Genomic DNA, 72,089 nt, shown 5'->3' with positions numbered 1-72,089 from the left:
AGAGTCCTGACCACTGAAAAAAGCCAACATGACTTATATGAGATATCAAGACAGTAAATGATGAAGATCGGGATCGATCAGGCTCTCTTTTTATGCACCATGAAGTGACACATGAAAGAGACCGTCTTTCTGCATTGCCAGCATGCTATACTGGACAAATGTAAGACACGATGCTAAGAAGTGACAGACCTGAACCTGGGGAGAGCTATAGGACCATTGCTGGCCTGTGCCCAGACTGTGTTGTCTGATAGTTTCATGATCTCTGTTTTAATCAATAACTTCTGTTATAACAAAATACCTTGGACTGGGTTACTAGCAACAATAGAATTTATTTCTAAGAGGTTAAAGGCTAAGCATTCCAAGATTAAGAGTCTGATAGACTCAGTATGTGGTAAAAGTCTGCTTCTCAGAGCAGCTTCCTGTATCTTCCTCACATGGCAGGAGGGCAAGAAAGATGAAGGCTATGTCCTCTCATGGTAGAATGGACCAAGCAGCTCCATTCTACTTTTCTTTTCTTAAGGTCCCCAATCCTATTGAATAGGGTGGGCCTTTAATGGCCTCAGTTTGAATGGGGATTTCTGGAGCATACCAACATGCAGACCACAGTAATCCCCATTATGATTGTGTTGGGGCCCCTTGAGCTCTTGATCTTCCAGAAGGAAGTCCTTGCTGTCGCTCTGGATCCAGGAAGTGAGTATTCAGCCACGCATCTGCGATGGGTCAGTTATGGACGGTCTATCAGTTAAGAAGGGGGTTGGAAAAAGCATTCACCCAATAGATGACATCCTTGTGCCTGTGTTTCCCCTAAGATACAATGCATTCTTGTGATAGTATTTACAACATTCAGGAATAGAGGGTATCAACGGTGGGCACTGGTGGAAGAAAAGGCCAGAATTGTGGGAATACTAGACAAACTAGGAACATAGAGAAGGGAAGAAGCAACAATGATCATCAACCATATGTGCAAGAATATCTTCCAGCAAAAGTGCTGTTCACATATAGATCAGACCAGTTATGCCTCATGTCCAAACAACTGGATTTGTTAGTAGGCATTGCAGTTTGTATATCTTTACACAAATTCTCTTTGGTATATTTTTTAAACAATATAACTATTAATGTGTTCTGTTACTTTAGGCCTGGATGATGTAACATAAAGTTGACATAAGATCTCTGATTCATGGCAAATAACCTGGGCAGTGCTGGAAGACTTGGTAGGGGAGTGTGATACAAATAGAAGGAAATGACTTAATTTGCTTTTTAAAGAAAATAAGGCAGATAGTGAAGACAGGTAAAGCTAACATCAGTCCTAGTGAGAGCTTCTTGAGCTGATGGTAGGATAGGAGATGATCCTTGAGTCTCCATCACAAGTAGATACCCATGCCAGAGTTTCATTTTCTTTAAAGGACTGTGGTTACTTCGGAGATATATAAGGGTCTTTAGTTTCTAGAGCTAATTAATCTGGACCTACACAAGGCACTTGACAATGTCTGTTCTGTTCTTGTAGTTGAGTCCAAAAAAGAGGCAGGAGTTTTGAAAGCTAGTCTTTGAACTAATGCCAGGAATAGCTGCTTAAGAGTCACCTGGGGAGCTTGTTAAATAGCCCAAGATTCCTTTGGCAGCCCCTTAGGCTATAGAGTGAAGTGCAAAAGTCAGGCATTAGTAAGCGCCCTAGATGAGCTCCGTGTGCAGGCAGGTGTGACATCCCTTCAAGGAAGCTGAGTTATAAGCCAAAGAGAAGTTGAAAAAAGCCTACACCAAGTGCCGTGCAGGGTTCTGTTCAAGTCAAGACCTCTATCAGCTACTGGCAGGGAGTAGCGTATCACATTCAAGGATGACATGAAGGTGGAGAATAGAGTTAGCAATCAAATGACTTCGTCAGGGCAAGTCTAAGCAGAAAAGGATCCAAGATAAGGCTCTCCCTACAAAAAACCTACAGTAACGTTTTCGTATCAGCTCTGAGTTCAGGTCACCATGGAGACATCATTTTAATATTTGTCATATTAGTCAATGAAAAAGAATCTTGAGAGCTAATTGTGGTCAAAGATACTTAGGCCTTAGTTCACCTGTATTGAAAACTATTCATTTGTACTATCCCTTTGGAAAGAATTAGTGAGTTACAGAATTCTGCGAAGAGATTCAGGCAGATCAAAGATAATGTATATATGGGGCTAGGGAGATAGATGTTGCAGTGGTTAAGGGGCCTTGCCACAGAGCATGAGGGCCTGAGAAGACCACAGGAGTGTGAGTCCCCAGCACCAATGTAAAAAAATCTGGGCATGGCCACCCACATCTATAACCCCAATCTGGGGGCTTGGATAGGGATTGGGGTAACACAGAGGCTGGAGAATTGCTGGGGTTTGCTGACCCAAAATAGAAACTTCAGCTCTGGGTTGAGCATGTGATTCAATCTCAAGGGACACTCAGGGATGAGTGGTAGAGTACAAACCAAAGTCTCCTCTGGCCTCTGGACGTTTGCACATGGGGTGCCAGCATCTGCACATATACATTACATATACCACACACACAGCACAGCACACAACACACATACTCTACATACACCAACACACACCAAATGATTGCGTGCGGGGGGCTGAGAGAGAGATTGAGAGAGAGAGAGAGAATGCATATGGCCAAAGTCAAAAGACGAAGGCCATGTGACAAACCTTCCTTGAATTTGTGTGAATAATGTTTACAGCATACCTTCAAGGTCCCAATCAAAGGCTTTGGTCATTCGAACCTACATTGACTAAAATGGAACTTGCCCTGCTGAAAAAGGAAGCACCTTTCAATCTCAGCATTGAGAAAAGAGAGCAGAAATATTTAATAAAGCTAAACCCCAATAATGTGGATATTTTCAAATTAAAGAAAATTAATATTCAGTGTTTTGTTTACTTGAAATGCTTAGGAATTGCATTTAATTCCAGTTCAACTTTAATTTAAAATATCTAATTAAGTAATTCAGACTTATGATTTACATTCAAATATTATAATGCTTAAAGAACTAAAGAATCCTAATATTTATAAGCTTAAATTGTAGATTTGTATGAATTACATTTTACTTTGGAAAGCTTGCCAGTCAGGCAGTCAGATCTTTCTAAAGGGATATAAACTATATGAAGTTTACAAATGCATTGCAAGATATATGAAATTGTTTAATTATCTTTTAACTAGGATCAAGTATTGTTCAAAGACCATTACAGCAATTGTTAAAGTTTCTATGCATAAATAAAATAAGATTTGAAAATTGAACTTGAATCTCAAGGAAGAATGAATTTCTTACCAATCTAAGTTTAATAAAGTGAATATCAATTTTTAAGAACAAAATTAATACAAGTGTCTTTTCTATGTAGGAAAGCTACTTTTGGATGAAACAAAGCCTCCTGGCACTTTGTCTCGGGCAGAAGTGGGCCTATAGCAAGTATGAACATGACCACACTGGAGATGGAGTCTTGAAACTTCAGCTAGTGATGGTCACAGAATGCAGAACCTTCCCAGAGCTGCTGCCAAGGAGACAGCCCACAGAGAGGAAGCTGGTTGAAGATGGTCTCCACTAATCAGTTCACTTGGTTAATTACACTCACTCCTAGAAACCCGCTGCTGCTGACTGGAGCTGACATTAAAGCACTCTATTTTTTTTTTTTTTTTTTGTGTGTGTGTGTGTGTGGGTAACAGAAGATAATAGTTGTGATGTGCCATTGTCTCCTTTCCCACAAGGTCCTCACCAGGCCTCCAACTAAATTAACAAGCCTATCTGATGTCTATTTAACAGATTTCTATTAATAAGTAGATTTAAAAGAATTCACACAATCTGAAACCCTAGTTCTCTGTCTTTTAATGTAATCTGACTATATTTCATGACAAAAATCACTCAGAGGCAGGTGTGACTATGTTTTATTGTCAGAAATCTCTTATTATGGAGCAGATACTTCTAAAACTAACAAAACTCCCAAAAGGACACCAGACTTCTTGTGAGGTAGTTTTAGCAGAGCCTAACAAAATGGTTAAAGGAAAACAACCTGAGACACAGACAGGCCTGGGCTCTAATATTTGCTGTCTCCTGAACACTGGATTGGAACGCTTTAGACTTTCAGTTCTTCATCTGAAAGGCAAGAATAATAAAAATACCTATTATAAAAGTTGCAGTAAGAACTAAAGGAATTGATGCACCTTCTGCTACATAGTCAGCATTCCTAAATATTAGCTATTATCACTGTTTCATGTGGTTCCAGAGGACAAGAGAGGTTCTTGTGAGAGTCAAACAGGAAAGCAGTGAACTTGATCAAGGTATTGGGAAGACTGCAGAAGAGATGGAGAACTGTGTGGAGAAGGAACTCTTAACTTCTCGGCCCCACAGACTCTGAAATAGTGGCCCATTTCCTTCTTTCTGATTATGATTCCGAGTCTATTTATCCATTCCTATTCACAGAAGGGAAGTCTCTAGTCTGATAACTTTTTAGATTTAGCATATTCGTTGATAATGGTCACTTTTCTTCATTCCTCACTTGATGCTCTTTTCTCAAAAACACTTCTGCTGTGACTATTTCTGCTATAAGTAGTGTAAATAACTTTCTGCTCCTATTCACCAACAAAAGTACACAGAAATTATCACTGTACAAATTTACATCCCAGTTATCCACATTTTCAAGCAAATCACACCACAGTACTTATTTTAAAGGAAAAAAAAACCCGCTGAAATAATAAAACCTGTTTCTTGATTAAAATTGGGCTTGGAGCTCCTTCTTAAAGTTATCTTCTGTATCTTTATGCTGTTTGACTCTTTCACAACTTTCACATTTCTACCATCCTTTGTTCCACCGGAACAAGGTTGTTCCTTTGTGAAAGGTTACTCGCTGCTCTATACTTGCAAGGTCCTTGCTGAAAAATGGCTATCCATATCGACGTCATTTTTAACTCCACATAAGTCTGAGGTCATTTCAGGACTGCACCTTTGACCTTGCCTCGGTACACTGCTCACCGTTCCAATATCTTGGTTATATTTCACCTTGAAATTCCACTAACACCCAAGTCTGTATATTTGACTGTAACTTCTGACAAATTATAATTTTAGCCAGCTCAAAGTGTTTCCTGGGCCCATTGTGTCACACATGAAAAGTCAGAGGAATCCCTTGGTTCTTGATGAACAGACAAGCCACAAAGTTACATGTGATTTGTAAATGTTTGGAAAGGTTTGTTCTTAGTAATGCATAATCCAAGTTGAAGCAAAACAGCATTTTTCACAAAGTTGACAATACTGCCTCCCAAGCCCACTAAAGGTAAGGGATTTATGATACTCCATTGATAACAGTGCAACTTGGTAGAAAATTTAGAAAAGAAAATGAGCAAGATAGCAAAGAAGGGCTGGAGGGATGGCTTAGTGGTTAATGTGCTTGCCTGAAAAGCCTAAGGACCCAGGTTCAATTCCCCAGGACCTACATAATCTGGATTCACAAGATGGCACATGCATCTGGAGTTTATAGTGGCTGGGGATCCTGGCACACCCATTCTCTCTTTCAATCTGCCTTACTTGCTCTTAAATAGATGAATAAATATTTTAGGGCTGGAGAGATGGTTTAGTGATTAAGCGCTTGCCTATGAAGCCTAAGGATCCCGGTTTGAGGCTCAATTCCCCAGTAGCTACGTAAGCCCTGCGTTTGGAGTTCATTTGCAGTGGCTGGAGGCCCTGATGTGCCCATTCTCTCTCTCTCTCTTTCTCTCCCTCTTTGTCTCTCTCAAATAAATAAATAAAAATAAACAATAACAGAAAGACATGTGAAAAAAAATAAATATTTTAAAAATGTGCGGGGTGTGGTGGTGCACACCTTTAATCCCAGCCCTTGGGAGGCACAGGCAGGAGGCTCAAGTTTAAGGCCACTCTGAGATGACATAGTGAATTCCAGGCCAGCCTAAGCTAGAGCAAAACCCTACCTTGAAATTTAAAAAAAAAGTTTAAAAGTACCAAAGAAAACATGGTAGACAAGAAGCAGCTCAGGGAAGGCAAGTTTTATTCTGGCTTACAGCCAGAGGGCATAGATACCATCCGTCCTGGAGTGGGAGGCGTGGAGGTGGGGGTAGAATGTGGCTGGCCACAGGGCATCCAGTGAGGAGGAAGGGGGTGATGAAGGCTCATGCTCAGGGTGCTCTCTCTTGTTATGCTATCCAGGACACCCAGACCATTCAATGGTGCTGCCTACAGTTAAAGTAAATCTTCCCACCTCAAACACCTTACTCTCGACAATCCCTCATAGAAATGCCCAGACATGTGCTTCCATAGTGGTTCCTAACCCTTAACAGAGCACAACCCCAATCAACCATCACAACTAGCCTGGGTCACTCCCCAGTATGTCTTCACATCGGCCAGTTTCCCTCTCCAGCCAGAACCACCTTCTATTTGGCTTTATCACTGGTTTCCTTGGCATGGGTATTTGGCAACTATCAGTGCTGATTTAACGTTTTCCTCTATACCCTTAGCAAATTCATTACTTTTATGCTTTATCTACCTCATGCCCTTCCTGCAAATTCATTGAGTGCCTCCACATCCTTTACCATGACAAATAGCATCTTGATATTTCTGACTATCAGTAGTTTGTCTGCTCAGTTTGAATTCTTCCGTGTCAAGTTCTTGCTGTTGCAACCCGTACCTCCTGCCGTTATTATAGCTTGATGATACACTTGGAATGGGCTCCTTATGACTGGAATGATCCATTTTTTGGCAAATATCTTATTTATTTATGAGAGAGAATGAGGCAGATAGAGAAAGAATGTATTGCCAGGGCCGCTATCAACTGCAAATGAATTCCAGATGCATGCACCATTTTGTGTATCTGGCTTTACATGGGTACTGGATAATTAAACATGGGTTCTTTGGCTTTGCCAGCAAGTGCCTTCACCACTAAGCCATTTTCCAGGCCTGAATTTCTTTTTGACCAAAGTCATTGCTATCTCTTATCAAGATAGTTTAACTGGGATAATCAAAGATTTTTTTCTCTGATTTATTTTATTTTTATTTATTAGAGACAGAGAGAGGAAGAGAGAGAGAATGGGCATGCCAGGGCCTTAAGCCACTGCAAATGAACTAGAGACATGTGCCACAATGTACATCTGGCTTACGTGGGACCTGAGAATCGAACCTGAGTCCTTAGTCTTCAAAGGCAAGCATCTTAATTGCTTAGCTATCTCACCAGCACATTCAAAGTTTTATGAGTTCATTATTCTACTCTTGAAACTTTGGCTTGATCACATTCATATCTTCCTTCACAGTGTTCCCAAAAGTTTGGGTCCTATTTCTCCTATCAATGCTCAAAGTGATGTTGACATCCCTGCTGATGTGAGACCTTCTTTAGATTTTGTTTAGGAACAGCATGGCAACTTGTAAATCCATGGGCATATCAACCTGGCCAGAGCAGTAAAAACTGTCCACATTATTCCTGGTTGCCATTCTCTTGATATTCCACCTGCTTTGGAGCAGGGCAGGCTTCCTACACTGCACCCACCTCACCCAGTGTTGTCTAACGCCTTGTGGAAGTTGCCTCTAACCTAGGTCTTCTGTCTCTGTTCCTCCATGTACTTAAAGGCACAAAGCTAGAAATAAGCCCTGCATTCGTTTCTCTTCACATTCTCCTTTCGTCATCTCCCGTCCATTTCCGTCAGCACACAGTGTACCCTGTGTAAAGCCTTTTTATGCATTTTCTTCTGCCTCTGAAAGCTCTTTCTTGAACTTTACTGTATTCCATCTCTTACATTGTCCACCTTAATGTATGCCACAGCTATTTATCCCTTTCTATATCTATTTTCAATTCTTTCACCTCTCATTTAGTAGTTAATCCCCTTTTTTTTCAAAATATAACACCCCTGCCACCCTCACAAAAACACACCACTCAGAAAACAGACCTTTTGTTGTCAGAGTACTTCTTTCTAATAGATGAGGCAGAAATTTTTCTTCCCATTGATAAAGGGTCAGCTGGTTAGGAGCAGAACCTTGGTCTGAAAGCAAGAGGGCATTTGATTCCCAGCTGAATTATGTGAGACTGCAAGAAGAAGGAAACCCCTCTTTTATTGCTAATCCTTTATGTGTTCCTGTGGTGACGTATGCCTGATCTATCTGGTACCTTCCATTTGACTTTCAGTAGCTGACCTAATTATCATTATTAAACTTTTCTCTTTTTTTGACTTAAAAACATATTTATGGAAGTATTTTTATTTTCTCATATCATTTGAAAAGCAAATGATGATTTTTTTAAAATTAGTTTTGTATTCACCAAATACAGGCAGTTTGGTACCATTATTAGGCTCATCCATGTCCTACCCCCTCTGCATTGGCCCCTTTTTGTTGAGGTATATGGGTCCTGCATTGTGGAGATAGCCCACAGTTATTGGTACAATAAATATCTCTGCATATCATGTCCCAACATGTGGCTCTGGCATTCTTTCTACCCCCTCTTCTGCAAAATTTCCCTGAGTTGTGTTGGGTTCATTTTTGGTCTGCTTCAGTGCTGAGGTGTTGGGGGCCTCTGAGGCTCTGGCTCTCTGATTTGGTAGGAGTTGATTTTTCATTATGAAACTTTTCAACGCATATGATCATAGACGGAGACAGGACTAGTATAGTATAGAAAGAATCACTTGGAGAAGTTTAGAAAGATAAAAATATGCAGGCTCGGTCCTGATGAAAAAGAGGGGAAGTTATTCTTTTCTTCTGAGAGTGAAGGTAGCCATAGAAATTTGTTCAAAGTTTTCCAAGCAAACGTAACATGCAGCCAAGTTGGGAAACTACCAGGCCCTTCCCCGCTCTCCCTCAAAAAAATCTCAAGTTGTAACTTAGCCTTAACATTTCTTTTTCTAAATATTTTATTTTTATTTACTTACTTGAGAGAGAGAGCAATAGGCAGGTAGAGAGAGAGAGAATGGGTGTTCCAGGGCCTCCTGGCCCTGTAAATGAACCCCAGATGCATGTACCCCCTTGTGCATCTATCTGGCTTACTTAGGTTCTGGGAAACTGAACAGAGGTCCTTTGGTTTTGCAGGCAAGCGCCTTAACCACTAAGCCATCTCTCCAGCCCTATTTCTTAAGTTTATGCAAAGAACAAATCTCTTGACTCATTTTGAGCACTCTGAATTTGTGTAAACTACAAAATCATTTCCTTGTCTTGACTCTTCATGACAAGCCTACCTACTGGTGCAAGATGGAAAAAATGATGAAAATACTGATGGATGCATCACAAGAAGGTGGAGTAGCTTCCCCAAACTTCCAGAGCAGGTTAAATCAAGGTTGACTAGGGAGGCTAGAGCTCTAAATAGCATAGAATCCAAGACTATGACAGATGAGAACATTTGTCATGCCTAGAGTTCTCTGACGTATCCCATCTTCCTTTTGAAAAGTGTGCTATGGTATGTGGACAAAAAGAAATGTATGTCAACCTATTCTCCAAAAAGTAAAACATCCTGTTTTGAATCCAATATTAGTTTTTCAACAGATTAACCAAGCCAAAGCAGTCTGTGTGTACCTGGTAGATACTCTTGAGTAGAAAATTGCATTATTCTACCTGCAATCACCGCACCACTATGAAAGGAGACTGTGTGGAGTAATGAGAGCGCCTAGCTGGCCGGATCACCCAATCAGCCCTGGAGAATCAGCATGGGGAAAGATGTCACAACCAGATGGTGAATACAGCAAGTTGATTAATGTACCCTAGAAATGTGACATCCTCAGAAGCCTGCTGAAAGTTGGGATCACCAAACACTGAAAGAGTCTTCATCAGGCAGCAGAACAGCAGCTGCTGCATTTCTATCTCCCTACACCTTTTTTGTCTGAAGCTTTCCCATTAATACCCCATGGTTTAAGGATTTCTGCTATAATAACATACAAACATACTCATGAAAACAATGTACATTGTTGTTAGATCAGAAGGACTGTAGGTGGCCTTTAAACATGACTGTAGTGTGATATGCAATTTATGTGCCAACCTGTCTGGGTTATGGGGTTGCTCAGATATCTAAGTACATGTTGTATCTTTCTGGAAGAGAGTAGCATTTGAGTTGGAGAAAAGAACAAAGCTGATGGTCGGGGGAGGAGGGGGGGGGAAGCTGGACAGGTGGCTTAGCAGTTAAGGCATTTTCCTGAAAAGCCAAAGGACCTCGGTTTGATTCCTTCCACAGGACCCATCTAAGCCAGATGCACAAGTTGGAACATGTGTCTGAAGTTCATTTACAGTGGCTAGAGGCCCTGGTGGACTCATTCTCTCCCTCCCTCTCCCTCCCTCTCCCTCTCTCTCCCTCTCTCTCTATCTCTTACACACACACACACACACACACACACACACACACACACACACACACACACACTTTGTATCTGCCTCTTTCTTTCATGCTCTTTCAAATAAATAAACACATAATTTAAAAGCCATGTTAAAAAGAATAAAGCTTGGGACAGAGAGATGGCTCAGAGTTTAAGGTGCTTTCCTGTGGAGCCTAAGTACCCAGGTGTGATTCCCCAGTGCCCACGTAAGCCAGATGGACAAGGTGGAGCATGTGTCTGGAGTTTTCTTGCAGTGGCTGAAGTCCCTGTTGTGCCCATTCTCATTCTCTCTTGTCTGTCTCTCCTCTCTCTGTCTCTCTGCTTGAAAACATATATCTATATCTACATCTATATATCTATATATATTTAAATATATAATATATTTATATCTAGAAAAAATTATACACACACACACACATAATATCCCCAATACAGGTAACATCATCCTACCCACTGAAGGTCTGAATACAAAAATAAATAAATAAATAAATATAAAATAAGATAAAAACAAAGCAGAAGAAGCTGTATTTGTCTTTCTTCTTCCCAAGGGCTTGAGTGGAACATTCATTTTCTACCCAAAACTGAGCACAGCAGCACATACTCACAACTCCAGAACTCAGGAGGCTGAAACAGGAGGATTAGCATTAGTTTGATGCCAGCCTGAATACATAGTGAGTTCAAAGCTAGTTTAAGCTACATAGCAAAACCTTGTCTCCCAAAAGTAAACACATGCACACACACACACACACACACACACACAGAGAGAGAGAGAGAGAGAGAGAGAGAGAGAGAGAGAGGGAGAGAGAGAGGGAGAGAGAGAGAGAGACTGCTGTCCTTGGTGCGTCTGGTTCTCAGGAGTTCAGATCAGAACTGGATGTGAAGCTTTTGGATTTTACTCTGGCTTTCCTGCATCTCTAGGGTGAACATGGAAGACATTGGACTTCTAAGCCACTGTCAGTCAGTGAGCCAGCAATACCCAGCAATGAATTTCTCTAAACAGAGATATCAATATGTCCTAGTGACTTTGTTTTCCCTGAGATGATTTCTTGTCTCAGCTTCTTATCTTTCTTCTTGACTAATATTGGAAATAAGAAGGTTCATGAAGAAAGAAGTTGAAAATCGTAGTTAGGTTTCTCAGGTGGTACCATGAACAGATAAAGATTGACTCTGCTATTTTAAGGACACTTCACTCCACATAATGGCTTAACCCTCGTCTGAGATGTTGCTGCTGACCACACTGTGCTGTGGAGAGGCCATCTGTGGCATGAAGCATGTGACAGCTCCTCAAATGTCCTACACATGCAGTGAGCAATAGGCTATTTTTTCCACACTATTCCCGGGGGCTGCTGCCACCACACTTTATATATATATATATATCTGAGTTAATCCTCCTCCTCCACAAGAGCTCATATCAAATACCCTCTCATCATCACATTAAAGTAGATCCCAAGTTGGACTTGCAGCTACCTCTCTGTTCCAGAAAGCAGTGTCTCTGAGCCCTACGGAGGTATCTTTTCAGAAGCTAGCCTTGGCATGGTAGAGAGAGGAGACCACCCAAAGGAGAACTGATGAGACTTGTTCTATTCCCAGAAATCCAGAGAGCCAAGGAAAAGAGAGAACAAGGTGGGGACAGGACCCAGGAAAGTGACTGACTACCTCCCCTCTCCTCAGGATTCTTGGGGAGCCACAGTACAGTGAAGAGTGCAGTGGAGATGTGGCTCAGAACTGAGGCTGCCCAGAGCATGAGGCACAGAAGATCCCCCCTAGGCTCTGCAGCAGCAATACCAGGAGCTGTCACTCACCACTTCCTTAGTTTAGGTGTGCCACAGAACACCCTACACTCCGCCACTGGCTACAGATTCCTTCCAGATTTTGGACATCTCTTTAAAGAGAATCTGGGTGGACTACAGTTAAGGGTTCATACAAAAAGCCAAAGTGATATTAAGTCTCTGAAAAATTAATAGGAGCCTTGGGCTCAGAGAGGCCTCAACTAATAATTAAAGCTGTTCAAGTTGAAGGAATCAGCAAATGAATGCATTCTTTCACCAAGGAGGGGCCAGGGGGAGGGGATAGGACATGGATGAGCCTAACAATGGTACCAACTTGGCTGTATTCATTGAGTACAAAACTAATTAATAAACATAAATATAAAAAAGAAGCTCACCAAAAAAAAAAAAAAATCTCTTTCTGTGAGTCTCTCACATAGCTGTGCATTAATGGCACCCTGTGTGAAAGAATAGACTAATTCCATACTCCTTGTATGTGGAACACATATGATAAAAGAAAAAAAACAAATATGCCCCCCTTTTCTGCTCAAATTCATGAGCTTCTCACTGCACTATGGGCTTTTGGTTAAGAGGTGCTGAGGTCTCAGGGCTGAAGGTTGGAAACTGATGTATAGTCTCATTTCCTTCACCAATTTTGGCACCCCTCTCCCTTGAGAGTGACTATTCATCCAGGTCTTTGCAGAAGCTGCATACAGATATGAAGAAGGTGGAAGATATAAATCTACCCCTGGAAAATGAATGATGGAAAGGCTCTAAGAAGAGTTGCTGACCACTTGTTAGATTTACATTCCATTAGATTTTCATACAAACAAAACCCACTCCTCCTGGGACCTGCTCCACCATTTTTTTGTGATCAGCATCTCACTGGCCCATCCAACTCACCCTAGTTGAGCACTGATAGGTAATTTTGTCTCCCTCCATTCTCCATCACGAAAGCACCGGTGCCATATTCCTACAGAGCCACTACCGCAGCATTGTCATATGTTAATGGTCAGTGGTGTTCAAGGCTCCAAACACAAGACAAATGGGGGAGATGAAGAGATAGCTTAGAGGTTAAGGCACTTGTCTGCCAAGCCTAAAGTCTCATGTTCTACTCTCCACTTCCCATGTAATCCAGATGCACAAAGTGACGCAGGTATGCTAGACCACACATGAACATGTCGTGGCACACATGTGGAGTTTGATTGCAAAGGCTGGAGGCCCTGGAATGCCAATTCTAGCCTTTTCTTTCCCTTTCTGTCTCTCTCTCTCTCTCTCTCTCTCTCTCTCTCTCTCTCTCTCTCACACACACACACACACACACACACACACACACACATAAAAAGGCCAGTCTATTGGGTTTGCCATAATAATAATAATAATAATAATAATAATAATAATAAAGAATGGGAAGAATTTAGGCATTACAACTAGGTAGGAAGTATTTCTGCCCCAAAATAAGTTTAAAACCCAGCACGGTCCTGGTGCACTTATTGCCTCTCTCTCTCTCTCTCTCAAAAACAAAACCAAACACAGAACTTAAGTTGTATAACCACAGGCTTTCAAAATATGTTGCTCTTATACTTGCCTAAAAAATTATTTTATTTTTCATGCTCATTTATGTGTTTGTAGTATAGTTACCTGTGTGTAGTGTGTGTGTGTGTTTGTGTGTGTGTGTGCATAGTGTGTGTGTGTGCATAGTGTGTATCCTTATAGGCACACATGGGTACATGCATGTGGAGGCCAGAGTCAAAGTCATGTCTTCCTCAATTGCTTTCTACCTTATTCAGCAATATGGTCTCCTCCTGAATCTGGAGCTCACTAACTGGGCTAGAGTAGCTAACCATCAAGCCCAGTAGATTCTCTTTTGTCCCTCTGTGCAGCACTGGGATTACAGGTGCATACTACATTGCCTAGCTTTTTCTTGGGTGCTAGGGATCTAAACTCAGATCTTCATGCTTCTTTGGTAAACACTATTGACTGGGCCATTTCGCGAGTCCTATACTAAAAGCATCTTTTTAAGAATTTTTTATTTGTACCTGTGTTTGTGTGTGTGTTGGGAAGCATGCAAGAAGGTCACTTACCATTGCAAACAAACTGCAGGTGCAGGTACTGCTTGGTGTCTGGTTTCACATGGGTGCTGGAAACTCAACACAGGCCAGCAGGCTTTACAGGCAAACACCTTTAACTGCCGAGCCATCTTCCCAGCCCCGCTAAAAGAAATCTAAAAAATTTAAAATAATAGTGTGTACCTATGTGCAATTTTAAAGTAGATAGTCGTTTTCCACTTTGTAAATTTAAATACCTTTAAAGGTTTTAGAGTATATTATAAATGTTTCCATTTTAAAATGAAAGTTTTAATTCTTATATGAATAAATACGGTGTTAGTCTAAACACTATGGTATTGGATGACCTATAATTGGATAATCATCCCAGTTTTTCAAATAAACACTGTGAATGGGAATTCAGCCCAGTGTGCAGTGCTGGCCTACCAAGTACAAGACCTCAGGTTCCGTCCCCAGTACACAAACAAACAAAAAAGTCCTTTAACTTCCAGACATTTGACTTTTTTTTCTGTTGAAATTAAATTTTATTTCCACTTTTCCTGAATGTCTTTATCTCAATGTAATGCCTTTCTGTATTGAGAATCGTTATCACCCGGTCACACTTACATGCAATAAAAACATACTTAAATTGCCACTTTTATTTTCTGTGTCCATAGAGTTTTAAGCATTAAAAAAACTTTGTGTGCCTGATTTTTATCATTAGTACCACACTGAATATAAAACAACATGAATACTTTATACTAAATATTAAAAATGTTAAATTATATTTCAAATACATGATTAGTAAGATGAGAGCTCTTTTTCAGTTAATTCGTGTATCTATAGATAAATGTTATTTATTGATCAGATGAAACAGGTTGGCATAAATTCTACTCTATTTCTTTCATGATTTTTTAAAAAATATATTTTATTTATTTATTTGAGAGACAGAAATAGACAGAAAGGGAGAGAGAGGGGGAGAGAATGGGTGCTCCAGGGCCTCCAGCCACTGCAAATGAACTCTAGATGCATGTGCCCCCTTGTGCATGTGGCTTATGTGGGTCTTGGTGAGTGAAACTGGGATCCTTTGGCTTTGCAGGCAAACGCCTTAACTGCTAAGCCAACTCTCCAGCCCTATTTTCTTTTTTTTGTTTTGTTTTGTTTTTATAAATAGAAGGGGTGGCATAACATGAAATAATTTTTATCATGTAAATATAGTTTAAGTCTTTGGATTTCTTCTATATTATATGTTAAATTCACATAATGATCTATAATCAAAAAGATTTCTAATTTTCTGTCATCTGATAACTTGATAAGGTTTTTCTGCATCCTAAAACAATGAATTATAATGTGCCTTATCTAGCAAAAATTTATTTTCCTGTCATGTGAATTATTCACTTCCTCAATTTCTGAGCAGTATACTATACCAAGAGCTTTACGCTCTTTATATGACCAAACTATTGTTAATTATTCTACAGCACTTCTATTTAGATCTACCTTTGAAAATTCCATCTCTTTAGAGATGGCAGGAAAAAGCACATCTTTTTGATAAGATGCTGTAGTAGTCAGTTTCACATTGCTGGGATGAACCTCCAGACCAGACACAGCTTACAGGAGGAAGAAGGGATTTATTTGAATTTACAGATCCAGGGGAAGTTCCAAAATGGTAGAAAAATCTGGGCCCTGAGAGAAAGCCACCACCAGTACCACATAAGCAAGCACACTCCAGGACCTCCAGGCAAAGCACAGGCACTTTGTATGTCTCTAGACTGGACTTCAAAATCCACCCTCACACCTTAGGACTGGATCCTAGGATCAGCACAGTGACACCTCATCCAGCCAGCCAGCTGGACATCTAAATTACAAGCTTTAATAAAATTCTGAATATAAACTGAGCATGGTGGCACACACCTTTAATCCAAAAAGTAGGATTGTCATGATGAGTTCAAGGCCACCAGAGACTACATAGTGAATTCCAGGTCTGCCTGGGCTAGAGTGAGACCCTACCTTGAAATACACACACACACACACACACACACACACACACAAAAAAAAAAAAAAAAAGAATCCTGACTATATTGGGGGACAGCCATTCAAACTACCACAGATGCTTTGATCTTATTTCTTGCTTTGTATATATTACCTCTACTTTGGAGCTATACATTTAACTCATTTATGGGAAATGTTTGTCAAACAACCTCATTGGTAGCAACCAAATCATCATATCAAAACAGTCAAATCAGATACTTTTAATGATAGAAAAAAGAGATTGACTTTCTCTACTCAAGTATCTAAAGAATGACACAAAAATTAGTGATAAAGTATATTTTGTGAAATTCAAAATAAAAATGAATAGTATATAGTTGTGTTTCATCTTTAAATAGGGTGTACAATAAGATGATCAATACACTGTTATATAAAACAAAGAAAAATGATGCAAGATGTTTGGGTTTAAGTGTAAAATATCCCCTATTGGCTCATGTGTTTGAGAAGTTGGTCTTCAGCCAGTGGCCCTGTTTTGGGAGGTAGTTCAAAGTTGGGGGGTGGTGCAGGAGGATGGGGGACATAAGGCCTATCTGGTAGGCTGTAGGGCCCTGGGATAGGCTTATAAATGATATCCAGACAATGATTCTGACAATAGCTCTGTTTCCAGGTCCCCAGAGACATGAACAGTCACAGCTACAGGTTCCCACTGGCCTGAGCTCTGCCATTCCATCCCCAACATGAAAGACTGCTGCTTTTCAGACCATGAGCCAGAAGTATGTCCTTCCTTCACAAAGTTTTTCTGTAGATATGTGATCACAGTGACGTAAAAGTGACAACAAACAAGGCAGAATATTATTTTAGTTAGTGAACAGGTATGGAGTTATGGTTATTGGCTTTGAAGAATAACTATGTGACAGCAACTGTCCTATTCAGAAATCCCACTACTAGGGCTGGAGAGATGACTCTTGGTTAAAAGCACTTGCATGCAAAGCCTGATGACCTGGGTTTGAGTCCCCTGTACCCACATAAAGCCAGATGAACAATATGGCACATGTATCTGGAGTTTGTTTGCAACAGCAGGAAGCCCTAGTATGCCTATACTCTCTCTCTCTCTCTCTCTCTCTCTCTCTCTTTCTCTCTGTCTCTCTCGTCTCTTTCTCAAATATATAAATAAAAATATCAAAATCAAAAAAGAGATCCCACTAATAATGGAAAAGTTCTAGGCTGCCAATCACTCTGGCAGCACTAATTTTTTGTTGCAATTATGTAAAAGATATTAAACATTTTATATGACAAAATATGACAAAAATGACTAATTGGATATGTTATGCCATGATTTACACAATAGGTTTTGACAACTTTATGAACTAATGAACATCAAATCTGAAAGAATGCTCATGAAAATCTTTTTATCTTTGAGTTTATCTACTTTATCTTGCAAAAATTTGGTATTTTCAGGAAGCAAACCAAATATGGTGGCATTCCAGCTACTCAGGAGGTAGAGACAGGAATATGCTTGAGCATAGGATTTCAAAGCCAGCCTGAGCAATGCAGTGAGGTTTGGTCTCAGAATGAATGAATGGATGAAGGAGTGAATGAACATGAATAAAATCAGCATTTCAAATCTTTGTTGCTTTAGCTGCTCCAAGTTACAATTCTCCTACAGTAAGAAATAACCTACAAAAGGATATTAAGAACAACAGAAATTTTTTTTCTAATTACATGCAGAAGCCATTTTTGCTGTGTTGGTGTCTTCTATCAGTTTTTTTCATTGTTTCATTGTCTTACCATTCTCCATCAAGAATAATCTATCAGAGGCAGGAAAGTGATATAAATGAATATAAATGAATGAAGCAGACAGCGTATAAGAAAAGAGGTGGTGAACACTGGATCATGGAAAGGACATGCCTCCTCCAAAAAGAATGTGGTATTTTCAAGCCGGGCGTGGTGGCGCATGCCTTTAATCCCAGCACTCGGGAGGCAGAGGTAGGAGGATTGCCGTGAGTTCGAGGCCACCTTGAGACTCCATAGTGGATTCCAGGTCAGCCTGGGCTAGAGTGAGACCCTACCTCAGAAAACAAAAACAGAAAACAAAAACAAAAGCAGCAGTAATTAAGTAAAAAATTATCAAATAACACATTGTAGACAAAACTAAAGTCTCCAAGTTATATCTGGTCCATGGTTTTTGGTTGGTCCACCCAATGCAATGTTTTACTTTTGACTCTGTGAGAGAACAAAGTAATCTTTACTCAAAAACTGGGTCTCCTTCCTCTCTGCATCCAGCTGTCCATTTCTCAGCTGTGTCTTAGCAAATCCAGAAATGCCCCCCCTCCTTCATGAATCCTATTAAGTTGAAAGTGCAGTGCAGGGTCAACTGTCTTATATTTCAAGCTTTATGGAGGATAAGGGAGCTGTCATCATTGAACCCCACACTCTAGGTTTTCTTAGACTTTAAACATCAATTATTCCAGCTTCCAATAAATGTTGTTTATGAGGCTAACACTGCTTTGATTAATAAATGGAGGTTCTGTAAGTCCAATTTCACAGCTTCTGGACGGTCTTTTCATGTACATTTCTGTAGGACTCCCAGGACCATAAACCCTTTACAGCTGAATTAGCTGATTCTAGGTTTCAGCTTGTGTAACATCAAATTCCTGGCCTGCAATAAACCTTGTGGTGTTTTATTGCAGATGCTGTGTTGGTCTAATAATATGTCCCAAAATTCTTTAGTTTTCTTCCCATGAAGAGATAGAATTCCTTTCCTCTTTTAGTGTGAGCCATATTTAATGACTTGTTTATACTGAATTAAATATGACTATGGTGTTTTTGTTTCCTTTTTATTTTTTTTATTTTTTATGAGATATTGTCTCACACAGTAGCCCAGGGTGGCCTCAAACTCATCACAATCCTCTTGTCTCAACCTTTTTAGTACTGGGATTATAGCCATATGCCACCATATTGGCTTAATGGAGAGTTTTGAGATTAGATGACAGGCTTTGGGACTTGTGTCAAGAAGCTCTCTTATGACTTTTTTTCCTCTTTTCTCTTCTCTTTTTCCATCCTTCCCTCTCTATATTTTATCTTCTTTTCTTGTGGTGCTGAGAATAGAATTCATGGCTTTATGCATGCAAGGGAAGCACTCTACCAATTAAGCCGTTATCTCCAGGACTCGCACTTGGCGGCTGCAACCTTGAGATACTAAAAACCACCACAGTGCTCCTGAATGCCTGGCCCACAGAACCTGTGGGATCTTCAAATTTTATTCTTCCAATATGCAGAATATGGTTGTGACATCTTAAGGGCAACAGATAATTAAGACAGATGGGAAAAATGTAGGCAAACCAGCCTCATCACCGTTTTTATTTTTCATTTAGCAAGGCAACAAAGTGGAATATGTTTGTTCTCTCACAGCTATGATACATCTACAATTGATGGGAGTGTGCTAGGTGAGGAAAATAAGGATTGTTTATGAGCTGAAAGACAGTCAATTGTAAAGAGGACTTCTCTTACATGCAGAAATATTAACCACTAGGTAGGATTACTTAGAGATTTCCCTTTAAGATATTTTTCCTTCAGATTGAGCAAACTCTGATTATCTGGTAAACAATTGGGATTTAATTCTGCCCTAAGGTTAATTTCTTTTAGTGAGATTAAATTTGAGGACAACTGGGAAACTCAACCAAAGTTCCCTCTTGACATGTGCAATCAAGACCCAGGATTTCTGAGAGCACCTGATATCTATTCTAAGAAGCTGAGCGCCCAGTTTGTCAGCAATGGTACCTTTAGATTCACTTCTTTCTTCCTCTGGTATTTATCTCAGAGTTATTTTCCTTACCCTTTGTGGAGGTGAAACCTCAGGATAGAAACCCCAAAACAAATATTGTAGCAATTTGACATGTTTGTGTTATGCTTCACTCCAGTCATGAATGAAGCAAGCAGCAGACACTTCTCAAATCAGGGAGCAGGAATCTCCCCAATTCCCAGACTTCAGCATCATGTGAAACCTCCAGAGGCCCTAGTGCTGGTGTCTAGTCATCTAGTGGATTCCAGGTAACTAGGTACAGACAAGTTAATGGCTCAAATTTTTATCTCAGAATTTTATACTTTTATAAGTTTTAGTAAGCCTTTGGTCTGTGTAAATGTGCAAATATTCCATGAAGAAGTGAGGTCAGGTATCTTTGGGCAAGATAAAGAATACCACAGAGTAGGTCTTAATAGCAAGGAGTGAAAACGGGTAAGTTTAGAGGTTCATGGGAATGTCCTGAAAGGGAGACAAAGAAGTGTAGAAATCAAAGGATTTGGGTCTAATTCTCTTTTGTGAGCAGAGGCAGCTCTGCTAATACCATCTTAATGAGACCCTACTCAACCCCTAATCTCATAAACCCCTCAAAAGAGAAAGAATTTGAAGAGCAGAACTGATTCTCTCTTTTGATATCCACCCTTGGGTTTACTGGCCTGATTTGGGAGGCTATGGAACACAAAAATTAGCATGAATCCTCAAAGACAATAAAAAGTGGGACTCTTCAATGATCAGCCAAACCACACTGTTATCTTACAGCTTGCATATTTATTGAACAATACTACTAAAATAGCTAAAATACGTTGGGTACTTATGAGTGCAAGTAAAGATCACATTGTTACAAAAGCCTGCATTTTCAGCAGTTACACGCTGCAACTCTACAGAAATGCCACAGATGCAGAATACTGTTTCTTGCTTTATTTACATAGCTGATATACCTATCCTGACAAAGGGGAGGCGGGAGGGATGCACACAAAACTCGGGGAAATGGGGGAGCGAGGAGAGAGCGGAGTCCAGCATGCGTCATCCGTGTTTAACAGTCAGAAGCGCAACAGTTCAGAACAAGGTCTGCCCTGTCAAAGGAAGAGCTAAAAGACAGTTATATAAAAATTAAGGTGGGCTTTCAGTCTGGCTAACACAACAACATTCTGTGAATAGATGGTATTATCTGGTTTTAGATTTGTTTATCCATTTCATTGGGAGCAAGGACAAAAATGTAAAATCTACACCTTGCTTATCAAAATTGCCAAAACAGGTGTTCTGCCTTTTTGCTATTATGGTTAATTATTTTATAAGGACATTTTTCCAATTTAATTTTTGACAAAGGTAAGATTTTCATATTCGTACTCAGAAACCAGTGCTTTGGAATTTTTAAAAGAGCACTTATTTAAAAAAAAAAAAAAAAGTGAAAGACTGGACCAAAAAAATATATCCAGTCAAACAAAAAGAATCCAAAAACGATACCTTAAAATGCCTGTAAAATTATTGCTTTTCTTTCTCTAGGTCAGGCAGGCGAGGTTACACAAAGGAAGAGATTTGGTAAGTAAATTACAGTTTTGTGATTGCTCCCGCTACCAGTGACTGCGTGCATGAGTGCCAGCCAATGAGACAGCAAGCAGTCTCCCACACTCTTGGTAGCATTTGCTCATCCTACAACACTGAGGAAGAAAGCCACACTGAAGACACAAGGAGAACAAGTCAGTCCAGTCTAGAGAACAACGTTCAGGGAAACAAAGTACCGACACCTTCTTAGAACATGGAAATAAAAAATAACTCCATCAGAGCTACCTCGCCAAGGAGCATGTTGAAAGTCCAAAATAGCACCATTCATCAGTGTCTCAGGTCCTGTGGCAGCACCTCGGTCACTTACCACAAGGAAACAATGAGTTTCAAACTACTTCTATACATCAAGAGTACATGGATAAAATATAGAGATATACAGACGATTGATGAACATAAACTACCAGGCTTGTTATATCTAAATGAAAATAAAAGGGGACTCTCAGCCTCTGCCAGAAGCAGTCGGGAGCTGTGTGAATGAAAAGGCAGGAGTGGACCGGTTGTGTGAGCGCAGTGAGAGTTTGAGTTGTGGAAGACATTGTTGTAGCAAACCAGGCCTGAAGGCCCACCTGTAGGGGGTTGTAAACGTGGATTCACAGTGTGAAATTCTGAGCATTTTCACTTGAGTCAGAATGATTAAAAACTGGTTTGATGATACCTATTTGTCCACTGAAAATTCTCTAAAGCAAGGCTCAGAGTCCCATAGTTTCCTCTTATACTTGATGATTTACACAGAAAAAAAAAAAATCCCATATATGATATCATGATCTCATCAACACCCATACACCATATGCAATACAAATGGAGGTGTCACGATTAAAAAAGGTGGAGGTAACTGATATTGGGGAAGTGGAGTGCATTGCTGCCAGCGGGAGCCTCCGAGGCAGCCTGGGTCTCATCCGTCTTCTTGCGGTTCACTTCCTTTGGCACCGGAAGTCTCTCCTGCAGAGCACACATAGACAGATACATGCAAAGAAAAATTTAGTTATTTCCTGACACAGTTTTTAAAAACTTTGCTCCCTCGACCCATGTGGTGGTTTGATTCAAGTGTCCCCCATAAACTTAGGTGCTCTGAATGCTAGGTTCCCCACAGATGCAGATTTGGGATTAATGCCTCCTGGAGGCAGTGTATTGTTGGGGGCAGGCTTGTGGGTATTACAGTCAGTGTCCCCTTGTTTGGCACTTTCTCCTGTTGCTATTGTCCACCTGATACACTGAGCCGTTCCTTCCATCCCACATAAATCTTTTCCATATATAATTTACTCTATAAGCAACTGGCACATCCCATGTGGGCTTTAATGGTCTGAACTCAAGTGGGTACCACACATGGAAGTGTTTGGGAGGAAAACAATACAAATGGAGCCCAGAAAGTAATGATGGTAAAGAGAATGATAGTGAGGAGCCAAATCCAGAAGATGTAAGATTCAGCTAGACTGGGCTGAGTGGGGCTCTTTAAGTCTTTCCTTAACAGTCATGATGACTTAGGCCTTGTGTGTCTGACTAGAATGACTGCCCTTCGCATGGCTGCCAATCAGCTACCATGCTGCTTCTGCTAACACCTAGCGGGCTGGCTTTCATCATAAGTAAGCAGCAACATAGACTCAGAGGACCACTGGCCAAATGACAGAAAAGTCTTAATTCACCACAAAAACATTGCATGCCCTGTTCAGATATAAGTAGTGAAAGACAATGACCTCTCTTTTGGTTAAGCCATTATTTATTGGAGTTCTAGAAAAAAAAAAATTGTTTGTTGTTTTAAAGAATCTAGTCTTTTTCTTCCTTTAAAAAACAATGCTCAGACCACAAGTCCTTCCACAATTGACTTCATAAATACATTTGACTAGATTTAAGTACTTGGATTGAAGTCACATTCTTTTTTTTTTTTAATATTTTTTTGTTTATTTTATTTATTTATTTGAGAGTGACAGAGAAAGAGAGAGAGAATGGGCGCACCAGGGCCTCCAGCCACTGCAAATGAACTCCAGACGTGTGTGCTCCCTTGTGCATCTGGCTAACGTGGGTCCTGGGGAACTGAGCCTCGATCTGGGGTCCTTAGGCTTCACAGGCAAGTGCTTAACCGCTAAGCCATCTCTCCAGCCCAATGAAGTCACATTCTTATAAATTATCATATGCGAATTTATTTTGAAGATTTCAGGAATTTCCAAACAATTTGAAATTAAATATTTTCAGCAGCCTCAGGCTGAACTACATGGAGCAATGAGAAGTATTGATTATTATAAAGGCTTTTAATATGAAACATCTGGTGTGCCTGTTTCATTAAAAAAATCAGACTTTGAAAACATTTGACATTTGTAAAACATGTATAAAATCCATACTGTACATGTTTGATTTTAGAGGTCATTTTGGTGTCACTAGTTTAGCCAGAATAGTTTTTCAGTCATAGAACATTAATGATCTACATAAAAATTTTCAAAAACAAGACTGGAGGGCTAGCTTAGCAGTTAAGGTGCTTGCCTGCAAAACCTAAGGACCTAGGTTTGATTCCCCAGAAACAATGTAAGCCAGATGCACATGGTGGTGCATCCATCTGGAGTTTGTTTGCAGGGGCCAGAGGCCCTGGTACACCTATTCTCTGTCTGTCTCTCTCAGGTAAATAAATCAAAGTAAAATAGCAAAAAAAAAAAAAAAAAAAAAAAAAAAAAAAAATTCAAAAACATACTATTTGCAGCTCCATGTAGTTGTGAAAATAATTTCAAACTTGAAACTTAGTGCATAATCCAAAATTAAAACAACAACAACAAAATCAAATTCATGATATCTTCAAATCCCACCACCAATGACAACATCTCAGTGCCACTGCAAGTTAGCAAGGCTCGGGATGTAAAACATGAAGACTTCAATAGCTGTTAATTGTCACAGGGTAGGAAGACAGGGAAAACAAAAGTTCAAGGCTATGTCTCACTCAACAACTATATTCTTAATGCCGGTCTTGACAAGGACTTACTGTAGTCCAAAGTGAATAGATAGTACATTAGTCTGTGTATATGACTCAGTCCCACTAAGCTTTTACCTCCATGGGAAAAAAAAAAAATACACAATGAAATGAAATAAAAGCTGGGGAGTTGAAGAAGAGTTACTCCTCCTAACCCCCCAAGCCAAAAGTTTAAATTAGAGCATTTTGGATTTGAATTTACCATTTTTTACTATTTTTCTTTCCTTTTGAGGTCCCCCAACACTCATGCATTTCCTCATTTATTATTCATGTTCTAAGTGTTTGAGCATACTGTTGGGTCCTAAGCCTACAGAATACAGCAGAAACAAAAATAGACCCTGCCCAAGTTGCCCTTAAATGACTTGCTGTATAGGCAACACCCAAGGCCATGGTCGTAGGTCATGCAGAGAGGAAGCCACTGAAAGACCCTGAGGTTTCGTAAAAAAAAAAAAAAAAATGTGGCCGCAAGGGGAGAAGCACAGGAGAGACGGCTCTCAGCTTCTTCTATTTGGAGCCCAGATTTACTAGATTTTTCATCCTTCTCTGTTGCCCTTATATTTTCATTCAAAGAATTGTCTTTCTGCCTCCATTAAAGGGATTTTAGGGTTCAGAAATACAAGAAAGAGACATAGACATGTTTGATTTTGTCAGAAACCCGTCTCTATAACATTTCAGGCAAAAAGAGACATCTTTCCCTATCATGCAACATATAATTAACAGTTTCAATAAGACTGAAGGGCATGAGTAATCTAGAAAGCTGAAAATGGGATGGGGAGCAGAAGAGTCTGGAGTACCCCACAAACTGACTCTTGGATGTCATACGCAGCAGCTGGATGGCCCTCCTTCTGATGACCACTAGCTTAGCCCCACTTGCTCAGTAATGTGCTTTGCAGCAAGTAAGTCAAGATTATTTTTCATGTAATTATAGGGAGGTGTAGTTTTTTTTTTTTTAAGAAGGAAACTTCTGGAGAAAGTGTAAGTATGTTTTGTTTAAAGTACAACTCATGTTTACAGAGAGAAAGTTGTTACTTAAAATATCATTAAGTGTGGCTCTAATGAGCCACAGTCTCTTCTCCCAGAGCATGCTTCAGTATAGGAAGACCTGGCAACTGGACTGGCTCCCCAACAGTTAAGGGAGATGAAGAACTTCATCTGGCCTGGCCCAGTATTAAAAAAAGGGGGGAGGGTGCTTGAATGAGGCAAGAATGAACTATACTTCATTTGCTCATTTTACCCTCAACTGACTGAAGGGGAACAATGCCTTGATCTGACCCAGTAAAGAATGTCTAAAGAAAACAGTATGCATAGATAATTTCAAAGTCTCACATACCCAGCATGGGTTCTATCCTCAATACCAAGCATGTGCCGAGGTGTGATGGTATAGCAAAGTTCTAGGATTAGCTGGCTTTCTCACTCTGACTCAACAAAACTAGCACAAGGATAGCTCAGGCAAGGAAAAAAAAATATTTTTCTCATGTATTTTCTTGCCAATGACTTCAACCTTGGCCTTCAGAAATTCTTTGAAAATGAGTTAGTATTGTTTTCTTTCCATACAAACTGCCAGTTGACACAATCCCTTCGATTTCTGCCTGTCAGTCACAGGGACAGTTGAAATCATTTAGTGTAAATAATATCTTTTCAAATATTAGAATAACCACATCTCTGGAGGTAGGGGTGTGTCAGCATTATTGAATGACAGGGTTTTGAATAGAAATTTTATTTTCAGTAGATTCTTTGTTTAGTAACTGTTATGCCGGCAGTTTTGTGTTAAATGGTATAATCCTCTTATTTGAGGTCAAACTGTTATTTGACAAAGTCCAAAGGTATCTACAGGAATAGTTGATAATTTGAAGGTGGGTTTGTTTCTTTCACAAAACAAACTAAAATCTTTCTATGCTAAAAATTTTCTTTTTCTAATTTCCCTAAGGATAAGAACTGTCACACTAAGATGTCACAACAATAAAGATTATATTTATGCAAAATGTTGGCTAGGCTTTAAAACCAGGAGAAAGAAAATGTAGTATTTTTATGTGTGTTCTTTCCATTTTATACTGTGGGTAATCTCAGATGTTCAGGCATCATTAGCAAACACATTAACATTTACTACTTTTAAGAAATGCTGATTACCTAATCTTTTACAAATTTATTTGACATTTTGTGTTTGTATATTTTGTTCAATTTATTCCCATTACTGTCTCTTGTCCCTCTCCCAATTATCACAAAACTTACCCTCTAACTACACAATTTTTAAAAAATACTTTTTATTAGCCTACAAAGAATTTGGTTCCATTATGCTGTTTTTCAAACAATTTTTATTTTCCTTCCCTCCCCTTCCCCTGCCCTCCTTTTGCTGCCCACTCCACCATAGCCTTCTTCCTGCTCTCATACTACATGATTCCTTTTCCCTTCCCTCTTTTTTATCACCTCTTGTTTCTCTCTCATAATCTCCTCAATTCACAGTTGTTACTCATTCTCAAATCCTTTTAATTACTTATAGCAAACATGACAAGTTAGGATCCTCATAAGAGAGAGAACACACAATTTTTATCTTTCTGGGCCTGTGTTACCTCACATAGTATACATTTTTCAATTCTATCAATTTTTCCTACAACTTTCCAAACTTTATTATTCTTTACAGTCATGTAAAATTCCATCAATAGAGTAATTACCCATTCTTAACCCGCCTCCCTGATTTTGTGTGTAGGCTGCTCATTAGTATTTGAGTAAATCTAACTAGGAATGAAATAAATTTAAAATTCACAAAATGCACATTTGATAAATTGAGTCTGATTCTGAAAAGAAGTTTCCTTTTGGGCTGGAGAGATGGCTTAGCGGTTAAGCGCTTGCCTGTGACGCCTAAGGACCCCGGTTCGAGGCTCGGTTCCCCAGGTCCCACGTTAACCAGATGCACAAGGGGGCACACGTGTCTGGAGTTCGTTTGCAGAGGCTGGAAGCCCTGGCGTGCCCATTCTCTCTCTCTCCCTCTATCTGTCTTTCTCTCTGTGTCTGTCACTCTCAAATAAATAAATAAAAAATTTAAAAAAAAAAGAAGTTTCCTTTTGATGTATGTGTCACAAAAGAAAAATGATATGAACTTTTACATGACAGGGCTTTAGGTTAATAGATTTTATTTCTTGTTTGTGTTCCTTTTATTCTTTGAGACTCTGTATTCCATTCTGGCTTAAATTTGCAGCAATCCTCCTGCTTCAGTCTCCCAAAAACTGGGATTACAGGTGTGCACCATCAAGCCAAGCTCTAGGTTATGTTTTTGAAAATAAGTTATTTAAAAGTGGGCTAGAGAGATGGCTTAGCAGTTAAGCGCTTGCCTGTGAAGCCTAAAGACCCCAGTTCGAGGCTCGATTCCCCAGGACCCACTTAGCCAGATGCACAAGGGGGCACACACGTCTGGACTTCATTTGCAGTGGCTGGAGGCCCTGGTGTGCCCATTTCCTCCCTCTCTCTCTTTTTTGCTCTCACTCTGTCTGTTGCTCTCAATTAAATAAATAAATTAATTAAATTTTAAAAAAGTCATGATAGCATCAGATTACTGGATCATTATGAAAGCATATAATGGATATGAAAATGAAATTAAAAGTACGCACACTTTACTTATTTATTAGTCAATTCTTTTCAAATGCTTCTAAATTGAAAAAAAGAGTGTTTATAAAATTGCATCTATGGATCTTACCTTAGAAAGACTTCCTTCCATTTCCTTGTATGGAAACGGTTCTTGACTGACCCAGACATGGAGTCCTGGGTAGGAAACCTACAAAGGCATAAAAGCACACACATTCAGATGAAAAATAAGATCAGCTCTGAAACAAAATGGGATCAAGTTAATAAGCTCAATCCTGCCCAGTGATTGCTTATTTCCTGAATGCTGCTTAAAGCACTTTCAGATGGGTAGGGCACTTTTGAATGTACACTGAACTAAGGAGAGTCTTAGCTCAATGTCTTTCAAGATTGAGTCCAACAGAGCAGGGCACAGCAATCAATGTTATCTTTAGCAAGTAAAGTAGCAGCTTAATGGCATGTCTGGCAGGGTGCACTGAGCCACCAAGGAGGGCTTTCAAAACAACTTATGTATGAGCATCCTTGCAAAACTCTATGTTTATGACCTAAATGCTCACGGTACACATCCAACACAAGCAGGAGTTCCCTTGAGAATTTATTAGAACAGTAAAGATAACATGTGCAGCAGGGGATGGAAAGGCAGAAGACATCTCATACTTTCTCCAGGTCTGCATGGCCGCGAATACCACACTGTACACCGCTCCCTGAAACAGCCAAGCTGCTGAGCGAGGGGTAATGAGCTAGGCAGCACAGCCATGAATGATTCAGAGAATAGGAGCTGATGAATTCTGAAGAGTAGGAGGGAGGAGGGAGGGAAGCAAACTAAGTAACTCTTCTTTAAATATACAAAGGGTTATTAGCATAAGGGTACTGACCAGCTGTTCTCTCTCTCCAGTAAAGACAAGAGTGGAGGAAAGGCTTAAAATTACAAACTACAGAATTAGGTCAGCTATAAGGAAAATTTGGCACAAGAATTGTTAAAATTGAAAAAAAAAAAACCTGAGGAAAACTGTGAAATCTTCTTTTAAAAAATGAGGAACAGAATCCAACAGCCATCTGTCAGGGCTAATTCATATTTGATACAGCACTGCCTGAACAGAGGGAATGAATTTAGACACAATTCCCTCCAGATCTCACATATAATAAATAACAATTAAGAATCATACCTCATGAATATATTAACAAATAGAGGTATATGTTATTTTTGGTTTCAAACACTATAATCACTGAGATAATTGCTATAATGTTTTGTATGTCCTAATCAATTCATTTGACTAAAAGAAAATGTAAATGTCTAACTACTCACTCTCTGGGATAATATGACAGTAACTATCTTTGTTACTACCCCAGTAATATTTATAGCACATCCCAACTTACAAAGTAATTTTGCATACATTATTTAATTTATCTTGACAATAGACCTATGAATAGGTCTTATTTTCATTCCACAGATGAGAAAACTGAAATTTCAAAAGGTCAACGAACTTGCCCAAAGCAATGTGTCGCGAGACAGGACTGCAACCCAAAGTAGGTTTATTCCTTTATCCTGATGGCCTCACATTAGCCCACGATGTAAGTCACCCCGCACGTTTCCTTCAAATTTACACCAGTCCAGAGCTGCCACCCACACACGCTTTTAAATCTTGGGAGCTCGGGCTGAAGGAATACTTTGGCTTGGGTCTGCTTCCTGAGCCGGGTGGTTTCCCAAGCCGAGCCCACTCTCTTCTTTCACAGATTTCCCCTCTCCCCTTGAAGAATTACACCATCTGCCTTGTTTGGGGCAAGCAGTCAGTTTTGACATTCTTTTTTAACCAGGACTAAGTGAAGAAAACAAAATTATAATCTAAAATATATAAGCCTTATTCAAGGAAAAAAAGTCCTCAATTTGGGCAACTTGGTTGACATTTTAGAATTTTACAGCATATAAAAATCACACTTTAGGTCTGAAATTCCCTATATCATCTCAATTGACATCAAGTATAGATTCAATTAACGTAAACTAATCAGAGTGAAGATTTTTCATTATTAGCACTTTGAAAGTATATTTTTAAAATGAGTTTTAGGCTGGGCGTGGTGGCGCACGCCTTTCATCCCAGCACTTGGGAGCAGAGGTAGGATTACTGTGAGTCTAAGGCTACCCTAAGACTACATAGTGAATTCCAGGTCAACCTGAGCTAGTGTGAGACCCTACCTCAAACCCTCCCCCCCAAAAAAAGTTTTAAAAATTAAAAATATTGGGCTGGAGGGATGCCTTAAAGGTTAAGACACCTGCCTGCAAAACCAAAGGACCCAGGTTTGATTCCCTAGGACCCACGTTAGCCATATGCACAAGGTGGTGAACGCGTCTGGAGTTCATTTGCAGTGGCTGAAGGCCCTGGCGCACCCATTCTCTTCTCTCTCTCTCCCTCCCCCCCCCCCTTCCTCTTTCCCTCACTCAAATAAATAAAAATAAAATACTTTTTTTTAAAGTAATTAAAAATTAAAAATATTAGTGAGAAAATTTCCTTAGAAGCCAAAAGCAAAGCCAGGAAATGACATTTCTATGTTCTTGACCTTATCAGGAATATCCTATTTTAACAAATTTATACTACCTTAGCATATAACTTCTAGGTTCAAAGCATTAATACTAAGTTTAATGTGTAGGACAAATAGCTTGCTTTCAAAATATTTGCATTTAATTATAATTATTTGTTTTTTCAAGAACATTTTTTTCAGAAAAAAAAAAAAAAAGCTCAGTGCTTCTTATTTCACGTTTATTCTGTGTAGTGCTGACTTATGTTCCCTCAACATTCACTATCTGCTGAAGACCTAACCACAACTTCCTCAGAATGTGATATACTTGGAGACAAGACCTCTATATGGGTAATTCTGTTGTGTCTTAATAGTTTAGCCTCAAATTTCTATTTTGGCACTTTTGACTTTGAATCACAATATAGTGCTTGTACAATTAAGGAACAATGAATATCACGTTGGTCTGGTCAAGTCTTCCAACCATTTCTTTTAAGGTTCCAATATTAGAATCTCAAACCAAATGACAGTTATAGTTATAGTCTCAGTTAAATTCCTAAAACCTGCTTTACTGGTTTCTAAGAACTCAGCAGTTCCCTAGATACAGTACTTTGAAGGGCATATTTAATCTTCAATAATGTCTTCCAGACACACAGTGGCCATGGTATTCATGACCTCACCGTGGCTGACACTACAAACACAAGACCTACATAATAGAAAGGGGAAAAACTAGTACATCAAAATGGAGAGGAGACTAGTTAGAAAAAAGAAGGGATTCAGTGTAAGGGGAATTTGGCAGGGGTAAAAGTGAGGGTGGTGGGAAGGGATTATGATCATGTCATATTTTAAAATTTATAATATCTATGTTATTTAATATTTAATATTTGTAGAAGCTGCCAATAATTTTTTTTAAATACCACATAGTTTGGGGATAAAAATTAGAAATAAATACCCATCTATATTACAGAGGTGTTTTCTTAGATGTATAGTATTTGGAAATCCTAAAATAAAGGGCTTGAAGAATAGATCTATTGACAATCATTATCATAGCTCTCAACTGAGTCAGACCTGGCTTTTGGAATTCAACTCACAGTGCTGTCCAGAATGGAGATTCACACGCAAAAGACATTGATTTTTCTGTCAAAAGGTGTTTTGATGCCAATCTATTGGGTTTTCTCTATCTTATCTTTCCATCTGAACATGTTCTAAGTTACTCCGTGGCTGCTCCTAGAACTCAGGGGAACAGTGCCACTTTCAACTTCCAAATTTCTCACTAATACCCATGCATTCATTCACTAAATGTTTTAAGCAGCTGCAGACATTGTGTCAGATTCTGGGGCTTCAAGACAGAGTTCTAACTGCCTGAAAGCTCAAGTCTGGGGGTGGGGGACAGCCCAGAAAGTCGTAGGGGTTGACGATTGAGCTCAGTTGTAAAGTGTTTGCATAGCAAGTGCAAGGCCCTGGGTCTGGTCCCCAGCACTGAAAAACAATGTGTGTTACGTGCTGACTTGTGTTCCCTCAACATTCATACCTGCTGAAGTCCTAACCACCACTACCTCGGAATGTCACTAGAGTTGGGGACAATATCTTTATACGGGTAATTAAGATAAAATGAGGACATCAGGGCAAGCCCAATCCAAAGCAACTTATGTCCTTTTATGAACAGATTAGGGTACAGCCACACACAGGGAATTCCCGGTGAATACACAGGACAGAGGCAGCCACAGAAGTCCACTCTAGCAACATCTCAATCTCATACTTCTAAACTCCAGAACTGTGAGGAAATAAGTTTCTGTTCTTTAAGCGTCCATCTGTAACACTTTATTTGCCACAGGCAGCTAATACCACGTGTTTTAAAGTATTGCAAACACGAGAAAGAAGGGGAGAAGAACAAAGGAAAAGGAGGAGGAAACAACAGACTAACAAACAAAACACACGTCAGGGCTGGGGAAATAGCTCAGTCAATATTTTGAACTCGATAGGGAGCTGAAGGCACAAGAACGTGTGGAGTGACACTGGTGCTGCTGCGGTCCTGAGCACTGAGGGGTGATGAGGACATTTGCCCAGGGGGAGCCCGTGATCTCACCCATCTACCTTCCTGGGCTCGTACGTGATAGTGAGGGAAGTCTGCCCAGAATTTATCAGTGCCACCTCTTCCCTCTGATGCTAGCACTTCTGAATATTATGCTAAATTCTTGTGTGTGTTCGTGTGTGTGGAAGGGATTTGCATGCACATGTACACATGTACGTGGGGGGCAGAGAACAACCTCATGTGTCATCTTACAGCTGCTGTCCACCTTTTGTTGAGAAAGGTCTCGAACTGGCCTGGAGCCCACTACAGACAAGGCGGGCTGGCTAACGAGTGCCCAGAGAGCCACTTGTCTCCACCTTCTCTGCTTCTGGGATGACAAGTACGGGCCACCAGGCCTAGAATTTTTTTTTTTTTCCAAAGAATTAACAAGAACCAGTAATCTGGGCTTGTGAATATTGACAATATATCAATCAGAAATCACAGATGCATTATCTGTCTATTATATACAGTCCTTGTACCCATGCTAGGTGGAAAGGCTGTTCATTCTTCTTGGTCTAGTTAGCTGGTGCTCCAAAGATAGACATGTGGCCTGTGCTATGTTCCCTCTACCCATTTTCTTGGATGCAGGTTTGCCTATTTTATGAAAAGTCATAAAGTGGCATTCATGCTTATACTTCAGTGAGTTCTTCCTATGGAAGGTAGTGGTTTGTATCTCAGAAGTTCAAGTATTCTGGGCAATACACATGAAAATTATTGTTTATTAAACAAGTAAACCAAAGTGTGCCATAATTTCCATAAAAGACATGCTTATTCTTTTTAAAGTATCTTCTATGTAGAAAAACAATCACCTGCTCTTCCTCAAAGCCCTCTAAAATGTTATTTGTCTAGAATTCAGTTAGGGAACCAAGGATACAAACTATACTTTCAACAACTAAGAAAGCACGAGAGCTTATATAAAATGTAAAGGGGAAGAAAAACTTTAGGATTTTAGATTTTACTTGAATTCTTGGAAAGAGTATTTGCAGTCACTGGGCATATTTATTAATCTATCTGTTTTTTACAATGTTCCATTGATCTTACTGATGAAGTAGGCTTAAAAAGACCAGTAGAACATAGAGAAACACATTGGATTACATCACTAACATGACAAATAAATTGCTTTCAACAATTCTTAATATATTTGAATATATGTTATACATATAAATACAGCTGTTGATGAAACTGTATTATTTCTTACTTACTCTCTTAAATGTACCTGAGACTCTCATTGTAAAACTTGCTGTTTATTTTTCAGTAGTATTGTGGTCCACATTATAATTAGTCCAAAATCCTTTGACATGTTTCCTGTTAAGTTTATTATACTTCAGTAGAATATAAATTTTACCTTTTACTTATTTCTAAGCTTACATTTTACCCCTATTCATTTGCTGCCTATATGAATAATTTTGAGGATACCATTCTGTAATAATGACCAACAAAACCAGTGTTACATATTCTTATTCAGACCAAAAATATACCATATACATCTGTGCTACTTTAGTTGCTGAATATTCCTTCAAACAAATCTGAAATGAAGATACATTTCATGGTGCAGATATTAATGTCCATAATTGTAATGTTACTTTTTTGTCCTTGGTGGGGTCTTTTTTTTTAAAGAATGCATACACATCGTCTTTTATGACTTAAAAAAGATATATGCCTACTCCTTGTGATTAAGAAAGCAGACCAGAGTAGCAGGTGTCCAACCTGTATAATTAATTATGTAGTGAAGGGTTAGGTTTCATAATCTTACTGGCAATTAAACAGTGTACACCTGTATATGTGCATGTTCTATGCCTAATTGGCCAGGAGGTCATGAAACCTAGCACTGTAATTTAAGGACAAATTATGTGCATATACACACATTTCATTTCTGCAAATGTCCTTTGAAGTGGCACTATTAAGAATCTTCCTCAAAAGCTACTCATCTCCCAGGTGTTGCTGGTCATATGAGGGCAGGATGTAAAGTGAAACCATAAATGAATGACAAGGATCATTTTTTTATCTGAACAGCATTACATCAAGTATTAGATGGTGCCAAAAGAGGATGGGCTGTGCTGTCTCCCTAGAGACTTGGTCTTAGACACCTATCTTACCCAGAGACTGCATCTTCAAGAGAAGCATACAGCTGAAGAAATATATTTCCCATTGTGAGCATGAGAACACTGGGGCATTCAAATGATATATGTAATCACACCAACTTCAAACGTGTTAGTGCCTAATTTAGCAGATATTCTGTTCTGGGAACTACTTAAACATGCACTGACCTGATTTATGTGTGCATACACACACACACACACACACACACACATTGATAACAATGAGCAGTTAAGAGAGAATACCTATTGTGCTCAATAGTCAAAAGTTATCTTCCTGCTGGAAAGGAAAGGTTGGCCTCTGTGACTCTAGCGTATTACATCACCTGCTGACACTCTCAGACTTTCCGTGGCCTGACAAGTCCTCAACACAAGGTAACAGAGGTGGGAGAAACAATGGTATTTCACAAGGAAAACAGCAGCTCACAATTGGTCAAACCCACTGACAGCTCTCCTGTGCCCGCATGCCACAGTGGCACAGAAGATGTTCACATCCAGTCATGCTCTGCAGCAGATTACTTCCATGTCCAACATCACATGTCAGACAAGGCAAAACTTGATCATTCTCTCCTTTGTGAGTTGGGAGTGTCTGAAACAAGCTTTGTGGACTTTAATAACGGGATCCTCTGATTTCACTCCACTCACAGGAAAACCACCCTGAGAGGCCGCTGATGAATATGTGGGAACCTGACAGCTGGGGAATTTTATTTCTAGACATCAGTGAGACAGAGAAAGGAAATGAAAAGCTCCTCACTGGCAACAAAATGAAAGTGTTTACAAGTGAAATTAATCGTGAGCACAAAGAGCTTTCACAGTCACTCTGTTCCACAATATAATATTCTGTGTGTTTGGCTGCCAAGTCTTTTGAAATTTGATTTCTAAGAATAACAGCAAAGACTTTGAAGAGGAACCACAAATCAAGTCAGGAACAAGCCACTAAAGGTTAACTACAGTATCGGACTTTTCTTTTTCACCAATATTGAAACCCACTAATTATGTGAGTTTTCAAGGCTCTGATGGTGCATGGTTCAAGGCCAGGCATGGCAGCAGCTAGCTTATTCAAGCATGGGGAACACTGAGGTCAGGTGCAAAAGTTTATGTTGTGCAAACTCCTCCTCTCAGCCCAGCCTCATTCCTTCTCAATTCAGAACATGCTTAGCACAAAGCAATCCACCTAAAGACTCCAAAAATCCAAAGAAAGAGAACACTGATCGAGGAACTCTCAGCTTTCTGCCAAGGCAACTCCCCTAGCCTGGAGGTCAGCCTGGTACAGTAATCAGAGCCAAGCTGTGTACTGGACTAAGGAAGTAGGGTCAATGCTTCAAATCTGGACTTTTAATGGGCAACTTTTCCTTTCAGTAATGAAGGCAAAACAAAGTCCACACAGTTGATAAGAGCCCAGAGTCAACCATAGGAAAAGTACAAGAGAAAAGCCCATGATATCTAAGAAGAGACTTTCCAAACAAGAGGGGAAAGTAAGGAAGTTTTTAAAACTCTGGTTTGAGATTACGTAGTCGCAACTGAACAATAAAAAATTTTAGATCCAAGATATTTTTCTTTTCGGTGAAAAATGAGATGAGGAAGAGAAAGAGCATAAAGGGGGAAATAAGCCTTTGCTAACTTGCAGCCAAAAAGCCCTTCAGGCATGTAAGCACAGCATAAGCTTTTCTTTACCCCCATGACCTCAGCAAACATGTTCATAAAATCTTTTACCTCCCTGGAGTAGAACCAGAGTAAATATTTATGTAACACATCTGAATTCCAAGTCTGGACCACCTTATTCCATTAGATGAATTGATTTTCACTTGTTACCAAGAAGTGAAAAACATTACATCTTGTCTATTTCTTCTGCTTTCAAGGTGCATTGCAAGGAAAAGGAGAAAGAAAGAAAGAACAATGCTATTTCTACATTCTGGCAAGCTTGCCAAATTGTATTTTGAATTTTAGAACGGCATTCTCACCACACACGAGAGTACAGTTCTCTCTCTGCTTTCTAATACCAGATATCCAAGGAGCAGGACTCTTTCCAAGCACATTCCAAGGCTAGTGGGAAATGTCCAGACTTGCAATTATCAGCTGGTTTGAGCAACTTCAGGTATGCTATTTCAGGTTTCATCATCAAACAACTATACACATATGATTTCCAGTCACCATTTCCCTCTACCTAAGATCATTATTGTGCTATTCATGAAAATCTTAATGACAAATTTTAAGCAAATGAAAATGGTTGCTTGGAACCATATTTCTTTTGGGCTGGGGAGATGCTCAGTGGTTAAGGACTACTGTGCAAGCCTGAGGACTGGAGTTCGGATTCCCCTAGCCTACATAATGACTGTCACGGTGCTTTAGTTCCAGCATCCTTATGGCAATATGGGAGGTGAAGACAGGAGAATCTTAGAAACTCACAGTCAGGGATCCTGTCTCAAACAAGGTGGAACGTGAGAACTAACACACCAGGTTGACCTCTGCCCTCCAAAGCACTTAGAATTCATGTGCCCATTCTCACATATATGAACACACAAACACACACACACACACTCTAGTCAAAGCCTTCAGTCAAAGATAAATAAGGTACTTATTTAGGCAGAATTTTTTTGACTTTCCCTGGACTGGGTGGATCGCCAGGTAGCCACACAGTTTTGAAGAGTCTGTAGACATTCTGAAGCATTCATCTGGTTGACATGCATAGAGCATGCTTTCCAGAAAATTTGCATTTTTTCCCCACAAGTGTTCATTCCAGAAGAAAATATTCACTCTTTCCAACAATGCACACTTTTGTGCTTGCAACTGCAAACCCCTCGGCAGTTGGCAAAAGTCATTTCACAGGTCAATGCATGTTATAAACTGTCCTGGTTACTTAAAGACTGAGATGTCTTCACAGCAAATGGTCTTGTAGCAGACCTGAAAGTTTGGAGAGACAGTGATTTCTGCTGCGAATGATATAACTTATAAGAAGTTTGACTTTGCACACATAGGAAAAGTACACCCAGATCTGTGGCAACATACTGTAATTGCTCCAGTCAAAAAGAGGCCACAAAGCAGCTACCAACAACCAGTTCTTTAGAAAACCTGGTAAAAAAAACAAAAATCTAAAAGGACAAAAGAAATAAACTAAAGTTAGAGGGGATGTGCTGCAGCCCTGGATACCACCAGGTATTCACCACACCAAATAGAGCAAGGTCTGAAGGCATTTCTGTTGTGGGCTTCAGTCAGGCAGTATCATAACAGACAGAGAAATAAACTTTAACACTGAGCCACACACCTCTAGCTTACATCTGGCTTTTAAAATTTTAGGTATGTGAACTAAATTATGTTTTGTGGTGCAAATAATTGAACCCAGAGCCTTTTATACTCTACCCAGCACTCTACCCCTGAGCTACCTACCCAGCCCTGTGCAGGAATTTAATACTAATCTAATCCTCACAGTTTTACTGCAAGGATGAAATGACCAGTTCATGTAAAGTGTTGCCAGCAGGGCCAAGCACAGAAGTGGGTATGTGACCATCCTCTTCCTACTCACCATTTTACAGATGTAAATACTAAGGGAGAGTAGCCAGGGATCTGGCCCAAGGTCACATAGCCAAGAAATGAAGACAGAAGGCAAACCCAACTTCTCTTCTCATAGGCCCATTTGTCAGTATTGATCTGTTGTATGATTTTCCCAGAGCCACCTGGAGTGTCTCTTTGAAGTCCCTCTGAGAGCCAAGGCCTTTTTTCGATCCCCCAGGCAGGGGTTGAACATCTTTTTTTAGTGCCCTACTGAAGAAACTTGGGTAAGTTTCTGAGATCTGCCAATAAGAGTAATTTCCCAAAATCATTGTTGCTCTGCTGCTTGTTTCTAGTAACTCTCCCACCCTCCAAATACACTTACATAACTTACCTTTTTAAAAAAGTGTTTGAAAACACAGTATTTGCTCTCCAGTATTCAATTATTGCTTCTGCAGAAAACTATCATTAGACTAGAAACTTCAGCATGGCTACATTAGTACTTCAGATATAAACTAGCCAAAACTAGTAATCATAATTTTGTCTTTTTCCTCATAATTCTGCCTGGAAGGAAATGTGAGGCACAATAAAAATATAGCTAGCAATGACAATTTTCTGAGAAATTAAATTGTTTTAATATGTCCTCCAGATGAACTCTCAAACAGCTCTTTCTCAGATGGCCAACAAACACGTGACCTAACTCAGGGTATTGTTCTCTTTCATCAAGTGTGCTTCAAATTATGTTCACTGTAACTCTACTCACAAAATTCTAGACGGTATTAAGCTGCTAAGAGAATTAAAATCCCATCGTATCAATGATATACAGAGCCATAAATCATGACTGCATAAAAAAATAAAGTGGTCCTAACAAAAAAAGGAAGAAAATGAGCACTAGTTATAAGAGAGACAATGAGTAAACTACTAGAAAGTTTAAATTCAGAAATGAAAATCAGTTTGAAATTGGAACTTTTCATTAACGTATTAGAAATCCAGAAAATTCTAAAGGCAGACTAATGGAAAGATGGAGATGGTGTAACAAACCAATTATTAGATGTTCACATCAGAAAGACAGCAAATAGAAAAAATAATGTTCTACTTGATCCTCAAATTACATACGGAAGATTATATTCAACTATAGGCAAAGATATGGGATAAGAAGAACTGACAAATGTACTAAAAGTTCACATTGTCAGATAAGTTGTTTCTATGATACCAAAGGACAAATTTAATTGAATCTCTGATTGAATTGATTGTGGTAGTGTAGACAACCAAAACTAACAAAATAAAATCAAAGCTAAAAATCAGTACTTAGTTAAGATTAAATGAACAGTTGTGGAGACCAGCTTCCAGACCATGATAACAAGACTTGAATAACTGAAGATCGTATGTTCAAGAACCAAGCAAACCATGCAAGGACAGGGCATTTTATGACGTAGAGTTAGACCCATCTTCGTAGGGCATCAAGAAGTGGACAGTCACTTCTGGGGCTCTGGTTTATCCAGTAATGAATAAAGTACAAAGGCGAGAAGGGCTCAACTAAGATACATGAAGGTGTGTGTTTCCATATTATCTAAACTGGTTAAGTTCATAATTATAGTTGACCTATCAAAGAACATTTATTCCATACTTTTTGTGAGATAGCCAGTTTGTGATCCTAGAGGGCAAGCATCTTATCAGAGAGTATATCTTATTAGGTTTGGCTTTTTTTTTTTTCAAAAAGCTTTTTTTTTTTTTTTTTTTTTTTTTTTTTTTAAAGACAAAAGCAAACCTACTAAATCATGGGTAATCTATTGAGGAAAGGGGTGGGCTGGCTACAGTATTAATTACACAACTGCAAGTCTCTGATTTGCATCCCCTCTAAGCGTGAGTTGACTGCAGCGTTCGCTCCTTCCACTGCTGTAACTGAGGTCCTATAGAGCTCGAAGCAAACTGCTCAGCCATGGGCTGCCAAACCCACCCTTCACACTGACACCCAGAGACTCTGCAACAGCCTGACAGATACGTCCAAGAACAGACATTCATATGAAGTCCCCAACAAGGCTTTGGAGTAATTTTTATTAGGTTGACCTAGCAAAGGATAGGAAAGAGTCCCTTGTGCAAGAAGTACTTAACACCCAGTTCCTACTGGGGGGGTCACGTTTTTAACTTGCTTAGTAAATTCAATCCATTTAGCTACCGACTGGTTTTTCCTTGATAGTTCAACATGCTGGCTACCAAAAAGGCACTATCTTCTCTTGATTTCTCTTTCCTGTGCAAAAATAGTTTCCTTATATTTGATATCAACTTTACCCAATAACTGTCCTCAAATGCCTGGTCCCCTTTGAAACAAAACAACGTTTGTAAATGTCTTCGTTTCACCACAGGCCGGTAGTACTTTTCCCTGTTGAAACTCTATCAAACTTAGCTCAGCCAGGAAGGCTCTTACCTGCCCCAGTAATCCAAGGACAGTGGTGTATGATGGTGATCTGAGTGCTGGCAGCCACATCAACACTTCTGCGCACATTGTGAATCACCCTGCTGCTTTAATTACCTATCTGTGAGTCTTTGGCTCAGTGTTTTTATTGGCAACAGGTATTTGGCTATTCTTCCTTCCTTTCTAACCAATGTCTCCAGTTCCCAAATCCAGCCAAAAAGGAGCAAACAGAACTTCCTTTCTTTGGCCACACTCTCTTATGTTTCTTTCCCTTCTTCTCAATTGCAAGTTATTTTTATACTGTACTCTATGAAAATAAGGATGAATATTGAACTAAGTCATCTAAAATCAAGGACTTTTAAGTAATTCCACATCTTTAAGTCAACTAATCTCAATTAGAAAACATGCCAAGGCAATAATTTTATTTTAAAAGATTTCATGACCTTATGAAATCAGAGCAGATTTTGCTTTACTGTCTTGACTCCGATTAGCCCACTGAGAGGCAAACTGCTGTTGGCTAGAAGCACACCATTAATAACCTAATGCATAATGGCTTGCTACCGCCAACATTCTGGATGAGATGCAGGACTCTACCCAAAAATGCCATTCCTCTTTGAACAGACTATGCCACTCCAGCTTTTACTCTGGGCTCTTGCAAGACCACTTCTGCTTAATAGAGTATAAACAGGAGCACAGGATTTAGGAGTTGTATTTGTAAATGTGCTTAGATCTCACTTAACTTTCCATCTTACCTCCCTAGCACTAAAGGGCTCCGTGAGAGGGGCTTTTTCACAGTGAATCCATCATCTGCCCATGATCATCTCATTTCCTGGACCACCAGACTGATAATCTGAGCTGTTATAATAAATGCCATAAAAGGTCAGGCTGCTAGTAGTTGTAAATCCCAAAGCAGGCCAATGGTTCTGCCAGCAACGTCAGATTGTCATGTATCCACAGCCATGGACTCATGTATTTATTCTGCAAGCATCGGGCATTTATAGCTCCCTGGGGATGCTCCAGATTGTGGTTAGGAATGAAAGCAGAGATCATCCTGGCTGCCAGGTGGATAAGGATCTATTCTAAGGTCCCATGGAACATGCCAACGACAGCTATGGTTTCCTTTCACTCAGTGGGACAAGGCCACTGGATAATTTCAATAGCTACTCAAAAGTTCCTTCTCAGTGATGAAACTTTTTTTTTTTCCCCTCTCTGAATTCACCATCCTACTGAAAAAGAAAAAGGATAAAAAGCAAGGCTTCATAGCCTGAGCTGCCAAGAAAGAATGGCTGTCATGGTTACTAGGGTACCCGCGTTTCATGGTTACAATCTCAGAGTATAAAGACACACTGAAGTAAGTTAACTGCAAGTAGCACGTTACTGGCGTGATATGATTGCGGGGAGCCTATGGCTTTTCTTGCTGGTCCTAGAATGATTCCATGGAAGAGGTCCCATTCAAATTCAGTCTTGAAGAATGGCTTTATTTTGTCATGAGGTGTATTCCTTGCAGAACCAAAGAAAAAAAGAAAGAAAGGCATAGAAGGAAGGAATCCTGGAACACATTTACAATAACAAGTAGACTAAGTCAATCATGGTTACAAACACGGGATTATTTCAGAGTGCCTGGCAAGTCTGACTGAGCAAGAAATTAAACTATTACAGTCTAAAAATAGCAATTGAGGAAAATTATTTGAGGAAACGAGGTAGGAAAACAGATGAAGAGTTCAAGGAGCAATGCTGTTGGTGTCACTGTCACTGTAAGACTTACGGATAAACCAAACTCACCTGAAGGGGCTCAAGGTGCTAGGCCCCGTTATTTCATGTTGACACTGCTGCTCATGCCTTTTAGGGTGGTACTACGCACTGCATCCAGATGATCTCTCTCGGACTTGACTTTACCAACTTTTGTGTATCATGGGATGAAATGCCCAGATGTTCACCATACTACTGACTTCATAAATAATAGCCTGTGGCCTTAAACCGCCAGCCATCTTCTCAAGATGCCATGCCGTGCTGGCTCACATTCTGAATTCAGTGGGTCTAGTGAGTCAGGAAGACCCAGAGGGAGAAAAGCGGCTGAACACACATGGTCAGCACAACCCTGCACTCCGTCTGCCTCACCTGAAGTGGCAAGGGCCCTTCTTCATGGCATCTGGCCCAGCAGTGACCATGCTGGCCCAGTGGATACTACAGAAGGAGCTGGGATTTGCCACAGGAAGAGCTGCTTTCTTGGGAGGAGAAAGGGAAGCAGGCTCCCTTTCCCTTCCTTTCCTTCTGGCTAGAGACCTTTCTTCTTTCCAGTTTCCTACCCCAGCCCAAAGGGAATGGCTAGAAGCAGTAAAGAAAGCTGGACCCGTAAGCAGAAAATATGCCAGGAAGGACATGTGTTCTGTTAGAAACAATCAAAAGGCAAAGGGCCTGAGACAGACTGGTAACCTGAGTGAACGCACTGAGCCACTGCTAAGATGCCTGTTCACTGGGTTCTTACTGCTTAGCACACCCAGGTCTTGGCATTTAGGTCGAATTGTGCAGGTATGTCCTTGACAGCACACAGGCCTAAGATAGAAGCAGCACTCCACCTAAATGACAGTTTTCCAACATATCCCTTTCGCTTGGAACTCTCTTGTCTCTCATCTAAATCTATCCAAATATGATCATATTTATTCGTCCAATGTTTATTAAACACTGGTGTTAAGACCAAGGAATAGAAAGCTTAGTAAGAGGACTGGAGAGATGGCTCAGTAGCTTAGGCTCTTGCCTAGAAAGCCCAATGACCTGAGTTCAATTCCCCAACACCTATGTAAAGCCAGATACACAGCTGGGACATGCATCTGGAGTTTGCTTGAAGTGGCTGGATGCCATGGCATGCCTATTCTCTCCATCTCTCTTGGCCTTTCCTCTCTCTACTTGTAAAAAAATAAATAAATTTTTTTTTTTTTTTCCCAAAAAGCTTAGTAAGGTGCAACTAGTTCTCTTCTAGGTTCTAAATTTATTGTCTATGTCAGTCTTCCTGGAGTACCATATTGAAGATTTTGACATTATACTGCAGATGGATAAGAACGAGTTCCAAGGCTGATGGCCGAGGCGTGCCATAGGTGCAGAACAAGTCAGAGCTGGCATGTATGTCCTATATTTGCCACCTCTGGCTCCGGCTTTAATTTCCGCCTCCTTCTAATAAGGTTTCCTAATGCTTTCATCTGCCCCGCTCTCAACATTACTTCTCTGTGCCGTGTACTAGCCCTGAGTTAGCTAGGTTCGCATTGTTTATGACATTTTTCTGTTGCATGTTAGTCTTCCTTCTACAACTAACATGTAAGTCCACTAAGAGTAAGGGCCAATTGCATGTACATGCAGAGAAGCACAAAAAAATAAATGTACAAAAAAGCACTTGTTGCTAGCATGGGATAGATGTGTCATCCTACTGCGAACTCCTCTTGTCAGTATTTTCAGGCGTGTTCTCGGGATCACAGAGTCAGATCACAGTGGAAATAAGTGAAAGCATTACAGTTCCAATGCTGGAAGCAAACCTCCTCCCGGATTCAGGAGGGGATTTTAATGGCTGCAGGATAAGTTTCTGTGAGCTTTGAGTACCACAGTGGGATCAAACACAGAGAGCAGGCATCTCACCACTCTGCTCAGAACGTGGCTCTGAACACTGAGAAAGTGAGAAATCAAAATTACTCTCTTTTGACAAGATCCACATTTTATGGCTAAACCACAAAGGTTTTCTTTTTTTTTTATCCTTTTTAAACAAATAATGGAAAGTAATTTTCTATGTAAATGAAAACCACCTTCATTTCATGTTCCTGGCTCTTTCATAGGAGAGGTTAATGATACAAATTACTTCTACTTCACAAAAAAACTAAGTATGATTACTCATTAAAGTTAAATTTTAAAATGTCCAACTTAACAGATATTAGCATACATACACCAAATATTTTATGAGTTTCTACCACACATACAATATTTTCCAAGCACTGTATGTGAACTTTATAAACCCTCTGGAGGATTACAATTTAGATGGGCAATGAAAGAAATGCTTATGATCCAACTAACAAATCATGTCACCAAGTTAATATCATGTCATTGCTGTGAAAACCTGAGGTGATCTTTAGAACTTAGTGGAGAACCATGTTGATGCTGAAGTCCAAAACTATTAGGACAGGTGATATTTACAATGCACTACCAGATAATGTGATTTTTTTTTTTCTTCAATCGCTGAGGTTGAATATTCTTGAAATTACCTAGGTGAAAAATACATCTCTAAATACCTACTTCAGGTAAATTTAGACCCAACAAATGATATATTTAGCAAACATAGTTTCTAAATGTATGTGGTGAGATTCATGATGAACCTGTCTTCCAGATCAAGACAGAGAGTAATTAAAATTGGAATCATGCACTAAGTCATGAGCAATCCCAATGACACAGACCAAGTACATTTGATTCATTTTCCCTGGGACTGGATTTGCTGGCAAGAGTTCCTTATCCTTAGCCTTTTTTGTAGTGCACAGAAATTACACAGATAAGTCAAGAAAATCCTCCACTCTTCCATCACTCTGGCAACATTCTAAATTACACCAAGGTGAATTGGATTAAACCAAGAGTTTTCTTAAAGCATAATTATTCAGTGATTCTTTCAATCTGCCATTTCATTCAGACTGTGAGAATATGGCCTACAAACCCTTTCCAGCCAGGTATAACACCTAGTCAAAGTGAAAGTGTGGAGGACTAAGAAAGTGGCAGAATTTCCTATCTGGGATCCCCAGACAGTCCAGGGTATCTGAATGCACTTCGGGATTTTTAAGTAACCAGGTGACTGAAATATATAAAACACATATTGGGGGAATTACTCATTTACTTTAGAAAAAAATTCATCTTTTTAAAGTGTGGCCCAAGACCTTGGAATTATTTATTTTAGGATTTAGAATAAAGTGAATTTCTTCAGCATATTTATGATGATCTGATTTATATCTAACTTTTCAAGTACTACCTAATGTTAAAATGGAATGGCACTTTGAGTTGCTAATTATTCCAATATTTCTATTTAAATACATTTTTTCCTACCTGAATTATCTTTATAACCTCAGAGGATATGTGACTGGGGTTAAATACTAATAAAAATAACTCTACTTTCCTAATTCCTCAAACAATTCCCAGTCCTCCCTTTCATGGGCACAGAAGGGCTTGGTGAAAGAGAACATACTGCCACATAAAACTACTCTCCCACGTACTCTTCATGGCCCTACCATCAAGAGCCACTAGAGCAGCCTGTCATTTCACATTCCTAACCCAAAGGCATAGGCTACCATAGGACCTCAGCTTTCCCCAGTCTTTGCCTTTGTCTCTAAAAAGGAGAGCTTACTGTAATAGAGCTTATTCAAAGAGTCTTCTATATGCCCATGAATACCACTGTACAGAAAGCAGAGCTCTATGAAAGGTATAGTGTGGCAACTCATCCTTTGCAAATGCTCAGCAACAGCCATACAGAGAACTAAAATTGTTCCAGCTTCCTGGTCTCTGTCAAAGCATGAGGGCCTGGAGAGACTGCTTAGTGGTTAAGGCACTAAGGAATCAGGTTCAATTCCCCAGGACCTACATAAAGCCAGATATACAAGGTGGCACATGTGTCTGGAGTTTCTTTGCAGTGGCTGAAGGCCCTGGAATGCCCAGTCTCTTTCTCTCTGTCTGCCTGTACCATCCTCTCTCTTTCACTCACTCTCTCTCTCTCTCTCCAATGAATAAATAGATACAATATTTTAAAAACCCATAATGAGTCCATCCTTATACCACTATAAGTCCATAACAAATACACAGTGGGAGGCAAGTGTTTTATGTGGATGGTAATTCTGTTGAAAACCAAGACTTGAACTTTGACATCTGATGAAAAACTTAGTTTCTCAAACTAGTCTCAATTAGATCATCCTTAAATATTTCCTTTTCATTGATACAGTTGAGTCATGTACATTTGAAGTACAATACCTATATCAGTAACTAAGGTATCATAAAAACATATTCTTAGAAATTAAAGTTTAGCAAAATGCTAAATGAAATGTAGAAACATTGAAGTCTGCAAACTCACAACAACAACAAAACTATGCAGACTCTACAAAGTGCAAAAATAAAAGAGGAGGGTTTGTTTACTAGAAAACAGAAAAGGAATGGAGTGTGAGTTATTGAAAAGAATATTATGGTCAACTAGGATACAGAAAGCTACACTCCAAGTTAACACTGTTAACAGAACTCTTTGGGCTGTGCAATCCTTGGTGCAACCATCACACCAACATCCCCATGAACAGTGCCCCTGTAACTGCACTCAAAGAGCCCATTTACATATTACAATGTGTAAGGTGTGCCTCAGAGAGCTAAGGATGACTGTATTTATGATTTATTCATTTATTTTAATAATGCAAAAAGCACTCTACGATTGCTGTTTGTCTCCAAATTATTGTTGTGAAACACTATCAATTTAGAGTATTTACCAAGTCTAGATACTGAATCACAACATGCAGAATTATGGAGTCTACAAGTTAATTTCTGACACTAAATTGATTATTAATTTAAATTAAAATTATAGATGCAACAGAAATACAAGTTTAAGAGAAAAGCAATGCCAATATATATATAAATCTTGAGGTAGCCAGGAACTAAATACCCTACTTCTCTCACAGTAATTTCAACTGTATGTGAGCCAAATATAAATACAAAGCTCTATGAAGTAATTCCAATTTTTTGTTTTGTTTGGTTTTTTTGAGGTAGGGTCTCACTCTGGCTCAGGCTGACCTGGAACTCACTATGTAGTCTCAGGGTGGCCTCGAACTCACAGTGATCCTCCTACCTCTGCCTCCTGACTGCTGGGATTAAAGATGTGTGCCACCACGCCCAACAATAATTCCAATTTGAATCAAGAAAAGAAATTAAAATTACTTTGCAAAAAAGAAGGGAGAGGTGTAAGACCACTCATACCAGTTTGTAAAAGATAAAATTAAACCTTTTTTTTTTTTGTATCTTTTGTGCAAAAACTTTTGGGGGTTCAGAGTTACACAATATCAGAATTGCTAGAAAGTTACTTAGAATCACCCACAGACAATAACTATCAGTGGTTTTATTTCAGGCAATGAGCTTGTGCCAAAGGGACTGACATCTTGATGAAAGGATCACCAAAAAAGTGAGATTCTTTCATGATTAAAAATCCTTCCAAGGGAAACAAATTGTGATTGCCCATGCCACCAGCATACATAAATGGACAACTGTAAGAAATAAGCATGTAATACATATTAATTCATATTTGTTTTCTGTCTTGTAATGGTACCAGCTTTCATTCTCAGTTTCACACTCATGCTTGCCTTCTAAACATTTCATTGTACTCACTACTACAAACACAGCATTTCCTCTTCGATCTTGACCTATAGAACTGGTTTTGGCAGGTTGCAGCGGTCCTATTTATGTTTAACCAAAATTGTCACATGACATATTGAAACATACAGCCTGCATGGTCTACCTATGGTGAGGCAAAATGGGTAAGAATATAGAATTAGGAAGCAAGGAGCTGTATCCAGTCCTGGAAAAAGAATTAAGTAAACAAAATCACCATTTTATCAGCACCTCATGAAAATGGCTAATTGGAAATTTAATATGAAGTTAACCATTTGCACAAAACCCATTGATTAGTTTAACTTTATGTTCATTTCTGTTTTTCTTTCTGTGCCGGGTCTTTAACCAATATCAAACTGGTCCCAACAAGACCTCTTTCCTTGGTGTTGTGACACTGTTGAGATGAAAGGCGAGGCTCACATGAGAAGTCGAAAAGCTTACTTGGTAATTACAGTCAATCTGAACTCTTCTAATTGCCTCTGATTCATATTTCTCCCTGAAAGCTTATTCATGGTTGTTCTCAAAACATGAAGTATACTCACTTTGGATTCACTAAATTCAGCCTCATTTAAAAGGAAAAAGTCAAATAAATCACACATGTAAAGTGGCAAATAGGTGTCTCAAGGCACACAAGCCTCTGCAGAAGGACATGGCTGGGATTGATAGTTTTATAACATTTCTATTTTTTTTCACTGCAACTTTATTCTTAAATAAATCTTTTCACAGAAATTCATTTCATGGATTCAAGTGCTTTCCGTGTGTATTTTCTACGTTACTTTATCAAAACTCAAACTGCTTTCCCTGTGGAACATAATCTCTGTCAGAAATAGCCACACTTTTATTCTGGGGTTAACATGCTTGACTTCCAAAACTGAGATGTCACTTTTACACAAAGTTACAAATCAGCAAAAAATAAAATTAAAATTAAAAATGCCAGTATATGCAACTAAGAAGAGATGCTGTATTAATCTAGATATTCGTAATCCCATACATATTGCTCTTGATGGTAGTTTACAGTGTAGCTGATTAGCTGCACACACAGCCACACTTTTTGGATAAGTTCTGCCTGTCATGAAAGGCCCATTGCTTTGTTTGAGACTGCCATGGCCCCGTCCCCTTCGTGCATATCACAACATGTCACTCTTCAAGAGAACAGAAGAGTTTCTGTTGTTTGACTTAAATCAATCTACGCTCTGAAAGAATTTTAGTTTTCTATTTGAAATGACTGCAAGTCAAAAGACTAATTCATCACATCCAATTCGCATAAATTGCTGTACTGCAAAGCCCCCACATGCCGGAGAGAACCTTCTAAAGGTCAGATGGGGTAGGAACAATGAAGGGTTGAGATAGATGAAGGTGGGTGGTTGATATTTATATGTAATAAAAACTGATCAGAAGCTTCTGAGAATTTCCAACGATGACCATTCCTTACCATTTTGAGAATCTTAATAGTCTTGGGCTTCTATTCTCCCTCTCCTCAATCCAGGGAGACCACCTGTAAAATATATTTAAATATAGTAGACACATTTCCTCACCACAGGTCAGCAAATAGGAAAAAAAAAAAAAAAAAAAAAAAAAAAAACGCTTCTTCAGAGATCACAGACAAACAGCCAACAGCCGCTGCCTTCTGTGGTCAAGGTAAGTTACATGCAAATGAGTCTAACCACTGGGGTTTCTGCAGGAGCTTTCCAAGAGGTCTGTCTATAGGTTTACAGGACACAAAGGAATCCCCAGCACCTGGTACCGCACAGTCCTGGGGCTATTCTTGGTGTCTGGTTCATCTTTAAATTGCAAGAGTTCAAAAGGTTTAGCGGCTTAAAAGTGGAACCAAGTGATAAAAATAGATTGTTTTCTGGCTGTTCTTTGTTCCCAGACATACTACTGGCAGTATATTTGCAATCAGACAGCAGAATAGGAATCAGCCTTCCACCGTAGTGTAATGCCTCAGAGTGGATATTTTTGGAAATGGCACTGCATTACATAACCTTCGTGTTAAAAAAAAAAAATACACGGGGGGGGGGGGAGAAAGTCAGAATACACACCATTAGGCTCTTCTCCCTAAACCACATAAACATTAATGCACACGCTGCATGCAGTGATTTACCCTCTACCTCTCTTCCACCAGAACAACACAGATCCTCTGTAAATGTGAGTTGTGACAAAATCAAGATGAATGAAAACGCTAAAAGTTCTCCAAAAGGGCATCCGAGTCTGTTAGTTTCCCTAGAATGATATCACAGACATAAAGGCGCTTTACCAAGAGGAGAAAGGATATATATATTCGTTCATTTCTTTAAGCTTTCCACACCCCAAATTCAACTGCTTTATAAGAAAATGCATGGAAAAAGTGTTGCAAGATCTAAACAGGAAAAGATCCTAGGCTTCAGGAGCGTTGAAAGAGCAATCAAGTGTAAGGATTGAGGGGGAAGGGGGGCGTGAATGCACCAAAGTGCATTTAATGCAAAGAAACAAACCAGTTCATAACAATGAACAAGTCAAACAAAATTAAGCACACCAGCAAGCAAAAACCCCACCCCTTCTCCAAAGAATTCATTTCTCTGAACTTATGCATTAAGAAAGAAAGAAAAGAAAGAAAAACGCTCAAGTTAAATCCCAGCCTGAATGCAGCAGGACCACGAAAATGACAGAAATTTCTCCAAGATATAAGATTCGGCTTAATTTTTTTTCTTTCTTTCCTTTTTTTTTTCTTTTCTTTCTTTTTTTTTTTTTTTTTTTTTTTTAGTGGGAAGCAGCATGAACTCTGCAGAGTTCAGGGGTCCAGCTATGAGCTATGGCAAGGAATCCACACAAAAGAGAAAGCAATGCTCCCAAGCCTGGGACGAGGAGGATGGCAGATACTTACAGACAAAAGCCCCGCTCCCTGCTCACTCCTCTCTACACCTGAAACACAAATGTGGATGAAAAAGGGCATCGCGCGAGGGAGACAGCTGGGAGGGGAGGGGAGGAGGGGAGGGGAGAAGGGGAGGGGAGGGAGAGCGCAGAGGGGCTGGAGGAGGAGGAGGGCTGGGGGGGGGGGAGGAGGAGGAGGGAAACAAAACCCCAACCGGGCTCCACTTCCAAGAAGTGCAGCCTTGGAAAAGCAAGAGGGACGCTTTCCCTGCCTTGCGCGCGCTCTCTCTCCAAGAGCGTGTGTTGGTGGTGTGTCTCCCTCCCTCCCTCTCTCTCTCCCTCTCTCTCCCTCCCTCTCTCTCTCTCTCTCTCTCTCTCTCTCCCTCTCTCTCTCTCTCCCTCTCCCTCTCTCTCGCTCGCTCTCCCCCGGCGCCCCTCCCCCTCTCCGGCGAGTGTAGAGTGAACAATGAGCTAATTCTGACGGCGCTGGCCCGGCGCCCGCGGCCCAGCCTTGCAGCCACGGTGCTGCCGCCGCGGAGCCAGACTGCTTACTCGGCAGGAACGGGCGGCTCGGGGCCCCGTGGGCGCGCGGCCAGCTCCCGCTCCCGCCGCCCCGCGGGGACCCAGCGCCGAGCGGGGGTTCCGAAGGACGGACGCACGGACGGACCGACAGACGGACGGACGGACGCGCCGCCCGGCCCGGCCCCGCCCCGCCCCGGAGCGCGGCGCACCCCCCCACCCCCACCCCCGGCCGGCCCGGCCTCCCCTGCGCCCGCGCCCGCGGCTTCTCCGGCTCGACGTGCGGCGGCTTTGCAGACAAATAAGGAGGCGGAGGAGGTGGTTTGGGGGCGCGCCAGGCGGGAAGGCCGCCAGGGCGCCGCACGGCCCCGCGGCCCGTACTGTAATAATAAACCTGCGGCAGAGGGCATCCGAGGGAAAGAGGACAGCGACGGGCGGCCGCCGCCTTCCCTTTCAGCGCCCGTCGCGAGCCGGGGACGCCCGCCAGCGCCCGGAGCCCCGCCGCCGCCGCCCGCGGGAAGCACCGCGAGGGCCCCCCCGCGCAGGGCTCGGGCCGCGGTGCAGCACGCACACACGTGCACACACGCGCACACACATACACACACACGCGCGCGCGCGCGAGCTCGTGTGCATGGCCAGGCGCGCGTGCAGCCAGCGCTGTGGCCTGGGGTGACCAACCCAAGACATCCTGACTTCCTCCTCCCATTGAAAACGTGTTCTCTGCACCTCTCAAACCCTTCTTTTTTAAAAATTGTGATTGCTTAGAGAAAAGCACTTTGCCGTGTGTGTGTGTGTGTGTGTGTGTGTGTGTGTGTGTGTGTGTGTGTGTAAAAATCAGTCTTTTTTTCTGCTACTTTTATAGCTCAGATTTTTGCAATAAAGCTGCTGGTGGTGCCAGCAAGGCAGTCTATCATTCCTTGTATAGTAACTGATGTTTCAGGGGAAGATTACTTCCTAAATTGCCTCCCGAGAAAAAGTTGAAAAGGATCTTAATGCGGTCTAAATGTTCTGCCTGCATTTTACTCCCTGGTCACTGAAAGCAGTGTGTTTCCTTCCAGCAAAGAAAACAGGACAATTTTGCAAAACAATTTTGAGAGAAGTTTACAGAATGTCTTATTTTTCAGATGCAAGTATCTTGGGTATAGATACAGCAAACCTTAAAAGGCAAACGTTTATAGAAATAATCCGGAAAGAATAAATTCAACTTCTCTATAAGCTTGTGTCTGTGTATTGCAAGTGACCTGCTGTTCAAACTCAAAAGCCACTTTACCAACAAGTACCTGTTTAGACTAGTGAGTGTAAACTTTGAGAAGCCCAAGTGATCTCTGAACTAATGTAAAATATGACTTTTTGTTTGTTTGTTTGCTGGAGGGAATGAGGGACCATGACTGAGAACAAAGGTGGGGGTGGGGGAAGGTTTCCTGGTGCCTTTAGGCTCAGCATTTACTTGTCAGAACGTGCTGGCAGGAAAGTGGTACCAGGGTGCATGTGGAAGACCAGGAGGCCTGAAGACTGTTTCTCTATTCTAACACCCCAAAAGACTAACCAAGGGATGTTCACGGGAGATCTTTGGCATTCAGTCTGGAGTCATGCTGAAAAATACACTCTAAAGGATACCAGCACACCAAACACTACCAAGACCCAACCCAGAACTTGTGCTTAAAAGTTGGTGCTAACTTACTCTCCGTTGGAGAATCTACTTCTCTTTTTCAGATAGATGCAGATCCTAAGGAGAGAGCTGCCCCAACACACCTCAAAAGGGGCCCGACTGAAACTAAAGAAAATTGGTGAAACAAGCACGGGTGCTGTTTTCCTGATGAACCGGATACCAGCACAAAGGGGAAGGAGACCAACAGAGAGAGAAAAATCAACTCCTACCAAATCAGAGAGCCAGAGCCTCAGACCCCCCAACACCTCAGCACTGAAGCAGACCAAAAATGAACCCAACATGGCTCAGGGAAATTTTGCAGAAGAGGGGGTGGAAAGAATGTCAGAGTCACATGATATGCAGAGACATTTATCGTACCAATAACTGTGGACTAACTCCACAATGCACGACCCATTTACATCAACAAGGAGGGTCCATTGGGAGGGGGTAGATCATAGATGAACCTAAACAAAGGTACCAAACTGCCTGTATTTGCTGAAAAGAAAACTAATTTTAAAAAAAGTTGGTTCTACATGGAAATACACAAAGACACACACAGAGACAAGGACTTCAGGGCTTATTCAAAACTTACCATGTCCTTAAAACCATGGGGCCATCTTGGATTTATTAAATGTTAGTTTTTCCTCATTGTAACTAGACATTCAGGTGACAGATTTCAAAGAATTAATGCTGGCTAAGAAAGATGGTCTAGTCATCTGTTGTGTTCTAGAAAACAGTTAATGCTATATGTATCCAAGAAACATTCTTGAGTCCTTTCTAACTGTCCAGGGTGGGGCAAGTACTTAATGATAGGAGATCACCAGATCACCTCAGGCACTGTTATAGCACTAGGTGTTTCACAGTCCTCTTAACTTCTTTGCTTTGACTCCTACATATTGGACAATAGACCCACTCTCCTAAAATTTCCCGTTATTCATGGCATACGTATGTCACAGGATAATGGCTATAATTATTTTTAAACTGACTGTCGTCTTAACTTTTCAGCCTTGTTATCCATCTCTCTCCCAGTCATGGTATACCAGCTCTTCCCTTCAATATTACTGATTCTGCAGGAGACTTATATTCATTACAGGTCAGAAACTTTACTCATCAATTGGCTAAGTGAAGATGCCAAGTCTTCAGCAATACTGGCACTTAGAACCAGATGCTTCTTTGATGGGTTGGGGAATTGGGGTAGAGATGAGGCAGTTTTGCCTCATGTTAGGATGTCAGGGGGCAAACTTCAGTTGGGACAACATAATATGTATCCAGACTTTGCCAGATTCTCCTTGGGGAGGTGAACTCAGCCCTACTTGAGAAACATTGACATAACAATCATGTCTATTTTGAGGTAGAAATTGTCTCACTTGAGTTGTGTGGACTACAGGGAAGGAGGGCCAAATACCGAAACAAAAAGCAGGCAATGTTCTTGTCTTCAAAGTGTTTGTAGTGTGGGGTTAGAAGATGGAGAGAGGAGCAAGGCCAAAGTTCTGATGGAGTGTAATAAAGGCAGATGTAGAGTTCTACATGGGTTCACTGTGAACACCAAGTTCTAAATCAAGGTACGGGTTTGAAGAAAGTTTCAATCTAAGTTTGTGGAGAATGAAGAAGTCAGCAAATTATAGAAAAGGGAAGGAGGTGCTACAAGCCAACGTAAGGTGAGGTCATAAGAAATTTGATGACACCCAGGTGCTGAGAGAATAAGCTGACCCATGTATTCTGTCCCCACCAAGTAGGCCAAAGCACAGCTGACTAGATGATTAGATCTCAAGGAGAACATACAGGATTTTCCTTCTCCTTGCATAAGTCATTCTCAAATACATCCTCTAAGAGTTAAATATGGTTCATATGTACATTCCTGGAAGTCTGTTTCAATGACTGTCTTTGTATCATAAAGGCATAAGTATCATGACTTTATGTTCCATCTGAAAGATAATGAATACAAGTGGTTAGAGCCAGCTCTCTGTGACAGACCTTAGGTCGACCATTAGACCTATTAGTTTTAATTTCTTCATCTTTCCATTGGATCTCATTTTGGCTTCAGCTTTTGTCTTCCTCTGGTGAGGATGCATGAGTCTCTGGTGAGTCTCCCTGTTCCACAACTCCCAAGCATTTTCACATGCTGGGACGGCCCTTTCCCCCTCCCTAACTGTGGTGGCTCTTGCTCCTTCTTCAACACTTCAGCTTAGGGTTTCAGTGTGATGGCTCATGCCTATCATTGTAACCCTGGGGAGGCTGAAGTAAGAGGATCTCAGAGATCAAGGCTAGCCTGAGCAACAACATATCAAAGCCCCAAAACTTTGGGTTAGCTGGCACAAACTCTAGGTTGAATTTCTAGCATTTCAAAAATGTTTTCTTTCTGCATCCCTCTTTTAGAAAAGTATGATTGAAACCTTGATCTGATTTAAACAGTAGTTGTGTTCAGAGTGCTTCTGTGACCGTGTGCTTGTATTTATACACAAAACAAGGTAACTTTGACTTCATAGTCTTGTCATTTTCACTGGGCTATAAATTTCGTGAAGAAACAGATAGCAAGCACACTTTTGGTTGCATGCCTGCCATCCATTGTCCATTTCCTCCTGTTTGATGAAGCTTGGTTTTCGTTTTTCTAGTGTGCATTCTTTCCCAGCCCACAAGATCCAGGTAAGGTGGCTCTAAAAAAGTGCATACTAATTATTTTAGCCATACAGTGTATAAAGTCCTAGGATTTGGTAGTGGGATAGAGGGGTTAAATATGTGGATATAAATTCAATTAGTCTGACTCAGGGCAGAATTGTGTTATACTTGAGATAATGAATTCGAATGCAATTCTTAAAGCAGAATAAACCAATGAAAACATTTAATGGGAAAGTGACACGAACTGATTTTCTTCCAAGAAATATTATTTTGAAAGAAATTTGGAGAATTAACTTGAATATAAAGCAGGGGCAACAAGAAGGAGTGAGATTAATTAGACACTTTGAATAATCCAAATGAGTAATGATGAATGACTTAAATTAAATTAGAGGCTGTGAGACAGGAAGAAATGCTCTTTAATCGTGTAGTTAGGCTTGCAAGCCTCCTCCTGACCTTCGTAGAATACAGGAGACTACCTGGAGGAAAGTAAAAGATGATGTCAGTTTTCTGGCTTTGTTCCTGCTTGGGTGATTACTTAAAGCTCAAAATACAGGAAGAAAGTGGACGTGGGCAGAGAAGCAGGTGATAATGGAATTCAACTTTGTGCCTGTTGAGTGAAGAAGCTACAAACGCACATGTTCCAACAGCTAGTATAGTGATTTTCTTATCATGGTCTCCGTTTTTCTTATGCTTCCTTTCTCTTGTGGGCTGAATGATATCCTGTCACCTCCTTCCAATGCAGGAGTTCTGACCCCCAAGTACCTCAGACTATGACTGTATTTGGAGAGTCTTTAAAGGCATAATTTATAATCAGTTGAGGTTGGGCCCCAATCTCATGACCTTCTAAAGGCTTGTCTTTCTAACACAAATGGTTAAGGCACAGATACACACAGAAAAGAAAGGACTATGTTAGGATCCAAGGGAAAAAAACAGCTAAACACAAGCCAGAACGCCTTCAGAAGTCAATCTAACTAGCACCTTGAGCTCAGATTTTACAGCCTCCAGTATGGTAAGGAAATGTGTCTATTGTCTAAACTATCTAGTCTATGACACCTGGTTATGTCAGCCCTAGTAAACTAATACAACTCTCTTGGACCATGTACAACAAAGGATAAATGACTTGTAATATTTGATATGAGAACTGGGTGTTGTACAACTGAAGGCATTCTACAAAGAACCTGAAGGAAAATAAGTCACAACACTTTAGGGATTTGTTCAAGCCAGAAAGGTGACCTACATATGTGTGTAAAAGATGTAGTTGTGGAGACTCCAGTGAAATTCATGGCTTGTGGTTCTCAGAGCAGCATTCTGAAGTACATGAGGGAAAGGAAGCTGATTTATAACTGATGCTGATGATATGCAACTTTCCAGCTGCATTTACATAGCTGCTGATGGAAGTTCAGACACCAGATTCCCCACTTCACATCTGAGAGACTCACAGTGACAATATGGTCAGAAAATTAACATTGTACCTGAGGGAGGATTCTATAAGTTTAAAGAAATGACACAAAAATAGGAAGTTATTGGTGACACTGAAAATGAAAGAGAAAATAGATTAGAACTTAGAATAAGGTAAAGTATGAAATGTACAAGGTGGTAAATGGTGGCATAAACTACACCACTCTATAAAAATGTAACAATGAACAAAGTATTTAAAGATATAAGATAAATATATGTGGACAGGCACTTTTAAAGATCATAGCATTATGATCTTGTATTCTGCTCAACATCTAGAAATGGTTTAAAAATCCCTGGAAAAGTCGAGTTAGTCCTTTTGGAGGTGAAGTACAAATTATTTTAGAGATGAAATACAAAAAGGCTGTTGCAAGCCTGGGTAAATGGCTCAGCATTTAAGGCACTTGCTTGCAAAACATGACTGCCTGGGTTTGATTCCCCAGTACCCACATAAAGCCAGATGCACAAGATGAACAAAGTCACACATGCATCTGGAGTTGGTTTTCAGTGGCAAGAGGCTATGGTATGCTCTCTCTCTCTCTCTCTCTCTCTCTCTCTCTCTCTCTCTCATGGTTTGACTCAGGTGTCCACCATAAACTTAGGTGTTCTGTATGCTAGGTTCCCCAGCTGATGGCAATTGGAAATTGAAGCCTCCTGGAGGCAGTGTTTTTTGGGGGGGGCTTATGGGTATTATAGCCAGTTTCCCCATGCTAATGTTTGGCATACTCTATTGTGCCTGTTGTCCACCTGATATTGGCCAGGAGGTGATATCCACCTTCTGTTCATGCCATCATTTTCCCCGCCACCATGGAGCTTCCCCCTCGAGCCTATAAGCCAAAATAAATCTTTTTTTTTCCCACAAGCTGCTCTTGGTTGGGTGATTTCTACCAGCAGTATGAACCTGACTGCAACAGTAAAGTGGTACTGAGGAGTGGATTTGCTGCTAGACATCTGACTGTGTAGCTTTGGCCTTTTGGAGCTGATTTTCAAGAGGAATGTGGAAGGATTTGAAACCTTGGCCTAAGACATGTCTTGCAGTGCTGTAAATTGAGCTTGATGAACTATTTTGGTCAGAGTTGAAAGACCTCAGTGCAATAAGAACTATGGGCTATGAGGTTTGGCTTATGAGGGTAAGAAAGAGCTGTGCCTGAACTTGGTTTGGCTTATGAAGGTAAGAAAGAACTTTGCTTGGACTGGGCTAGAGGAGGTTTGTGTGAAAAGCTTGCTGTTATGCCTGTGACCTGAGAAGTTGTGCAGGCTTGCTTTGCATAGAAATGAAGTGGTATGAGCAGAGGGATATGGCACAGAAAGAAAAATCTTTGGGTGAACTTCTGCCTGTTCAGCTGCAATTGAGAGATTACAGCCATTAATATTGGGCTAGCTGACCTGCATTGGGGCAACAGGAAGAATGTAGACTCTTTTGAAGGGGCTGGAGTGTTCAAGGAGTGTTCTTTTCTTCAAAGTCTGTTTTATCCCCGTCCCCCAGATTAACAAATTGGCACCCTACCTAGTATTGTGGAGTATAAGAAATGCAGGAGAGAGAGGGTGATTGAGTGTGCAACATGGTCTTGTGTTTTGGAAATGGCCATGGGCAGTGTAAAGCAGGTTTGCTGGATGCCTGCATGAAGACCCCATGGGGTCATGGATTGCAGTGGAGACCCACCGTAGGTGCCAGGACCACGAGATGACTGCTAAGGGAAGCTGCGGGCCCCAGATGAAGTTTTCCAGGACTGTGAGTAGCCTAGCTGAAGGGGCAAAATTGGAATACCAGAGGCTTGTTGCTGGTTAGAATTATCAGACTTGGAGATTTGTCATTGACTAGAGTTGTTGGACTTGGAGCTACAGAGTTTGATGTTTGCCCTGTTTAATTCTTGTATTGGTTGAATATTTCTTTGCTATGCTCAATGCCATCTTTTGCAGTGTGAATGTTTATTCTGTGCAATATGGATTTTTTTAGGTTATGTTTTGATATTATGGCTTACTTAAAAGATCTTGTATTGTGGGGATGTTTAAACATCATTAGGATTTATAAAAACTATGGGGACTTTTATAGAGAGACTGAGTGCATTCCATTTTACATCATGGATGTTTAACAGTTTATGGGAACCATACAATTATTGTATTTGAGTACCCAGCAGCCAGATCCCTGTTACAAAGGGGCATGTCACTGAAGGCAGCTTCTGGGTTCACACCTGAGATGTCTTTGGGGGTGGATTCCAGTCTAACCCTACTGGATGTGTGGAGCACAATTTGAGCTCTGGCAGCTGTTTTTGCTGGTGTTGGTGTTTTGCTTACTGAAGTTTTCCTTTCTGTGCTTGGATTATGAAACTAAGCAGTTTCTACCACCATTGATGGAGTTCTTCCTGGGTCTGTAAGCCTGATACAAACCCCTTTCCTCCCATAAACTGTGTCTGGTTGGATGTTTGTCCAGCAATGTAAAGCTGACTAAAACAGATGTGCTGCACCTCACACCAAAATGTCAGTGTCTTAAAGCATCTAGATGTTACACCTTTACTATGCACTGAAAATTGAAGAAATAAAACTCTTCAACTACTCATTTGAGAGAAAATATTATGCTTATCCAATCAAGAATTCAAGTGCTGATAGTAGCCAAGGTAGCTCTCTATTCTCTACCTAAAGTTCCCCGGTATGTAGTGATCCCACTTCTCAAAGACATTTGAAATCTCCCTCCTTATGACTGCCTTCCCTACTGCCTTCTTGTCTGTGACCCTTTGAATCTCCCCTGTCTTCATTTCAGCCCCCTGGTGTCCTGGGTTGCCTCCACACAACTTCTAGTTCCAATTGTCAGTCCTATGACTTTCCCCTCCACAGAGCTGGGTTTTTCCAATTCTAGTGGAGAGAAGAGTCAAAGGCCCAAGAAATGCATGGGCATGGACATTTTCCCTGAAATACTTGGTAAGGGAAGCACATCTTATAACAAATCCCATGTCTGATAATCCTTCATTGGTTACTGACTTCAGAAACATCATCATTCCTACTATCAACTAGTTTACTTTTGACAGCTTTTAATGCCCTGAACTTTTTTTTTTTTAATACTATTGACAAGTTACAGTTTGCTTTAGTACCTCTTGCAATCCTACCATTTAAGAACAGTTAGTGAGATCAGAGCATATTTTCAGGAGTCTAAGCAGTCAAAAAATTTTAGTTCAACTCCATTAATGCAGAACTGAGGTTAGACAGAACTATGCCTTTGCACATATATGAAGGAATGTCTTATGAAAAATTCGTATTATAAATAAGATTCAAGTTTTTGAAAGTCTTGAATTAAAGCATATTTTAGCATCTTAATAATCTTAATTATTAAAGTATTTCCTGCTTAAAGCTATGTAGTTTATTATTTAATGTTCTGAGTGACTTTACAAGGTTAAAATAAAAGTAGCAAAAAAAAAATCTGACTCCTACACAAACTGATTTTCCTCTAAGTGTCCATGGCAGAGCATGACCTGAAAGGCCCACATCATAAATTCACCCTATTTATGTATGAAGTTATCATCTGCCTTGAATGCCAAGACTCTCTTTCATTCCTTGTTGATGTAAATGAGTGCATATCCATATAGTCCCTCAATCAAGGTAGAAACCTTCCTCAAAACTTTCTTCCACTTAGTCCCAAATGTATGTAAATCCTGCATCTTAAACAGCATCATCTCTAACATCACAGTGCATCTTGGACTCCCTATGGTACCATTTATCCATCTTCAATAAATATTTATTAAACATCTGATTACTATGTGCAAAGCAATGCCTTGATCACCTGAGGACCCAAGGGCAGTATCCTGATGAAGCTTAAAGTTCCCATTGCAATCAGAAATTCAAGATCCTAACAAATAACTCAGTAAGCAAGGAATTTTCTGATAAAGAAAATTAAGAGCAACAACACATGGAGTGTAAAAGAATGTCAGGAATCAGGGTAGTGGAAGGGATATTCAGGGAAGTTGCTCTGAGTTGATAGTGGAGCTGAGAACTGAATCATGATGTGGAAACAGCAGTAGAAAGATCAGAGGGAAAAGTGTTTATGTCAGGGTAGAAAAGCACATGCAAAGATGGATGTTCAAGCAATTTGGAGAGTGTGACTAAGATTTGTGGCGAGATAAAAGAGAAATGAAGAGAAGATCAAGAAGTTAGGCTGTCCCACATTTTATACTTGTCTCAAGGTGTTCTTAGAAAACAATGTTGCACAGTGCTTTTGAGTAGCCGGTATGGAAAAATGAGTGGTGGGAAGAAAGTATGAAAGGGACAGCTAATGAACAGTTGTGTTTTGAGAAGTACTATGTTAACACATTCATTTATGCACTCTCCCTAAACTTCATAACATTCTTTACATTCACTCACCTCAACTGATCTCAGCCTACTGAGTAACTAATGTGCCTGAGATCACACAGATAATAAGTAACAAGGATAAAATTTAAAAGCAAGAACATATGACTGGAGGCTTCATAGGATTGAATAGACGAGTGTTAATAAAATACTCAGAAGCAGAATTTTATTGTGCCAACAAAATTTAGTATTTCCCTATTCAATGAAAATGATATCAAAATCCTCAAGTGTATTTGTATGACTTCAGCTTTAGCTAAAGAACTGAAGCAGAAGAACCTTGTTTGTAAAATACTCTTAATCTCCTTTTAAAATCACTTAACTGGCAGCCTGTTATCTATGCCACTATGCAGCATGATAATCAGGAAAAATTTATGGGAAATTACAATCTTAGGGAGTCTATGACCTTTACAATTAGAAAGTTTTTCTAATTCTTACCAGTTCTAAAACTCTAAGATCCTACAACTAGAATTTACAATGGAATTACTGTGTGAATTTACTTAAAAAATCCATGTCTAAATGTAATTCTTTAGTTGCCTTTGAGATACGATTTGTAAAATTATTTCAAGCACAGCCTCATTTTCTTTTCACTTTTGCTAAAAGATTGTATTTGACATAGATTTATTGTTATTTTTGTTGATTGTGTGCATGTGTGTGGTATGCCTTCACATGTACATGCGTATTTGTATGTGTGATAGCCTACGTGTATAGGGTTGTCCATGCATGTGTATGTGCCTATGTGTGGAGGCCAAAGGTGGGTGTCAAATATCTTTTTCAATTGCTCTCCACCTTTCATTGAAATAGGGTCTCTTGCTAAACCCAGACCTCACTGATTTGGCTAGACCAACTTTCCTACACCTTCTCAGTGCTGGATTAACACACACATGCTACCATGTTCAACATTTATGTGGAGGCTGGTTATCCAAATCATGCTTGTATGATGTAACTTACCAATGGAGCTATCTTCTTGGCCCCTGTTTTTATATTTTTTAAATGTCTTAATAGTTTTTGAAATACTATTATCATTTTTCTTCATACTGTATCACTAAATTCACAGGAATGATTTTGAGGTCTTTGCCACTAGTTAAAGGCTTTTGTCCAAAAAAAGAAAATTTTCATTTTTACTCAAGAAATACTCTAGTTTCTAAAAGTCTGGAAGTTCAACTGTAATATGCAAATTGTGGTATAGGGAACATCTTTATGCACTTGATGAATGTTCATAGTTTAGACCTCCATCAAGAAATAGGTGTATAGACTGAGATATAGAATCAAAGTCATCTCATCCAGTCTCTCACTAAGCAGCAATATGGATGCTGTTTGTCCTTTGTGGGAAGTGTAGGCTAAGGGGACATTACAGTTTTTATGTAAAGCACAAGTGAAACTCCTTTGACTCAGCTCCATAAAGAAGCTGTTTTCCTCAAATGTTTCTTCCCACAAATTGTCTCTATTATATATTAATAATTACAGGAGTTTAATACAAATGAAACATGTTTTAGGACATGACAATTTTGGTTAGGCTATGGTATCTTGTTACTAATAGTTACTGCTGCTTAGTTTCTCCTAAATAGCAAAATGATGATATACAAATGATCTATTATTTTTTTTGTTGTTGTTGTTGTTGTTCTTGTGTATCTGGCCTCAACTGAAGTCAACACAGTCTTGATAATTTCAGGAATGTATTATAATGTAAGAATACTTTTTAAACTGTTAGATATAGTCATATGTTTTCTATTTGTCTGGTTGTGGAGTTCTTCAGACAGTAGAGATGCAGGTAAGTCATAGTGCACATAATTTTCATTTAATTCTCCAGGCTTTTATTTGTTTAGTTTTTTAAAGAAAACTGGTACAATCCCTTTCTATTTTTAGACTAAAAATGAATAATTTGCTCAAATGTACAGGCCTGGAAATCCTTCCTAGGAGGTATAGTACACATGCATTAAAAGTCCAGCAAATACCCAGTTATTAAACAAATATAGCAAATAATAATATTTGGAGGTGACTTCTTAGTTAGTCCTGGACCACTTCAAGGAAATAGTGGTGAGTAAGTACTTTTATTTTACTCAAACCAAAAGGTGACAGCTACATCATTTACCTTATTTGCTCAAGAAATTTGGAGCTGATTATTAATCATAATGATTCACAAAAATTAAGAGTTATCTTTATTTATTTGCATGTGAGTGTGTGTGTCTGTGTGTGTGGTGTGCCTGTGTATATGGTTGTTCATTTGTACCTGGGTGTGTGGATGTGTGTGCCTGTGTATGGAGACCAGAGGTGAAATTGGATATCTTCTTTGATCGTTATCCATCTTGTTTTGACAGGGTCTCTCACTTGAACCCAGAGCTTTTTATGTCAACTAATTACCTTCCCCTAGGGATCCTGAATTCTGGGATTCTGGATGAGTTTCCACCCCTGGCCAGCATTATATGGATTCTGTGATCTGAACTCAGGTCTTCACACTTGAAGGGCCAAGTATTGAAGTTTTCTAAAGCTCTTTATTTCCACAGCAGTACATTTTTCTGTTTAAAATAAATATAATACCTTCAGGGCTGGAAATAAGGTTTATTGGTTGAGAAGCTTACCTTTGAAGCCAAAGGACCCAGGTTTGATTCACCAGTACCCATGTATGCCAGATGCACAAGGGGGCACATGTGTCTGGAGTTCATTTGTAGTGGCTAGAAGCCCTGGAGCACCCATTCTCGCTCTGTCTGAATCCTCATTATCTCTTTCTCTCTCTCTCTGTCACTCTCTCTCTCTCTCTCTTTCTTTCTCTCTATGCCTGCAAATGAATAAAATTTTACATGCACACACACACACACACACACACACACACACACACACATATACGTATATATTTTTGGCTTGAGTTACCCTATAGCTCAATCTCTTTTATCTCTGGCCTCTTGTACTGGTGAGCAATCCTAAGGTGTTTAAAGCAACCTTGAGGGCTCAGTTTAGATCAAGAGATACAGGACTATATTCCTAGGCCAGGCAATAAAAAAAGAAATGAGGTGCATGTTCCTGGTATTGATTGCATTTTTTACTTGTACAATGCAACCATAGACAATCAAACACATCAAACAGATGGTTCTTGCTGACAGAGTCTACATAGTTACCAGATTTTCTGTATGATGGTGCCATACATTCATTTTCAAAAATAAAGATGTAGCAAGTACATATATAGATTTTTCCAAAGCAACTTTATTCAAAATAGTCCTAATCTGGAAACATTCCATATATCCATCAACAGAAGAATGAGCAAATAAATAGTGGTCTATTCATATAATGGAATAATACTCAGAGACAAAAAGTGGAAACGTCAGTTTACACAATGACATGGAAAATCACTATGACCTATTGAGGGAAAGAAGAAAGATTCAAACATGGTTTCATTTATATGAAATCTCCAGTCTAACTTCTATCAGCAAATTAGTGTTAGTTTTTTCTTTGAGCCATAGCATATAAAAAATTATTTGTGGTTCTTTAATTTTCCCATGAAGTATATAATGAAAACTATTCTTAATGCCTAGAGTAAAAACTACTTTATTATATGTAATAAATTCATTAGTGTATGAGAGCTTAATTTTCTCAAGGATCCTTAGAAGAGAACATGTTACATTTTATGTTGGTGTTTATTTTAATATATATGTTTATCACAAGAAATCAACAATAGTTTCCTCTTAAGTGAAAACTGGAGTGGTCACTTTTCACCTTATTGTACGGTTTGAATTGGGTAGCATGCATACGTGAGTACATAGGACTCTCCCTTCAAGTGCAGGTGTAAAGGAGAGGAGAAGCTTGGGAAATAGCAAACAATGCTTCCATGTAGTAGCATATTACTTATGATATGCATACTTGTGATACTTAGCATGAAAATGTTGACAACAACTTATAAGGTCAAAATGCTGTGTATATGAGTTGCAGTGATCAAAGAAAGAAAAAGCCTTGTTTTTGAGGGCAAAGGTCATGGTTTGAGAATAGCAACAGAAATGTCAATTTGGAGAAAATAAGGGGAAATTTTTCATGTCATGGTTAAAGCACAGCAAGGTCCTGGTAACGTTCAAGCAGGTCACTTTGCTCATCGAGTTCAACTACCCTCTGCCTGTACAATGCTCATGAACCAGGCAGATGAGTGAGACAAATAGGGGAGGGAGCTTCAGCAACAGGATTGTTTTGCTAGTAATTTGAAAAGTCAATTAGCAAAATATCAAAACAATGTTCCTTTTGTTTTGAATAAATCAAGCTAAAAAAGCCATTGGAACTCAACTTTAGTGATGGAAATCATAGGATTTTGTATAGGCCATTTAATGTAAACACACACACACACACACACACACACACACACACAATGCAAAGGCACGTTACTCTCCAGTTTCTAGGTAGCACACCAATTTCTTCAAATAACAGGAAACTGCAACATATTTGCAGAAATCAAGACAATAGCAGCTCCTACAATAAGCAGTTTGACATGTACTAAGTATACCTCTGCATGAGAGAAAACTACCTTTCCTCTGAACTGGGCCCTTTGTTCACACTACACTCCTTATTGGCAGTTGATGAATTTCGTATTTGATATTCCAGAGTAAACTCCTTGATTTAAGTTTTACCCACACAATTCACTGCATTAAAAAACATTAATTTATTTGACCCAATTTCTTGATATATGCATTTCTCAGACAAGAATTCCAAGTTTATTTTTGTTTGCTTGCATGGAATTTTTTGGTTTTATTGTGAACCCTCAGCAGAAGAAAACTCAAGACAACTGACAAAGACTGTATTCTTTAGTATCTTGAGAAGGCCTTATGAAGCTCCCTCAACTGAAGTTAGTACATAGAAAACATTTTCTGAGATGCTTCAGGCACATATGATAGCTTCAGACAGTTATTTGAGCTTAGCATGGTGATATATATTTGTCTTTCCAGGAGGGTGAGGCCAGAGAGTGACTTGAAACCCAGAGTCTGGACCAGCCTGTAGAACATAGAAAGGTCTGGTCTCCAAAAGCTAACATGTTCTTTGGTTATCTCAGAGAAAAAGATTCATAATGGTATTTCCTTCCTTTATTTTTTTAAAGAGTCTAGAAAAAACATATAATGAAACCATGGAGTAATAGCAATTATACATTCTTAAAATTCATTAATGTAAAATTTTTCTCATTTATAACATTCATACCCAGGAAAATGGTAAATCAGTAAGTTATAAAAAAAAATTAAACCAAAAGATATTTTCAAGTTCTATGGAGAAGAATCATGATTTCCCTGATTGTAAATAGCTAGAGCAGTAAAGTAAACATGTTGCGGGGTTTGGGAATGCTCAGCAAGGCCAGAAGCAAGGGTAAGCCCTGGTCCCAAGCCCTGGTAGCAGGGTTAGATGACTCCAGTAAGTGTATTTCTTTCTCCAACTCTCAGAAGCCAGTTCATATCCACATCACAATCGCCAGCACGTATTCTGTGCCTCTGTCTCTGCTGAAGGGTTTTCTCAGGTCATTTTAGCTACCCTTTTGTCCTGTCTCATTGTCCTGGGTAAATAATCTGATTGTATTAGCTTGTGTTCACCATAATTCATTCAGTAGGAGACATGTATGCAGCCTATCTGCACTCACCTCAGCCAGTCTGCAGAAACAAGGAGGAGTTAAGGCAAGCTACTAAGAAGGGGAACAGGGCAGAAGGGACCGACCGCATAGCTAGGGAGGAAATAGCCATTATTATTCCAGAATCTGTCTATTTAGAGCATATTTAGATGTCTCCATAAAGGCCTGTTTTGGGGTAATCAATTTCTAAAACCTTGAATTACTTCAAGTAATAAAGGATGGCTTAAGAAAGCTAACCCAAATACACCCAATATTATACAGTAGGAGAGACCAAAAGTGTGACTTACCTATTCAGTTTAGGTATAAACTGAAACTTCAGGACTGTCACTTCATTAGGTGGTGGATGCTTTGTTCTTAAACAGTGTCCGTAGTCTGAGCCTAAAATATTCATTCCCTGAGAGTTCTGGAAATCAGAGATGGCAAACATGAGTGGACGGTACTGGGCACTATCCAACGCATTCCCTTGAGAGGCAGAGAGATGAATGTTACTTCAAGCCACAACTGAATGCTGCAACTTCGAGCTTTTCTGTGGAGAAGATAGAAATGAGAAGAGGGGTGATTCATGTAATTAGGAGATTTGTCTTTTCTCTGCCCCTTTCCCATATGAGATGGAAAGGGAAGAAAGGGATAGCTCAGACTTAGGTGGCCTGTCATTTTTAAGAATACACTAGAGGGAACTTAGAGATGCAGGCTGTCTTTGCACTGATGATAAGTACAGAGAATCAACAGTGCTGAAGTGAATTGCTTTCACAGGAATTTGGAAGGCAAATACTAGAAGGAAACAGGCATAAAGGAAAGTCCTAAAACATAGAAACCACTTCATAGAACATTTCTATGTTGAAGTTTCCAATGTTGAGTTTTAAAGATTTTTTTTTTTTTTTTTTGCAAAACAAATCCAATCATTGCAATGAGTAAGGTAGTTTACTGCACACAAGAACACTTTAATGAGTGTTACCCTTCTTTTCTAGAATAGGAAAGATTTATTTTGTTCACAGTTTCAGTCCTTGGTCAGTTGGCTTCTTCATTTGGGTCATATTTTAATAAACATTTATGGAATACAGTGTAGTAATTTGATACATGTTCACAACATGTAATGTTCAAATTAGGGTAGTTAGAACTTCCATCTCCCTAGACATATGAATTTTTTGCTTAATAAATAATAGTTACATACTTATGAGGTACAGTGTGATGTCTCAAGACATGTTTATAATGTGTACTAATCAAATCTGGGCAATTAAAGTTTCCATTTCCTTATCATTACTGTGTGTTTAGAGTTTTCAAGCTCCTTTCTTACAGTTATACATAAAATATATAATAGGTTATTATAGTCACCAACGGTGTTGGTGAACTTATTATTGTTTTAATAATTGAGGCTTGGTACTCATTATCCAATTTCTTGTTATCTCTCTCCTCTATCCTTCCCCTGTAGTTAATGACTATTCTATATTTAGGTCAATGGATTTGTTAGCAGCAATCTATAAGAGAGAATATATAGTATTTATCTTTCTGGCCTGCTTTGTTATACTGAACATAATATCCTCTAGCTCTATCCAATTTACTGCAAATTATAAAAGATAGGATTTGTTTTCAAATTCCATTTATGTAGTTTTGGTACTCAGCATTAAACCCAGGGACTTGTATATGTTAATCATGCCCTCATCCTCTGTAATATATCCCAGATTCTGAAAACTATTCTTTCTTTTTGCAGGACAACTATTCTACTGAATACATGTACTACATTTTCATTATACATTCATCCATTGATTCTTGGCTGATTTCATATCTTAACTTCTGTACATGGTAGAGTAATAAATAGGATTGAATTGTTATCTTTTTTTTCTGGCAATATCATTTGCCTTGAAAATATACTCAGAAGTGGGCCAGGTAGGCTACACAGTAAATCTATGTTCCATTTTTGAAGGCTCTCCATTACTATTCTCCATCATGGCTGCACTAATTTGCATTCCCATCAACAGTATGTAAAAGATCCCTTGTCTCTACATTCTCACTAGCATTTGTTAGTTTTGCTTTTTATTCCTTCCTTTTAAAAATATTATTGTGTTTGTGGTATGTTTGTATGGTGTATGCCATTGTCTATGTGTGTACAGATATGTGCTTCAGTGAGCATATACACAGAGGCCAGAGGAGAACATCTGGCTTCATCTTTTATCACTATTTCACTGCTTTTCCTTAAGAGAAAGGATTTCTCTGAACCTGGAACTGCTGTTTTTGGTGAAACAGGCTCAGCAATGCTCAATGCCAAAGTTTTAAAATATATTTTATTAATTTGAGAGAGAGAGAGAAAAAAAAAATCTAGAGAGAGAGAAATGGGCATGTCAGGGCCTTCAGCCACTGCAAACAAACTCCAAACACATGTGCCCCTATGTGCATCTGGCTTACGTGGGTTCTGAGGAATTGAACAGGGGTCCTTTGCCTTTACAGGCAAATGCCTTAACAGCTAAGCCATCTCTCCAGGTTTTTACATTGGTGCTGAGAATTGAATTCAGGTCTTCATGCTTGCAGGTGTTCTGCTGAGACATAACCCTAGACTCTAGTCTTGTATTTTTTTTTAAATATTTTTTGTTCATTTTTTATTTATTTATTTGAGAGTGACAGACACAGAGAGAAAGACAGATAGAGGGAGAGAGAGAGAGAATGGGCACGCCAGGGCTTCCAGCCACTGCAAACGAACTCCAGATGTGTGCGCCCCCTTGTGCATCTGGCTAACGTGGGACCTGGGGAACCGAGCCTCGAACTGGCAACCTTAGGCTTCACAGGCAAGCGCTTAACCGCTAAGCCATCTCTCCAGCCCTAGTCTTGTATTTTTGATAACAGCCATGCTAGCTGGGGTAAGATGACAGTTCATTCTAGTTTTGTCTTAAATTTCTATAATGACTACTGCTATTTAATACTTTTGTCACAACTTTTCTGACATTGGAACTTTTCTGTTGAGAAGTGTTGATATTGGAGGCCAGAGGTAGATGTTGAGTATCTTCCTTGACCATTCTCCATCTATTTACTCAGGCAGGGTTTCTCAGCAGAACTCAAGGCAGCCAATTAAGTTATTCTAACTAGGGAGTTTGCTCTGTGGATACCTTCTCTCCACCTGCTCAGTATTGGAGTATAGGTGGGCTGCCACATCTATCCAGCATTTACATTTATGCCAGCGATCTGAGTTTTTATGCTTACACAGAACTATTTTCCAGTCCCATCCCACTTTTAATTATACTCTTGCTTTTCTATTGTTATTTGTTGTTTCTGAGTATTTCAGTTCCTTGTATAATCTAGGTATTAATCCTTCAGCAACAGTTTTTTCCCATTCTATAGGTTGTCCTCTCCCCACCCTGCCTGCTTGATATAACCTTGTTAACAAAATGTTCTCGAGCTCCATCCACATTGCTGCAAATCATAGAATACCATTTTTACTAAATTCTATTTTTATGTATTTACTTATTTTGAGTGCTGGAGAGCAAACTGCAAGACTTGTACATGCTAAGCCCTCGTTCTTCCAGTGAGCTACAAAATGACATTTTTGCTTCCATTGACTGTGCTTTGAGTCACTTCTTTTTAAATTGCTTGTATCAGTGTCTTAAAGTAGTCCTAACTATGTTTCCTTCTAACAGTTTTATCATTTTAGGTCTTACAGTTAGGTCTTCGTTTGCTTTGAACCTACTTTTTTGCAGGATGAAATTGGGCAGTCTTAATCTGCATTTGGATATCCAGTAAACGACTAACCTTTCTCTAAGGTCTATTTTTGGTGCCTTTGTGGAGAATCTGTTGGGTGACTTTATTTGAGAGTGTCCCAACTAATCAATCTCTGACTCAAAAGGCAAAAACAAGGGAAGTAATTGATTATTCTGGTTTTATTGTTATGCTGCAAAAGATAGATAATATGTTCTATTCTCAGAATCCCCCACCACTGAAATTAAGAGGAAATTGATGAAATTTGACTAATTCTATTTGAGCCTCAAAGAACAAGATCTGGCATTTTTATGATGTTTATTAGATTCAAAGCACTATTCCTTATACTTCTAGAGTTGTGTCATCTGAAAACAAAGGCTTCTCAAGGGAGAACTGGGAATGGAGTTGGGTCATCTACAAGACATAAAAAGGTACAAGAATGAAACTAGATATAAATATCTCCCCTGTACCAATATCAATGCAAAATGGACCAAAGTCCTTAATATATGACCTAAAACTATTAGAGGAAAACATGAGAAAATACTTGAAGATATACACTTAGGGGGTTGGAGAAATGGCTCAGCCATTCGGGTGCTTGCCTGCACAGCCTAACAACCCAGGTTCAGTTCCCCATTACCCACATGGAGCCATGCACATGCACAAAGTGGCTCATACATCTGGAGTTCATTTACAGAAGGTAGAGGCTCTGATGTGCCCATTCTCTCTCTGTCTCTCTCTGTCTCTCGGTGTCTACCTCTTTCTTTCTGCTTGTGAATAAACAAGTAAAATATGAAATAAAGATATACACATAGGCAAGGCTTTTCTGTGAAGGACTCTGATAGCTCAGGGAATAAGACAAAGAATTGACAAAAAGTATTCTATGAAATGAAAATCTCCATAGCAAAATAAACAATTGAGTAAAGAGACAACCTATAAAATGGGGAAAATGCTAGTTATATATCTGTCAGGATTAATATTCACAATATATAAATAACACAAAAAATTAAATATCACAAAATAATACAATTACAAATGGACTAAAGAAGTAAATAGAGAGTTTTTAAAAGATGAAGTACAGACAGTCAATAAACATATAAAAATGTTCAGCATTCTTAGCTACTAGGGAAATGGAAACAATGTTGAGGTTTCATCTCATTCTAGTCAGAATGGCTATCAGTAAGAAAACAAATAACAGTAAATACTGCTGAGGATGGGAGGTTGAAAATGCAAGGAGATTTGGGGATCATTTATAGATTGCCTGTGGGGATATAAACTAGTTCAGACACTATAAAATCCAGTATGCAGTTTCTTTAAAATAATAAAAATAGAATTGCCACATGATTTAGCTGTACCACTCTTGAGTATATTCCAAAGGTGCAAGTGAACACAAAAGAGTTAAAGATAGCTTCACATCCATGTTTATTGCTATTCACAATAGCCCAGTTGTCGAATCAGTCTGTGAACAGATGAATGGATAAAGAAAATGTGGT

The 72,089-nt window shown here is 39.7% G+C and overlaps 1 protein-coding gene and 1 non-coding gene across 3 annotated transcripts; one reads left to right on the top strand and one right to left on the bottom strand.

Annotated features, from left to right (window-relative positions):
• Nucleotides 1-20,631: 20,631 nt before the first annotated feature.
• LOC101617671 (neuronal regeneration related protein) lies at nucleotides 20,632-50,821 on the bottom strand. Of its 2 annotated transcripts, none has more exons than XM_004652476.3 (4): nucleotides 50,778-50,821; nucleotides 49,347-49,409; nucleotides 28,085-28,162; nucleotides 20,632-22,385 (listed from the first exon to the last, which is right to left on the bottom strand). In XM_004652476.3, the coding sequence occupies exons 2-4, from the start codon at nucleotides 49,347-49,349 to the stop codon at nucleotides 22,260-22,262; spliced, it is 207 nt and encodes a 68-aa protein (XP_004652533.1). In that variant the 5' UTR covers nucleotides 49,350-49,409; nucleotides 50,778-50,821; the 3' UTR covers nucleotides 20,632-22,259. The 2 variants fall into 2 exon arrangements, with proteins under 2 accessions (XP_004652533.1, XP_044988221.1); XM_045132286.1 differs by lacking the exon at nucleotides 50,778-50,821 and adding an exon at nucleotides 50,019-50,137.
• Nucleotides 50,822-64,342: 13,521 nt separating this feature from the next.
• Nucleotides 64,343-64,477, top strand: LOC123454403. The gene has a single exon (XR_006633365.1).
• The last annotated feature ends 7,612 nt before the right edge of the window (nucleotides 64,478-72,089 follow it).

The sequence above is a fragment of the Jaculus jaculus genome, chromosome 13, assembly GCF_020740685.1.
Source record: "Jaculus jaculus isolate mJacJac1 chromosome 13, mJacJac1.mat.Y.cur, whole genome shotgun sequence".
NCBI lineage: Eukaryota > Metazoa > Chordata > Mammalia > Rodentia > Dipodidae > Jaculus > Jaculus jaculus.
Note: the sequence above shows the minus strand (reverse complement) of the source record. Positions and strands in the feature narration are given on the sequence as shown.

What these genes read in the sequence shown, in the direction of transcription:
- LOC101617671 (XM_004652476.3), bottom strand. An exon ending in TGGAAGGAAGTCTTTCTAAG is followed by an intron (nt 22,386 to 28,084) that starts GTAAGATCCATA and finishes TGTGCTCTGCAG; the next exon opens with GAGAGACTTCCGGTGCCAAA.